Genomic DNA, 72,089 nt, shown 5'->3' with positions numbered 1-72,089 from the left:
GTTACTTAACTCATTAGTTAAAAAGTGTTTGCTACATAACTACTTAACCGCTGTGTATTAAGTGCTGTTAATTTAGCACTGTTTACTAAGATTTAAGGTAACGATATAAGTAACTTTTCTGTTAATTGCTTCCAGTTTTTTATTTTATTTAGCACTACTTTTAAAAACTACATTGCTTTTATAAATTGCAAGAAAATTTAAACAGTTCAGTTTTAATAAAGTAAGCGTGCGTCTGTATTCTACTATAGGTACCAACAAGGTGTATTTTTTCTGTAGTTCAAACGTAAACTTGCGTTTGTTAAGTTCATAAATAGTTCTTTATTGAATTTATCAACTCTATATCAAGAAAACTAGTTCTCAATACTTTTATCAACATAAAATTTTTTAGACTTTTTAGCTTTACGAAACTGAAAAGGCAATACTTTATCAAAAAAAACTTTTTTAAACCAACTGATTAGTAGCTAAGCTAGTTTTAGTTGTTATATTTATGTTTCGTTATATATTCGCAGTACTTTATCACTTTAATGCAAAACTAAATTGCCAATGTTTATAAATACTGTTATACTTTATCTGTAGCAAAAAAATAAGAATTTGCAATCGCTGTTTTTTAATCAAAGTGCGTCTGACCACAGCTGGCATGTTGTAATTTATTAAATCAAATTAAAATCATTTTAGTAAAATAAACATCATGCTTTATATGAAGTTAGAATATTTAAAAACTTCAATAGCATTTTCATGTAGCTTAATAGAAACTAAACGAAAGGTATTTATACAGCAAAATGGTATTACAATTACTTTTTAAAAAAGTTGTTATATAATTAAAAACATGTACTAGCTGACACATATACAAAAAAATTAAAGAATAAAATTAAGCTTATTTAAAATTGACAGATAATTTTTAAAGTAAAATGAGTTACCCTGAAGTGCACACTTATTATTTAAAGGATGAGGAAGACCACCAGGATTATCAACAAGGTGGGAACTTGTGTTGAAACTTTTAGTTTACAAGAAGTTTTATTCAAAAAAAGACTTTATATATAGTTACTGTTGGTCATGTTTTTAAAAAAAAATAAAATAATTTTAATATTCAGATATGGTCCATGAAAGAAGGAGAGGTCAGGAAATGAGTTGCTATGACGACAGTTACCGAGGAGGTTACCCCAGGCAACAAGGTAGAAAGTACAACCAACCTGAAAACAGGATGGCTGTTTACCAGGACTTAGGCTACGACCCTATCAATGTGAGTGAAAATTTTAAAATATGATTATTTACGTAGAGTAAAACTAATAAACTTTATTTAGTTAATTTTTTTTTAATTGTTGTAACCTCAAACAGTATTATACTTATTTCTTTTAACTCCTACAATCACAAGTTCTGCATGGCTAACTTTCATCTAAAACTTGTCAAGTATGTCAATACATTTGATTATCTTTTAACATGTTATTAAGGTTTTGTTGATCGAGATGAGAGTTATTTGTTCACATAAGTTTTTCCAACAGGTTTTGTTCATCGGGCTGAAGAATTACTACCATCGCGACGATGACGTCACTTTCGAATATCGAGTCGAAACAAGTTCACGCACGGGTGATTTCGTCGATGGCTACATCGCTCTTTACCGCGCCGATTTCACCGACGCTTCTCATTGGCTGTGGAACGCGAGAGCGGAGAGAGAGGACCGAGGTCACGTGACCATACGATTGAAGGATGTTCCTTGTTAGTTGCGTGAAGTTTTATGTGTTCATGTTCGACTATCTTTAGAATAGTAGCAAAATGGTTCTTAAAGCTTTGATCCTAAAAGATCGTACTTATTATATCCTTAGTTTAGAATTAAATACAAATTAAAAACCGAACTAGCTAGAAAAACTTTTGTTAGTTAGTCAACGCAAAAAAAAGCAACTATATGACACTCTGCAGTGTACTGTTTAAGCATACAAAATTTTATTCTGAATTTAGTTTATAATAAATATAATATCAAATTTCAGACTCTAAGCTGGGAAAAGAAGGAGGTAAGATCAAAGTTGCTTTTCAGAGGAAGATGAAATGTTCAGATGGCTTCCCTGTGCCACCCGTTTGCAGTCCTGTGTTTTCTATTGGCCCTGCTTTTAACAGGTTTGTTAATACTGTGAAAAGTAAATCAGAAAAAAGTCTTACTTTACACGATATTCAGTTAATGGTCAAGGTAAAAAAATACGTTGTGCTACTCAAATTCCCAAGAAGTTTTCGCGAATACAAAGTAGTGTAGAAAAAGTTAATTAAGTAGTTACAGAAATATAATTGAATGATGTTATATAATTTCCTTTTATACTCTAGATATGTGTACACTAAATTTTTGATTTCTTTTGTTAATCTTAGATGACTTTGTTATAGTTTTTTTCTAAGTGGCCTATATAGAAATCAAAAAATAACTCAATTAGAAGGGTACTAGTATTAACAATTGCCTACATTTTAAATTCTATTAACAAAGTATTAATGGTTAGTCATACTCATATATTATTTTCATTTATTTTTTTTAGTTCATCGCTCTGTATTTTATTTTTGCATTTTTTTTGTGTCTAATGAACTGATCTGCAGGAAAACAGCGTAGTGTAAAAAAAAAGTTAGTTAATAGATTAGTGAAATTAAATTATAATAAAAAAGTTATTAAAAATAGACAAAATATATAGGCTACTATTAGTAAGATTAAATATTTTCTTATAAGAGCTTTTAATTTTAATTTTTAATGATTTTGTTTTACAGATTGAATACAGATGGTATGTTTATGAAAATGTTTGGAGAAAGAAGCAACTACGGAACAAATGATACTGAGGTAAACTTGCTTATTTATTGAAAAATGATAATGCTAGCAATAATACGCTAAAGCTTTACAAACTACTACTTAATATAATCGATGAAAAATATCTTACTTTTAAATATAAGGACATATTACTATAGATTATAATTATTTTCGCTATAAATTTTGAGTGTCACTTTTAAAAAGCAAAGTTCTTATTGCAAATAAAAATTTGAAATTTATTTTTTTCATTAATATTTCTAAGAAATTTTACTTATAACGAAAACCGATACTTTTTTATATCTTTCAACACTAACACTATAACTTTAAAAAACCAATTAATAGTTACAACTTAGTTATTCATAACCAGTTCTTCAATTTTGATACGTCAACAAAATTAACTTTAAAGTAAACAGAACAGTTAAATTTAAATAATCAACTGTAGAAATTGAAAAAATCATCTGAAACATTTTTTAAGCTCACCAACTTTGAAATGAGCGGTGTGGTCAACCCGAAACCCGTGATGCTGGAAAGATCGGATCCCAATGAGGAAAGTGTCAGGTCTTCATCGGATCGCCAGGTCAGGTCTGACAAGTTGAGTAATGAAGAGTACCAGAGATTGCTGGACAGTGTTGGGATGGAGCTGAATGAAGATGGTATCGCTGTTGACAAGGTTGGAGAAAAATAATTGAAACATTAAAAATATTATACATTAAAACTACTACTTTATTTTATTAATGATGTTTCAACTCGTTTTAAACATTAACTCTTTTAATACTATGATCACGCTAAAGTTATGTAGGGTTTATTTGCTTTAAGTAAATATTTCTGAAACTACAAAACAAAATATTAAATATATATGCTATAAAAGTTTAATAGCTGTTAATATCTTTGTGACTATGTTTGTTAAACAAAAGTTTGTGCACTTTTTCGGTTTATTACCTGGTTTCGGTGAGAGTGAGCTGACCTTTTAAAATAACAACAAGTCAGTAAATAACAATTAGACAATGGCAGTAATGTGAATCTGAACTCATTGATGCGTAAAAACATAAACAAAAGAAATTTGATATTAAGTGTTCAAATTTTAATAAAAAATACATAAGAGACTATGTTTATTAAGTTTAATATATGTATTTTTTACAGGAACCAGAACCACCAATAGAAGTTCCTCATTGGAGCAAATACTTTAAAAAGCAGCTAAATGACAAGGTTTTTTTAATTATTTAATGCAAATTTTACAGTTAATTTGTAGTTTAAACACATATTATACAGTTTGAATTATTTTAGTGTACATTTTTTTAAATAGCTAAGTTTATTCTAAATTTTTTAAGTATTTTTTGTAAACTAGTTTGAGTTTTTTCATGCATAATTCTAAACTTTCTTTGTATTAGCTAAAGTGTAACTTTGAAACTTGTTTAACTTATACTTTTATGTTCAAACTAAAGTTTTCCAAACAGATAAGCAGCTCATTTGAAGGAGACCAGGTTGCAGCAGCAAGGCAGATGGCAGTAGATGTCGTTGAAAAGTTGAAAGACTTTCCTGAGGGCAGTTATATGGCTAAGGTTAGAAAAACAAAAAAAAAATTAAAATAATATTAGTTAGTTAGAGCAAAATTTTTCAACACGGAAAAAAGTTTGTGATCTATATTATTTTTATTATAGTATGGTTATGGTTTTGTTCAAAGTTGTTCGATTTTTTTAAAATAAACAACTGTTTAAGTATTAAAACAACAACCATTTTACAGTACTACGACCTGCTTGAGTATATTGTTGTTGGAGACTTGACTTTGAAAAACGTCAAAAAACTGATAAAATACTTGCAGACTTCCTGCAAAGAGTGGGAATTAGAAGTGGTGAGATATTTTTTTTAATCAATAAAAAGTTTTGTTTTCAAAAACTTTTTTGTTAGTGCTAGGGTTGGAATTTAGTCTGTTTTTAATTATTTTTAGCAAGAAAAACTAAATTTTTTCCTATTATTGAAGTCAATACTTTTTTTACAACTTTTGTTTTTAACTTAAAAACCTAAAAAGCCTTCAAATTACAACACAACACTGAATAAAGACTCATTTTTAATATTCAACTGTATTTTTGGATTTTCAATTTGTTAAATTTTAGAGAAAGTACAAGTATCAAACTGTGAAACGAGTCTTGTTGTAACGTTGAGGTGTTTCCCCTAATATTTGCCAAGTCAGCAACATAAAAAAGCTTTTTTTCATGATTTTTTAATTTACAGATATCAAAAGTATACTTTTTGATTAATTTTTAATATGTTTGGGTAAGATGGGTTAGAGTACGGGTATTAATGAATAGATAAAGTTTTTAAATAATTTGCCGACTCTGTAAACATCAGTGGAAACACCTCAAAGTTTCAATTGGATCCCTGTGAGACGATACAATGTTAATATAAAATTATTATTTAAAATAACATATTAACTATTAAAAAATTATTTTATTTTTTTGTAGGAGAAACAGTACAAGAGGTCACCCTGGGAGGATAGATGTGACGAGTCCATAGTGCTAGATATGCTTGCAGGATACCTCAATATGTAAGTTTTAATTGATATTTCGAATGTTAGTATGTTAGTTTGAAACATATGTAAATCAACTTGAATAACTTAATTATTTACAAATGTTAGAATATATGTGTAACATTATAAGACTATCGATTTAATTTGTTATACTTTTTAAGGGAATGCGATATGTATAATTTATGTTTTAAATGTTAGTATGTCAGTTTAGAATATATGTAGATAAATTCAAATTATTTTAGAACATATTTATATTAATATATAGTGTACTAGTTTAAAATACTTATGTAATAATACGTGATTATCAGTTTATTTTTTTATGTTTTATTAAGGGAATGCAACCAAGAGGAATTGAAAGAAATGAACAGTAAAAAGTTTAAAGAAGAAGATTTAAGCTCCTATCAAGTATGTTTCTGATTAAAGTTATATTTAATACTTAATTTTGTTGTCATTTAAAACATAAAATTTGTTTTGTCTGAAACAAACTTTTGATGTCATATAATAATCTATTAACTTACAAGAAAAGCAACATTAATTTTAATTTGAAAACATTTTTTAACAAAATGATTATTTTTGTGAATAAAACTATTTAACTTTACACAAGAGCAAAACCATTCCTTTATATATAAAACAATAGCTGTAGTAAGATTAAACTGAAAAAGTCACAATTTCTTTAATTTACAACAGGTAGTAGATCCGGATGAGTACATTGGAAGGATAAAATCAGCAGTTGTTCCTCATCAGGCCAAGGAAGAACAAAGTGGATACGAAGATTACCAGCTTGTAGAGTACGAAAACCCTGGAGTGAGTGATTTTTTCTTACATAATCTTAAAGCGTAATAATTTTTGATTCAATTGTATTTTACTAGACTACTGCAACCATTGCATGTGTAATAAATAATTTAAGCATACTGATGTTTTTGAAAAAACTTAGTAATTAACGTTTAAGATTGCCAACTTTGCTGTAAAAATTACTAGAAAATAAAGTTTTGCTTTTTGAAAGGATTATTATACAACCTGTGTAAAGCTAAAATTTAATCAAACAAATAACAAAACAGCAAAACAAACTGATGGATGCTGAGGAATGGAAACGATCACTGGAAGATAAGATCAAATGTGAATTGGATTGCGCTCTACAGAATGTCATGTCAAATGTTGGTAATGATAACGCCACCATTGTTATCATGAACATACTCAAAAAGTTTGTACTCTACTGTGCTTTTTTTTTATATAAATAGTTGGTTATTTTTTTTTAAACTTGATTTTTATCAACGTTTTAAGTTTATTAAACCATTCTTAAGTGTTAAACAATGCTAAACATTAAAAAAATACTATAAGGATTTTTTATTATTTTTGGTTTAGAATGTACACGAACTAGTACCAAAAGTTTATTATTAAAAGCATGCATTAAAAGTTACATACATTATGGTTAACGTGAAAATATATAACATTACTTTAAAATTTGTTTATACAATTTTACAGCAAAGGCCAGAAGAAAGCTCATAAAACAATTTCAAGTCATTACGGTATCTTCGTTAACAATCAGGTGACATTATAGTTGTTTTATTACTTCAAAAAAAAAAGTACAACTATACTTAAGTCTACTTTTGCTTACTTTTATCTTCACCAGTAGCTTTCTATCAACTTTTTGACTGAGTATAGTATGTAAATTAAACTTTGAAATTTCGTAATCTGAACCTATAAAGCACATACTAAATCCGACTACTTTCTGATTCAGAAACACGGACTGATTGTTATGGATCTTGATGAGGATGATGAAGAATGCAGGGGAGAAAATTCTTCTCTCAGAAACGCCTACAACCACATGATGTCAGTTACTAATTAATGTTTTTTTTTTTACTTTTATATAATTTTAGAGTCTATAAAGCTTAAAGGTACAGGTTATTTTTTTGACTAATTAGATTCTCATAGTACTAATTTTTTAAGCATGTGTGTTAAGTAATATGCCTTAGTAAAAAATAATTAACTTACAGTAAGAATGACCACATGATGTTAGATACTATAACTAATTTACATTTACTTTTCTTTTTCTTACTCATGTTATACTTAATGCTTATGAGTGTCATGATATACGACATGTTTTTGACTATTTAGATCCTTATAATGTTAAAACTTTTTCATGTGTTTTTAGCAATACACATAAATAAAAAAAAAACAATCTTTTAACTTACAGTAAGAAGGAAAGCAGTAGCTGGTTCGGATTCAACGAAAGTAGTAGTGATTTTTCTGATGACGAAAATGTACACAAGAGATTTGCTAAAGTTAGTTGAAATTTTCTATGATAGAAGAAACTATACCAAGCTTTTTAAGTTTATTAATAAAATTTCTTATATTTTTTTCTCATTTGAACTTTTTATTCTGAAGAAGAAAGTATTTATAGAAGATTTGCTAGTGTTATGAATTAACTACAATAAAAAAAAACTTCAGTTTCTCTATATCTTAGTACTGAGTGTAGGCTTATTTGTAACACCATAATCACTACGTTTTACTTATTATTTAAATATTCTTACTTTTTTTATATGCTTATCAAAACAAAACTTATATTGAACAGGTGTTTCTTAACCTTCTTAAAAATTTTTATTTGTCGATTTTAGTATGACTATAGTATTTAAATAAATTACATCTATTACAGCTTAAATTTTATAAATCTAATAGCATATTTAATTAAAACTTAAATCGCAGTATAACTGACTTTAGCGTATCTATTTATTTGGATATCACACTACTTTTAACTTAAATAGTTAAAACTTGGCTATTAACGAACTAAAATAACATTAAAAGCCTTATGCTTCTTTACAAAACAATATGTTGACTTATTGAAATAAGATCGTTGTATTAGACTTATTTATTTTAATTATGGAAACAGAAAGAAGAATCATGGAGTAGTGTTAAGAAGTTGCCAGGATTAATGAAAAGAGCAGTGAAAAATAAAAGCATCCAAGGATACAAGGGGTTGAAGGATATTGTTAACAAGTAAGAAAAATTGTGTTACAGAAATGTATTTATACTCAATGCTTTGTAAACACTTTTTTATTCTAAATAAAATCGAATGTCTATTTAGGTAAAACCTGAATATTTTAGAATTCAATTTACAAAGTATGAACAAAGTTTAAGCTTATTTTTTTAACAAAATATTTTGTTTACATTAAAAATTTAATTTGGTTTCGTTTAACAAAACAGTCTATAGTTTAACTATTAGGATTTAAATAATATTTTGTAGTTTATTGTTTAAATTTTTCATAGGTACAGCAAAAAGGTGGCAATATCATCAATGAACTCGGCTGTTGACAAAAACTCTGAAATGGTTTGTTAATTTAATTGTGTAGTTAGTTACTTATTCTTTAAACCTTAAATAAAGTGAAATTTTTGCTGGAATTGTCTAGTATTTTTGTTACATTAAAATTATTTAATTAATAACTATTAAAAAAAATATAATACATTTCTTTTAAGAATGAATAAATCAATACTTACAATATGCAAATATTAAGAAACCTTTACTATTTAAACTAACATTAATTGAAGATCGTTGACTTTTTATTAGAATAAAATGTACTAAATTTCTCATTTTTACAACAACAAAACTTACGTACTTAAAACTATCTAAAAACTCAATTTTTGCTTGCTTCAGACCAATTTTTTAATTAATATCAAGCTTTTAATGTTTTTGTTGGTGTATAAGTCTATTATGTACTGAAACAATTCCTAGATCAAAATGTAAGCCCCAAAAAATTGTTATATTATCACTGAAAAAAATTGCAAATTTATTAAAAATATACTCTAAATTTCACAAAGCATTTAATACTTGTTTTAGAAAACTTAATTTCAAAGGTAAAGGAAGACCCCATTTCTCAAAAATCAATTGCTGTTGAGGGCGATGTAAAGAGGAACAAATCATCGAACGTACAGGCTGCTTTTGACGGGTTCTACGCTGACATGAAAGAGTTCCTTCAAACGTTTGTTTTCTATTGAATAAAATCGGTTTTTAGTTTATAGTTTCAATAATAACAAATGTTTATGATGACCTGACTTATGAAAAAAACAAAGATTTGTATAAGGCACTTTTGGTAAAGACTTTACTACTCTTGTTTTCCCTGAAAACAAGCTAAAATAAAATACATCAAAAGTAAACGTAAAAATGTTGAACAATAAGTCACGTGCAATAGTAAGACTGTTGTATAAAAACAATTTAAACAACCAATATAGGAATTCTCACATGTACAACAATTACAACTTATTGCTACTTGGCTCCCATTTTAGCAAGCATGCTTTCCAAAACTGACGAAAAACATTTAATGTTACAGTGAAACCAAAGGCCTGATGAAAGAGGCTCTCAAAGAAGCTGATATGAAGGCGGCAGAACAAGTACAAATAAGGAGAGACATGGAAAATCTGAAGGTTGAATCTGCAAGTGACAGTGACGGTTACAGCTCTGACGATGAGTTTGAAGTGAAAGCAGCCAAAAAGTCCGTGTTGAAGAAAGGAAAAAAAGTAAAAACTTGTTGCACTTTTATTTTCTAGTAACTTATCATCGATCTACAAAAAACTGTACAGTATTTCTTTGCTTGATAAATTTATGCTTAAATTGCAAAATAAATGGGTTTTGTTAAATCTAAATATGCCTAAACATAAAAGCTTCTCTTTAAAGTTTTCGAAATAACTTATACAAAGAACTTTTGAACTCTGCAAAAAAGTTATTTGAAAATGCATTTTAAAACCACACTATCATCTAAGTACAACGTTTATTTAAAATATCACAAAAGGTCAACGGCCAGAAAGTGAAGAAGGTGCAAATCCGCGAAGAGGAGGGGCTGCCGGAGCAGACGGAGACCAACAGGAGAAATAGAATGGATGCAATGAGGAGGGAAGAAAAGGAGTGGGAGGCGGCGAGGAAGAGGGCGATGCAGGGGTGGCTGGAGTGGGAGAAGAGGGAGAACGAGCAGAAGCGGAGGGAAGCGGAGATGAGGAGAGTGGTGGAAGCGAGGAGGAAGGGACAGGAGAGAAGCATGCCTGGAAGTTATCACCTGTGGGAGGATGAAGAAAGTGACAGTGATGAGGTGGGAGGAGATATTACTATCTGGAATGAAGATTACGATCTGTGGAGTGACAGTGATGATGAGGTTGTGGACAGAGTTGAGAGGAAGTGTGAGCACGGAGGCGTGAGCTCCAGGGTGAGTTGATTGAGTGCTTTGTAACAAAAACTTTTTGGTTGTTTTTGATATTTTGAACAACTGCTTTAATTTTTCATGTCAAGTAGAAGCCAACCTTTTGACAAATTGATGTTAGTTTATTAAAAAAAGTTGGAAAAGTTTAATTAAGTGTATTTTTATAAAAACGTTTTGTTTGTTTTTGGTGTTTTTAATATGCTATGTTGTATACTTTTATGATGAGTAAAAACTAAGCTTGTGTGAGTTTAACTGAACATGGTCACTTTTATTAATCTCAATATTTTCCCGACAAAAATGATATAAAGTTACTCAAAAAGTATAACTTATTAATACAAATAAAAACAATCGTTGTTGCTCATTTAAAAGTTTAAAATATAACAAAAACAAACTCTTAATAAAATTTTACAGCCTTACGATTCGGAGTCCGGAGAAAACCCAAAAAAAAAGTTGAAAAAATTGCAGAAAAGTTTGAAAAAGCTCTACAAAATGAAAAGAGAAAATATTGCAACTCTTGAAGCGTGAGTTCATTTCTTTTAAGTTTTTTGGTAAAGTTAAACAAAAGCTAGAGCTTTTTAGAGTTGGTTTTTGAACAAACATATATATCGAGTAATACATAAAACAAACAAATAAATACATGAACAAACATAAAAAGTAAAAAGTTAGTTAAAGTGCAAAACTATTACCTGTGTGAACATTTGTTTTTCATTTGAAGAGTAAAGACAAACCAATATTACAAAAAATCTTTTCAAAACCAAGTTATATTTCTAACGGTTTTTCATTACAAAAACTTTGTAGTCTTAAAAATTTAATTTGTTACATAGTTTATTTTAGTAGGATAACAAAATAAATTTAATATTTTAGACGTAAAAATGCCAATGAGATGAAACTTAATCAGCTGGAATTCGAGTTGAAGGAAGGAATGAGCAGGGAAATGTACATGAAGTTAGTTTAAATTAAAAGTACTTTAAAATAATTTTAAGTGTCCAAAATCAGTTCAGTACTCAATAAGCGGTCTGAGATCAGCACAGATAAAAAAAAATTATAAAAATTTTATGAGTTGTTTCAATTTTAATTTAAACTGACGTTTCATCATAAATGTACACCATTCTATATACACCAGGTATTCCACAATTAGGCAACTTCGTACTTTTAGAGGCCAGTTATAAAAACTAAAAACAGAATTAAATTGTTTTTGTTTGTTTTCTAATGCTAATCATTCTATTTTCACAAGAAGTTCTCAAAGGGGGCCGCCCCATAAGGTGCTTATCTAGCTATCTTAATGAGGGCGTTAATTAATAAGACAGCAAAAAGTAAATGTGTAACTGAGCAGTAAAGGGGATTACCCAACAAATGGGGTCGATTAATTGTTTACTTTTGTCAAAGGGACGTTTATAAAAATGAGCTTTGGAAACCCTGATTTACCCATTATTGTTACTTAATTTTGTTTCTAACATGTTTTTCTAATAACATTGCGTACTGTTAGTTTTTATAGAAATTTAGTATTACCTTACTTAGAAAGTGCGCGTTAAATCTATTTCTTATATAATTCTGCTTACATTTCTGCAGAGAGGCTTTTATGAAAATGAGTTAAGGAAACTTTTATTTACGCAATGCGTATTACTTACATTTCTATCTGACACATTTTTATTTTTTAATTAAAAGTTGTGTATTAAAATTAAACTAGTGTAATTCGCTCGTTGATGTAATTTTTCTTACATACAGGATGCGCGAAATGGAGATGGAAAATATGCGAAAGTGCAAAATTGAAGTCAAGCAGAACTTAGAGCGCATCAACAGTTTGATACATGAAAACGTCACTGAATTGAATTCACTTCAAGAGGATGAAACCTACTTTGATTAGTTTCGTGAACGTCCGCAACTGACTCTATTTCTGTCTTCTTTAGTGTCGTTTAATAAAGCTTAATGTTTTATTTTTAAAATGCTTGTTGAAACAATACTTTCTATAAGTTTAAATTTATATAAGGTAATAAAAATATTTTATTTTGATTAAAAATTGAATAACTTGTTAACGCGAGCATCATTGCATTTGACGTTGTTTCTGTGTAACTTAAAATTAGATGTTTCGTGCAGTTTAAAATTCTTTAAGAAATTAAAACAGGATCTCACTTCATAGGTAAGGTCAATTTCGCAAACGCAAACTCTTTTGGTCTTGTTTCTATTTTCCTTAATGTCGATTAATATATTTCTAAAATTTTTTAACGTGCATATATCTTTTCAAAATATTAGCTTGGAAATTTAAAAAATGTTGCTTTAATAAACTAAAGACATATTTTTTGTTTTTATTGAAACATTCAAAAACTTACTGCTATAAAAGGATATACATAAATTTTAAACTGTCATGAAAAGAACTTTTTCTTTATTGCTATAAATGAGAGTTTCAAATGCTTCCTCGTTAAAAATTTCAAAAAAAAAATGATTTAGTTTTATTGCAAAATTTAAAATTTGAAAATCAAGGATAATTTACTAAATTTTGTTTTTTATAACATAATATTTAAAAAAGTTTAAGCTACACAAAATCAAATTAATATTAAAGCAAACTTTAACAATATTAGTCTAATAATTTTAAATTACCACTATTTTTTCGGTTTTTTCGTTAAGCATGATACATATCTTAAAATTCTAATTGGTTATGTAATTTTTTTTACTAATTTTAAACAAGTAGTGTTTGAAAAAATCATCTATTTGTATTATTTAAAAAAAATTAAATCTAAAACAGTGTTGAAATAAAACAAGCTTCATTCGATATATGAACGAGAAAGTTTATTAATTCTTTTTTGATATAGTTATTAGTTTAGACTTTAGATTTTCATGCACAAATAAGTTTTTAAATAACATTATAGAAAAGCAACACTGTTAAGTTCAGTTTACTATTTTAATATACTTGAAAAGGTCGTTTTTTTTTTTGCCACCGAAACCTGGTAGTAAATAAATTTTTTAATTTGCACATTATTCTTCATGTTTTATTTAGTAAAGTTGAAAAAATTTTTTAGGAAATAACTTTTGTAGAAAAGTTAAACCAGTAAATTGTATTTTATATAAAATTCAAACAAATTAAATGTGTGTATCTATTGAAAAAAAAGGTAAAATACAAGTATATTTAAGCTTAAAAATTAGATTTAAAAAAATCAACTACATCAGGTTCACAATATGCTTGTTACTATTTAATTTATGATTGTCACGAAAAGTTTATTAACGATATTTCAAAGCGTTTAGCCTTAACTGATACTTCAAATTGAAACCTGGCCTAACTAATAAGTATCTAGTGACTGCTAGGACTACACTATACTTTAAATTATATAAGTTAACATACGGTTTAGATCGAATTACATAAAAAAGTATAAATAAACTGAGATATAAATATTTTAAGATTTTTTTTTAATATTGGTAGTACCATTAAAACGTTCATGATCTTTAAACTTACGAAATTAGATTCATAACTAATAATATAAATAAAGATATATAAGGAATACATTTGTGGTTTTTTGAAACAATACTAAGAAGAAGTTATAAAAGAAACAGAAGCGTGTCTACAGCTTTTCAGTAGGGTAAATCAATTTTTTTGTTAAATAATAGAGTATTTTCTACAGTAGCTTTTAATAGCATGTTCTAAATATAACTAAATAACTGTCTATAATTTTCTCAAATCCATAATCTATCGTTCCCCTTGATTTTCCCCTATTGTTTTCTTTAACAAAAGAAGTCTATTTTCTATGATCATCCATACATTTCAAACAGCTTTCAAAAAATAAAACTTGTGTAAACTTTAAGAGATTTGTATTAACCAGTCTAAAAGAAAAAATAAATCGTATCAAGTAGTCCAGTTCTTTAGCTTTTAGTCAAATATATATAGTTCTTTAATTATTAACAGTGTGAAATTTAATATTTAGATTGTGAAGCTAACATGTATAACAAAAATATCTATACGTAAGAAACTAAAAACAAAGTATGTACTAATAAAAATTATTAATTAGTTTTTCTCAATAATAGAAATACATATTCAGTGATATGTAAATAAATTACTTCAAACAGTCCCAGTTATAGTAATTTAGCTAAGCATCGATTTCAAATCTAAACTAAATTATAATTAAAAAAAAACTAGTGGGAGACGTAATCAACTATTCTAAAATTAAAACTATTTTAAAAATTTAATTGTAAAACGATGGTTTTTACTACTTTGTAAAAGGTAAAAAACTATGCGAAATTGTCAATGATTACCTATTTAAAAAGAAACCCTTGTAGGTTTACATCATCCAAGATAGTTTTTTGAAACACTTTTAATAGGCAAATTTTATAACATAAGTTTCATTTTTAAAATGTGTCCACTTCTTAAATTATGAAATTTTTATATAGTGTTTTTTTTCTACAACAACTCTTATAAAACTACGTCATTTTTGTAAACATGTAAAAACTAAATTTTACGTGGTAGCAAAAAGTTATCAAATGGATAATAACTTTTAGCAAAGTACTATAAAAGAAAACTGTATCCATTCGCTTGTTTTATTAAGTTTTTTCCAGTTCCTTTCAGGGGTCCCAAAGCAAACTAGTCAAAACACGCCCCTGGTTGAATTAAGAAATTTACATATTATACGCGTTTAAAAGTGTTTACTACTGATAAATGAAAAAATAGTTTCAGGTTTTTAAATAAGTACTAAAATTTTATTGTATTTTTAATTATTAAATGTTTTGGTTTTAAGAAAACAAATAAAGAGATCTCAACCACTAAATGAAAAAAAAAAATTAAGTCTGTAAAATAAATTCTTGAAAGAATAAGTTCAGTATTTTTAGTTATGTAGTTTGTTTTACAATCACGTTGTTTATAACTTTACTTTGGAACTACTAACTAAAAGAATGAAAAAAACACAAAAACGCTAAAGAAGATTAAAATTATTTTTGTTTGGTTCTCTTCAAGACATCTTAACTGATTTATTTTGTTACTTCAGAAAAATACTTTTCTCTAATACTGCAACACTACATGGTAACGAGCTTTTTTAATTTTTGCAACTTTTATACTATAGTACAAATTTATTAACATTTGATGAAGGGTATATTTAACCATTATAAAAAGTAACGCATGTTTATTGAATAAAATTTACTTTTTTTTAGTTATAGCAATGTGTTATATGATGGAAGAAAGATTCTAACAGGCAGTTAGGTATAATCATATATTTTAAGACTATTACTTTTTAGGAGTCTATGCGGAGACCTTACTAATGAAGTCTTTTTGGATTTAAGTATAGCATTTGATATTGTAAATAGAAATATATTACTAAGAAATTTGAATATTATGGTTTAAGGAAAATATGCATACACTAATCAGCTCATGTGTAGATGAAAGGAAACAGTTATATTTTTTTGAGGATATGAGTCAACCTGTGAAAAAAGTGAAGTTGGGGTACCACAAAGCTCAGTATCAGGTCCGTTGTTATTCCTAATACATATAAATGAATCACAGAATAATACTAGTTTTAACGTCTGCAACTTTGCAGATGATACAATGTTATACAAGAAATTCACAAAAGACACATACCTAAATGATAGTAAAATTTTTAACTCAGAACTAAAAAAAGTATCAGACTGGCTTATGGGAAACAAACTTAAACTAAATCTTAATAAAACCAGAAGCATGATTCTATATCAATCAAAAATAGTTTTTGGAAAAGTATAGATAGATCTTAATGTAAAAATAGGTAAAACAGTTTTAACAAACACAAATAGCTACAAATATTTGAGAATAGTTATAGACAGAAATTTAAAATGGTCAGAACACATAGAAACAATAAAAACAAAACTACAAAAACATTGGTTGTTTTATATCAAACCAGACAGTTCTTTATGATTGATCTTTAATTCTTTGCTTATGAGCAATGTTAGATATGGCTTGTTGTGCTGGGGAAGAGCAAATAAGAAATGTATAAATGATATCAATGTTCTCATAAACAGAGCAGTTAGATGCATACATTATAAGAGATATGATGATAGTGTAAGAGAACTACAAACTCAGAAAAAATATTAGATGTTGAAAGTCTGTATCTATATATATTAGGTCTGTTTATGTTTAAGTTTATCAATAATCTGTTACCAGATAACTTTAAAAATCATTATAAAAATGTAAAAATGTCCATAATTATCATTTGAGGTCTTCAAAAACAATATTTTCCCACTTAGATTCAACAGCAAAATAGGTCATAAATCGCTATCCTACCAAAGAAGTAAGTTATGGATTAAGCTACCATTTCATTTAAAAAGTATAAGTCATTTTGGAAAGTTCTAGGATAAACTTAAAAGTTATCTAATAAAACTGTGAAGTATTTTTGAATAAACTTTGTTACTAGCCGCTACCAGAGGTGTGGTTACCTGGAGCCCGTTCGACCCCTGAAAAAAAAAAGCGTAAATTTTCATTAAAAACGTTAATTTGTAAGTTGTGTTCAAAATATAAAATTTAGTCGTTAAATAAATGCTCAAGGATAGTTTTAAAAAGTTGATATAACTAAAAGTCATAGTTCTTGTTAAAAACTAAAAGTTAAACATTTAAAGATTAATTTTTTTCAAATACGTAAATATAAAAACTAAATATAACTAAGTAGTATCTCTACCGTGTACATTAGGAGTAGGCAACGTACGGCCTGCAAGGTGAAAGTGCGTGGCCCGCTAATGATTACAAAACTCAAGTGGTATTTGGTCCGTAAAAAGTAAAACTGGGCCCGCAAGCACCTAAGTGTGGCCTGCTAAATAAATTTTGAAGTTTGAAAAGCACAACTACAGTTTAAGTTTGTTTAATCTTACAATTTTTAAAAACAAAGAAATAGTACTAATGAATTTCAAACAAGCTTTACTATTTATAAACTTTAATTTACATAAAATATTTAGCTTTTTAATGACTATTTAATAACTCTGTGTAATGTTTTTGATAGCTCATAACTACTCTTTAGATAGTAGTTTACAGTTTTTAAATTTGTAAGTTTATATAGATCTTTAAGTTTTTATAAATATTTATAGAACATATACGTTTTTTCAAAGTACTTTGTCACTATTCAAAAATTTAAAATCATAAAAGTTAGTTTATTTTTGAATATTTTTCTTTTTATTTAATACAAAGTAGTAACGTAGGTGAATCGTTTTAATTAATAAGAAAAAAATAAGAAATTATAAAAGTAACTCTAAACTTAACAACAGTTCCACTAAAATAAATTCATATGAAAATTAAATAAAGTTTAGTAGGTTTAATTTTATTTTTTGATAAAAGTAATTAAAAGTTTTAAAGTACATCAAACAATATTGATAGCCTATAGTTATATGTTTTATATCGAAAATAGCACTAAATTAAAAAGTGCATTGTTTATTATATTGGTCTTTAGAACTTTAGCTGAGAAAAGTTTTTTATGAATTTTTTATGTTTCTTAAAAATATTTATCACTCTTATGGTTAATTTTGAAAGTAATTTTCACGTTAGAACTGTTAACTTGGCATTCTTAACCTTCTTCTAAAAGCATTTAAAAATTAAATGCCATTTAGAAAAAAACAATATAAATTGTATTTAACAAATATTAGTATAGAATTTTAAATAATCTAAAGTAAACATCAAGTCATATGAAATATTAGTAAGCAAAAAGTGAATGCCTAAAAAACTTATACTGACGACTTTATATTAAATAAAAATCTTAGGTGCATAAAAAGTTAGTCAAAATAGTTCAAGATAAACATTTTATATAAGATAAAGTTTGAATCAGGTTTTTGAAGTTTACATTAAACGAATTACAACTAAGATTTAAAACTAGTTTGTTAATTTAAACAAATATAACTGACTTTAATAAGCTTTGAATAAATTTTTCTACATACTTTAAGATGCCTAAGTTAATATATAAACTAATAGAATACACTAAATTTTTCTAACTTTGTTCCTTACAATGGTGTACAAGAGTAATAAATTAAGCTAGTTGAGTAAGATATTATCAAGTATTTACAACTCTTTTAGAAAACTAACAAGTTTTTATGGAGCAAAAACGCTTAATTTAACTTTTTTATGACCTAAAACGATTAGTCATAGTGTAAACTTGTACAACATCTGTACCAAGTTTAGAACAATTTAATTAAGTCTTACACTAAATATCTACTTCTTATTTTTTTAATGTTTTAAATGTATTACTATTAGTTGATCTAAAATCATTTTCAAGTTGATATCTTGTTTCAATACGTTAGAAAAGTATTTGATAACATAATTGAGTTTGACTTTTATGTAAATTTTCAACAACTTAGTTCAAATTTATAGTACAACAATAAATCAATTATTTATTTATTAAATTGATGTATTTAAATTGTAACTTTAACTGTAATTTGATTCGTTGTCCGTAAAATTTGTTATAACAGCATATTATAGTAGAAAATAAAAAAATGTAGTTCTTAAGTAATTTTCTATGTAAGTTGCCTGCAGACTGCGTCTTTTTAAATAAAATACAGCCCCATAAAAGCTATCAAACAAACTTGATTAAAGACACTAGACTTATTTGTTCTTAATAGTCTATGTTTCTAATTTAGCACCTGATTTTGGTAAAATTTTAATGTTTGAAGCCAAATTTTTAATAGTCATAAATCATTTTATCTTTAACAATTACAAAACGCAATAAACTAAAAGTTCGAAAAAAACTTTGTTTTTGTAGTACGTAAAACTTTGTTGGCTTGTTTTTAAAAATCTTATAAATTAAAAACTATTTTTCATCCTATTTAAAATTCTTACAACAAAAATTTAAACCTTTCAGAATTAGGTTTTGTTTAACAAATAGCTAATACAAAGCAAAGAATCAAAAACAATTAAAGTAAGTAAATCAAATTCATTACAAGCAATTAGTTTTCATTAATTTTGTACTGTAAACTCCTTTAATCTCAAGTTACTAATAATTTTTTTATGAAAACTAATAAACTAATACTTTGAGAAAATAAACAAAAGCAGAAAATCTTTTTAAGTATAAGAATCACTTAAAACTAATAATATAATAGTTAAACATACTGCTATTTAACAACTTAACTTTCATTACAAACTGTAAACCTTAATCTGTAGATTAAGTTTGATAGAGATATAGTATATAAACTCTTGAAAAATGAACAAGTTGCAAGTTTTGGCAAATCTAATAAAAATTCACTGTAATTTGTTTAAGTGAAAAATAGTTTTATGTCTTCGTAAGCTTAGCATAGTTCAGTAAAAATAAAAGAATAAAAAAACAATTTATGAATAATATATATAACCATTTATTTAGTAAATTCTAGTATACTTTTACATTTAGTAATCTTAAGAGGTTGTTTAAATAAGTAAAGTATAAGTTCATACAAAAGAATAAAAAACAATTTTTGAACTATGTATATAACCACTTATTTAGTATATTTAATATATTTTAACATTTAGTATTTAGTAATATTAACAGAATAGCTTTTATAGTTTGTAAGATATGTATTTAGTGAAATTTTAAAATATTCATAAAAACTTTTTTGATTATTTTGAAAGGGTTAATTTTTCTTTTAAATTGACATCCTTCTAGATTTAAGTCCTTATTTTCTGCATGAACTTGAAAACGTTTTCTATCTGTAGCTTGCTACTGCTCTTCACAGCATTTGATCTTGCCAGCTCTTTAGACATCAGGTTAGACATGTTTCTGATAGTAGAAAACATGATATCTATACTTAAATTTAGTGATGATATCTGCCTATAAGTATCTATATTTCAACCAAGCTAAAGAACAACCTCTAAAATTCTTTTAAACTTGTCATTATAAAGTCATCAACCATTTAATTTTTTTTGTACAAAATTTAATAAACACATGAAGTTTAAAAAGCTTTATTTTAACTTAATTTATAACACTCGATAAAAGTTATATGATGAAAAATGTCTACTAGTATTTATATTTTTATCACCAAAAAACTTGTGTAGACTTCTTAAAAATGTTTATACAAAACTGTACACTTTTTTGCAGATATGAAATAGGTTCGTTTTTCATTTTTTTTGATATAAAAATTATCTCTTTTTTTTTAAACCATTTTTTTTACAGATGGGAGATAGGTCAGTGGTCAGAATGCACGAGGTCATGCGGGAAGGGCCTGCGAAGGAGAGACGTCTTCTGCAAGTACATGCCACAAGGTGACGCGCCGCTGGAGGTCGTTGTGGATGACGTCATGTGCCCCAACCCCAAACCCGCGACCATCGAGCCGTGCGGTTTCAGATCGTGCCCGCCAAGATGGGCAAGGGCCCCCGGTTTCGGACAGGTTAAAACTTTATTTTCATGTTATTATTAATTATGCTTAAAAATATTTTTTAGCACTATTTTTTACTACGTATTTGTCGGTTTTTTTAATTTACAGTAATCAAAAACTTATCTAGTCTAGTCTTAATAAGATTGTGAGTTGAAGCAACAAAAATTACTAATCTAAATTAAACTCAAAACATGATAACATAAGTCCAATTTGTACTTTAGATACAGAAAACTGAAATAATTTAAATTAGATATTCAGAGACCTTTTTGTAAACGCAACTTTGAGTAGATAAAGACAATAAAAATAAAAACAGTGTTCTAGTAATTGTGGAAGAGGATTCAGAAAAGCATTGTTTTCATGCGAACAGAGGACGGCAAGCGGTAAAATAATTAAATTAAGTCCAGATAAATGCAGTCAAAAGATGCCGAACGTTAATACTTTTAAGCCATGCAAATCCACCAAGTGTGCAAAATTTGTTCCTGGAAAATGGCAACAAGTATGAATATTTCGTTTTGTTATACTATTTTATGTAGTTTAAAGTAGCTTTTACAACCCTTTGATTTAAGTATAGTTTAGTTAAAGTTACGGCAATACTTTTGTAAATGTAAAATAAAGGAGTTAAATTTTTTTTTCGTAAAACGCATATTTTGCTAAGTACACACAATTGTTTTTCTTTATCTTTTTTCTTGATTTTAAAATACCAATTCATGTTTAATTTAAAAAATCATCAGTTTTATAGTTGCTCAAACTACAAAGTCATAACCTTTTAAATATGTACTTGCTTGAATTATGAAACCATCACCAATTAATACTTGCTCCAAATGTGAAATGGTCACCTTTTAAACACTTACTTTAAGTATAAAATGGTCACCATTCCAACACCTCCTTAAAATATAAAATGATCGCAACGTACTCAAATTATAAGTAAAAATAAAAATTATCACCGGTTGAAAACTTTTATAGACTATAAAATTATATCCAGCGTCAGTGGAATGCTGTATAAATAGTGTATAAAATTTTTTTTACTAAATTTTCTTACAACACCATTTTTTTCTAAAATGAAAATGATCCGCAAGTGTCGCGGAAAGTGCAGACAGAGTGGAACTGGTTGGCAGAAGAGAGACTTCTACTGCATGCAGTTCGATCCGAGCGAGAACAGGTGGAACAAGCGTGACGCGACATCTCAACGCTGCAACGGTGTCACCAGGAGTTTTGACATCAAGAGACGATGCAACCTCCCTCAAGATTGTAGTTCTGGTGAGTAATGAAATATTTAAACAGTTATTTTTAACAAAACAAGTTATCGTTTTAAAATAATTAGCGTATTGTTTATTGACTGAAAATATTTTAATTGTTAGTCCATTTCCTTTTTTTTTTGTGCAAATATTTGAGTTGTACGCTTAAACTTTAACTTACATTGAACTATCTTATAATTTTGCATTAGTAGCATAATTCTTAAATAAAAACATTTAAAAAATTAAACTGGAGTACATAAAGGATTGATGCATTGTTTTTTAAACATTAATTATGGTTTAATTAAAAAAGTTTATTGATTTTTGATACACAAAAAATTTATATAGTTTGTATTCAACGAAATAGAAAATTATTAGAACTTAACTTCTAACTAAAAATAACCAAAAAGAATACTGCTGAAGACTGTTTCTAAACTTATTGAAAACAATCAAATCAATTTACAACATTAATGAAAATTTTAAACAGAAACTTTTAAAAAAGAAAAACCCAGTATCCGACATGATCCAAGTTCTTCTATGGAAAATGGAATTTCTTCAACCAAAACTGACGTTTTTGGTACGTTTATAGAAAAATAAAGTCCTTAAAGTACATAAGTATAATAATTTATAATTTTATTATCAACTATGTATTATACGGGAACGGGTCAAAATTGCACGAAAATATTTTTTGCACCAAGTGCAAATTTTGCACGGAGGGTCATTTTTGCACGACAGTAAAAAAAAAATAAAAAATCAATTAATAAAAAACAAAAAGAAAAAAACGCTACTGACCGAGGGTAAGGGCTAGGGGTAACAGTGATAGTAAAAAATAAATTATGAAAATTATTATTAAAAAAAATAATTAAAAGAAAAAAAAGATTAATAAAAAAAAAGTAAGTTAACGACCAAGGGATTACAATATTTAAAAAAAAGAATTTAAATTAAAAAAAAAATTATAAAAAAATTATATAAAAAAAACAACTTGTGCAAAAATATTTCCGTGCAAAATTGTTTGCTCGTGCAAAAGTGACCCTTCGTGCAAAAGTGTCTTCGTGTAACTTTGTACGTTCGTCCAAATTAGACAGCTAGCCGTATTATACATAGTTATCGATTATACATGGTTTTAACTTGTGTTTGCCTCTGTAAACATAAAGCAATGTAGACTCTAATTTTTTATGGGTTGTAAACAGTCGACTTGTTTTTGACTAAAAATTACTTTAAACTTTTGTAAACATCTTTTTAAAATAACCTTTAAAACAACTGTCAAATTAAATGTATGCCACGTTTAATTTTTATAGCTCTGTATTAAATTACAATCCAAGCTTACTTGTTCATCTAACGATCAATTAAAAGCGCTTTATTAAAAGTACTTCCAAAAGAGCCAAAACTTTTTCAGGCTATAAGGAAGTTACGGGAAAAAAGAAGCAGGAAGTCCCAATACCCCCACCCACCGACGAAAACGGAAACAAGCTGGCGCCAACGATAAAAAAGGCCATAAAAGACGTTGAAACACGTGACAAGGTGGTGGCTGCCCACGTGGGCGGCAACCTGGTGCTGGTGGAATCTGATCAGGTGACCATTTTGTGCGAGGTGGTGGACGGGAGGTTGCCAGTTGAAATTACATGGCACAAGGACGGAGAGAATATTGAATACAACGACCGGTTGGCTGGAGTTTTTATTTGTAGAAACTTGTTTTTAGAAGTTTCAGTTTGTTAAAATTATGATGGTTTTTATCCAATTTTCTCACCGAAAAATTCTTCAACGAAAGTTGCATTTAGTTTTGAGTTGATGTGATTGTGATTGTGATTTATAAAGTTAAACAACGAAATATTGCAGCTAAAAAACAATACGTAGTATACAATAGTATATTTTTGGCAATTTTTGTATTTTACAAACAAATCATTACTAGCCAAACTTTGTAGTCAAACTGAACGAAAACAAATTTGATGGTTATTGTTAAACTTCCAACCAGTTAAAACAATATCAAAGACAACTTGGTTTTAAATTCAAAACAAGACTATTTTTTTTTATTAAGACGAGCGACAAAAGTGATTATAAATGCTATGAGGTGACTTTTTTAGTTTTAAATTTCTTAAAAAAACATTTCAGCCAAATGTTTCACTTAAACTGTACGAAAACAAAGCTTATACGATATTGTATTACTGTGTTCAAAAATATTTATATAGTATTAATAATAATATAGTATCAATTTTTTTTGAATATATATTGTAGAATGATAAAACTGAGCGACGGATCGCTGAGAATCTTCGACTTAAAATATTCGGATTCGGGGAGTTACCAGTGCAGGGCCGAGAACCTATGGGGAGCCGATCAAAGCACCACCCACGTGATCAGAGCGTCCGAACCGCAAATCCAATCAGCGTCCGAGGACGTGGACGATACGGAGTCCATGGATTTGGAAGTGGCGGTCGGGTTGCATGTCAGGGCGCGGCTGGGCGCCAGAGTTGTCATAAAGTGCCCCGCTGAAGGTTGGTTGAAGAAATATATAACATTTGTAGAACTTTGAAATATTACAATGTTTTGTTTAGTTTAGGTAACCATATAAGTATCTATATTAATAGCATAATATAAAAAGACAATATTTTAAGAATGCTTAAAAGTTGTTGAAAAGCTATTAATACTTTTGAACAATTAATTGAAATTTATAATTACTAGCAAAAAATATTAGAGTAAATACTAATTTTAGAAGAAAAAGCTGCATTAGCTGTGGTGTAGTTCAAATAGTAAATTTAGTTAAAATAAAATTTATTTGTAAGGAAGTAATATATTTAAAGTATTAAAGTTACAAAGTAATTACTAAACTAAACTAATTAAACAAACTTAATATAAAAAATACTTACACACTTTTTAAGGTTTACCTGAACCTTTTGTTGAATGGAGCCACAACACGGGCGGGTTACCTAGCAACGCGCAAATTCTCGTTGACAACTCCCTCGAGATAAACCCCACCACGTTGGGTGACACCGGTCACTACAGCTGCATAGCAACCAACCCTTTCGGCAGTTCTTACCAGGCAACCATGCTTGAAATTATCAGTTAGTTTTATTTGAATCCTTTATAAAAGTATATATACAAACTATTTGAACATATTTTATCAGTTACTTTATAACTATCTATATTTTTTATAAAAATATTCTTGCTATGGGCTTCGTAATTACTAGTTTAGAAAACAAATATGTTATATTGCAAAGAAACTGCCTATTTTAAGAAAATTGTAAACGATTATTAATATAGAAAATAATAATTAAAAAAGAAATTCAATACTTAATGTTGATAAAATTGATACTATACCAAGTAAAATTAAAAATTTTACAAAAGTTCTATACAAACAACTAAAGAATAAGAAAATGTAATTTAATAATAAGAAATCATTTCAAATATTCTTTTTTTTGAAAATTTTCTATGTAAAATTATTAAGTTCAAATACTGCTCTAGAACCTGTAATTAAATTCGTTTAAATCATTTATTTTATATAATTCAAAATGGTACTATTAATTTCCAGAACTTTTCTATGATTAATGTGACTTTGTTTTCTTAGAACATATATAAAACTTTCAAATAGCTTAAATCAATTTACAAAGTCTTCTTTAATTTTAGACCCAACTTATGTTTCAAAAAAGCCACTGTCACTTGGTAGAGGTCTTCCGAGCCCATTTCTCGCTTCTGATGAAAGTCCAACATATGAAGTAAATGGAAACTCTACTGTATTTTTAGGTGAGCTGTTGTTGAATTATATCAGTAAAGCTATCATTTATAGTAATTTTATTGGTAGTAATGATACACCGTGCTTAAATTTATGTTTTAGTTGCACTTAGTAACTAATATTTCAAATAACTTAAATACAATAAAATTTGTGATTTGAAATCTAAATTGTAAATTGTTGTGCAAAAATCTAAATTAAATTATTTTGTGGTAAATATTTTTAGTTTATTATAGTACTAAACAACTGTTATAAACTTACAATTAGATTTATATGAAATAAAACTTAATAAAATTAAATGCTGTACAACTTTGGTTATGTTTCATTGAATAAAAAAATTTACTTCAATGTCGTCCAAAATCTAAATGTATTTACTTATTGTGGTAGCTCTAAAAGTTTGCTAAAAAACAATCGATTTCATTAGTTTTCTGTTAAATATAAACTTAACTTGATTTAGTCAAGTACTTGGTACTTTTTAACAATCAATTTAGTAAGTTTAACGTACAATTATATACAATTGAATTTCTTAATTTAATTTTAAAAGTATCAAGTTAGTAAGAATTTAACAAAATATTCAATAACTATTGTATAAATTATCTTTTAAAACCTTTTTAGTTTAAATCCAAATTATTTGTTTTTAAAATAATTATTTGATATAAGTCTGCTAAATCTAAAGTTTTAAATATTCAAGACCTTAAACAAACATCAGGTTGCCCATTGGCTGGTTTCCCTGAACCGAAAATCACTTGGGAGTTTGAAGAAAATCCCCTAAATGAGAACTTATTAGAAGACGCATCAAATGTTGAGCAGATTGGAAGGATTTTGAAGATAAATAGTTTCAGCAAAAAATTTGAAGGAACATACAAATGTATGGGTGAAAACGACGGTGGTAAAAAAGAAATAAGCCTTCATCTTCAAATGGACGGTTAATTTTTTTGATTTTTGTATTTTAGTACAGCAAGTTTTTTATTTAAGATATTCACAAAAATATTTCAAAGAATTAGCTAGTATCTGCGTTATAGCATATACGCACAAACACTAACTAAATGATAATATAATTTAGAAATATATTTGACAATCATAAACTTCAAGATTCAAGTTTTTGTAATATTTTTCTTCAAAAATAATTACTTTTTTGAAATTTATAAATTTTTAAACATCAATTCTGAATCACATAGTATTTATTTAAAAAGCTAAAAAAATAGTAATTCTATTTCTTTAATAGTCATGGATATATGAGAAACTAATGAAATTATAAAATTTTGCAGAATAAATTGCATCTATTCTAGGAGGAAGGTTTACCAAATGCTACTAACCTGTTTCCTGTAACAGAATTCTATGCAAACTTTAATTATATAAAATATCTGAAAGCATCATTTTTATTTGCAATATAAGTTAACAAGTTTTAGAACTCTATTTTATTAAAAACTTGGAATCCATTTTACTTACTTTTTATTTTTCGTTTTAAAATAAAATAATTCTTTCCTTAATTTTCGTTTGTCTGTTTATTAAAATAACTTTATGTAGTAGTGCTTTATCTATTTAAATTAGACTAAAACATTTTTATATTCGAACTAAAGCGAATTTAGTCTTCCTGCGATTAAAAAACATCTCAGTGTGAAGAAAATAGAAAAATAATTACGATAAAAAACTAATATTTACTTTTAGGAAAGAGTTTTAAAAAAATTTTGTGAACAAGTATGTTAATTTAAAAAAAATATAATTAAATCTTACACCAAATAGATACAGAATTTTTTTTATAAACTATAAGTACATTGGGTTTGTTATAAATACTAAATTATCTCTGTAAGCATTTAAGTAAGCTATATATTTATATTTTAAGTAAAGGCCCGCTACCCGCTGACACAGTTGCCAGAATTTTATAGCTATTTTTGCCCTTATATAATTTTTAATGAAAACTTGACATACAAAATATTTTAACCGTTTGGTATCTCCCAAGAGCTAAGTTTGACTTACTTTGAATATCAATGAATGCTTAGCTTACTATTAAAAAGTTATAGTATAGTGCTTTTCTCACAAATTTAAAGTTTATGACTGTAAACTTTTTCATTACTAAATACTTCAACTAAAGCCTTTACATCAGAGCAGAGCAAATTCCTATACTGTTTTTTAGGTGATTGAAAAGCTACTTTCAAAAATTATAATTTTTTGTATATAAAACTAATAATTATTTCTAAATGGAGAATTTTGTGAGTTCGCACATTCGGTTAAATGTGCAAGTTATGAGTTTGCACTGCTGCTTAAGTTTGCATTTTAAGAAATTGTGTTAATAGTATTTTTTTCTTTTTTTTGCTAAGTAAATTAAACTTGAAAACTTTTTTTTTAATGTAGTTATTTTTAATCCATTAACTTCTATTTGATATACTTGAACGAAATATATTAAAAAATATTATGATACAATGCAAAAATTACATTAACATTAAATGGTCTAATCAACAAAAACCATTCGCTAGTTTGTAGTTTTAGCGATATTTTAAAACTAATTTTATATAAGTAATCAATACTTATGCTTTTAAAAACAAAAATTTCCCTAAATACTTTTGTTTCTTTATTAAAAACTTACCTTATTTGTAAAAAATACTGCATTCAATGTTTACATTTTTATCAATACCTAAACTATTTTATACTACTTTTAACATTTATAAGCTCTCAGTAAAAAAAAAAGGCTTTTTCATAGTTAACATTTTTATAACATGTGAAAGTCATGTAAAAGTTTTAAATGGTTAACTTTAAAAAAAAAATGTAAATTAACCCTATAGACAGTAAAATATATTTAACAACAACAGTATAGAAGAATTTTTATTTAAATTTAAGCTGGTCTTATAATATTTTTTGTTCATCGTAACAATGAAAAATATAAGGATTAAAGCTATTGAAAAAAGATACTTTTATTAGTACTTGTTAAAACTGAATCATAGAAAATAGAATTTCCGATTAACGGTTATTTTTTATTGATTATTTTTTAGATTCGAAAAAAAATTCAAGTGGTATAAGTTAATCTACAAAAAACTAATAACAACTAAAACTTTTTTTACAAATAAAAATCAAAGAAAAAGTAAATGTCAATATATAAACTGAAAAAGTTAAGAAACGGTTTATTATTTGTAACTTAGCAAAACTAAAAGTGTGAATACAACCTAAAAACAGTAAAATCTATTAAACAATGAAAGATACATAAAAGCTTTATTTTTAATTTGAAGCTGGTCTTATAATCCTTTACGTTCATCATAAAAATGAGAAAACATATGGATTAAAGCTATTTAAAAAATTACTTACATTGGTATTTATTAAAATTATTAAAAAAAAATATATGTTATTTACATTCTTGTTCTAATAGTTTTATGTCATTAACTAAGTGAAAATGAAAAAAGATCAAACAACATCAGTTAATATACTTTGAAATGTAAACAAGTTGATTAAGAATAGTATCTACACTGGTATTCATAACAGTTAAATCTAATCAAAATGTAGAGCTTAAAATTACAGTTTTAAAAATTCAATTAAAAACTTTCAGTGTGTAATAAAAAAACTAACTTTTATTCATACTTTTAAAAATAAATAAAATCGATGGGAAGATAAAACTTAAAATACTTTGTACACTCATATAAAATTGAATATCAAAAACTACAACATTAATTGAAAGATTACACACTTAACCTCCAATGTACAAGGTAAAAAGTGTAATTAGTTTAAAGAATTCATATATTACCAATGATGTAACAAAAAGAACAGAGATTAAAAATAAAAAAAAATAATATTGAATGTTTTAAAATATTACATGAGCTTACTTATATACAATAATTAACAATAAGGTATGTTCCTTTAATCTAATTAATTTAAAATTTACTACACAACATTTTTGATCATATAGTATATATGAATTCTGTCTTAAAAGTTTTTTTTTTTGTGAGATTGAAAATTAAACTACATGTTTCAAATAACTTAATACAATACAACTTTCAAATAAGCTTTAAAATCTAAGCTTTAAAAAGCATTTTATATTGCAAGCTTGAGTAATTTTGTTTGTTCTACATAAATATGAAAATCAATTAAAACAAAGCATTTTGAAATCAATTTTTAAACATAAACTTAGTTAAATTCAGTTTAATAAAAATAAGTATAAAAAAACACTAAATAATAACCTTTTTGTCGATATTAAAGTTGACTTAAAAAGTAAAGAAACTTTTAATGCAATCAAAAACTAAATTGCTTTAAACAGTTACTTCTTTTTAGAGTCACCTACTTCTTTAAAAAAGCTTAGAGTAGCATCAAAGTTAAAAGAAAATTCACACAAGAAGGAAACTTCTTTTGAAAATTTCACCTTTCCAACATAAAACTCGTTAAAATGTTATATGTTTGATTTGTTATTAACATGTAGAAAACAAAAAGAGCAAAAATATATTTTTTTGTTCAATTTAAAGTAGATTAACACACTCTTATACTTTAATACAACAAAAAATAGAATTAAACAGGAGATTTTAAGCACATTTTAAGTTAAAAATCAATACTTTATCTAATTGTTAAGATTTTTACACAAATCAGTGATTGATAAAACTATAATTCTAATAAAATGATAAAACAATAGAGGAACATGTTCTTTGTTTAAAAATAAATTAAGTTTAACTTTTTAGAAAAAAAATGTGAGTGATAAAACTACAAATATGTACTAAACAAATTAATAAAAAACATCTCTAAAAAGTTTTCATTTCCTAAAAACTCAGATGAAATAAAACATTAAGAACAAACTATTTCAATATATCAAGTATACCTAGCTCTGAAGTTTGTGATTTTACATTTAAATCAAAATAAAGATTGCTAAACCTCTAGGAAACACAACAACTTGTTCACAATAATATATACTATTATCTTTAATTACAAGACATGTATAAAGGTAATTTAACTTTTTTTACAGAGTTTAAAATTTAAAAATGCTTTTAACATTGAAACATATTCTAAAAAACAAGTTTCAAACCTTTTGAATTATATTATTTGGTAGTTGAAGCATCTAATGTGGGTCTGCTGTTTTTTGAATTGAACTTTTTAATTTCGGACAGAGAAGCTAATTTTAGGTTTCTATCCAACCACTTTCATTGGTAGTATTTTTCATATCAACCTACAGAATATAAAAAGTAATTATGCTCCCTTTAATATATATACTTGTTATAAAAAGTGCATGAACAAGGGCATTCAAGCAGACAAACTAAAGTCAAAAATAAAAGTCAAGCTATATACAATTTATTCATATAATTTTTGAATTTGTGATTAAAGAGATTTTTATAATAATGTTTAAATGTTCGAGATGATCAACAGAACTAGAATTGACTATTTTCTAAAATTTTTCATAAGAAAATCGTTACAATTTATATGTATAATTTTTGTAGCTTGTTTTACTTAATTTGCTTTAAACAACTTTTACTGCTTTTTAATTTACGGTAAATTTACAATTTATAATAACAAGCTTTTTTGTAAAAACAACTGTTACTTGGTTAAACCCATTCATATTACATAAGACTCTAAAAATAATTTTCAAAATGATTACAAATAAATAAAAATTATATATAATATTATACAAATTTAGAAATTAAAAACTGAAAAATTAAATAAGAAATTAAAACCTTTCTACTAAATAAACTAGAAGAACTTAAATAAAATCTAAAAAACATAACTCATTACAAGCAGAACCAATATTACATAATGTTAATAAATTTGGTATGTAAAAAATAGTTACAACTTTTGGATGCTTACCAAAATAGCTGATTTCGCTAGCCTTAACAGTAGTCTTGTCAACAAAAAAGGGAATTATAAGTCATCTCCAGTTTTCTTTTTGAGTAATCCTTGCACATGGGCCAAAGGTCATGTTTTATTACAGCTGTGCACTCGGTACGCCTCAAACGAGCAACTCGTACTTTATCATCAAACATTTAAGCAAGCAGCTGTTTATGCCCAGTATTGCCTCAAGCATCTTAGCTTGAGTTGTAACATTTGTGACAGCTATTGTGAATGTTTTTAAGCCTTCACTACAAATAATTGATTGTAACTTAATAGTAATTATAATTTTAGAAATCTACTCAAATTCTCTTTATTAAAATTTAAAAAAGTCATACTACAATAACTTTTGTGAAAAAGTCTTAGAGGCCAAAAAAAAAAATCGGTAAGTTTAAAAAATGACCTTTGCTCTTTTTCCAAGTATACTTATAATTTAGTTAATTTAAATTTAACTTACTTTTTTGAATTTAGTTTTTATATTCTAAGTTTAATTAATTTTATGTTTACAAATTAAGCAACAATTACAACACTGTTACATAATTAAGTTACAAAAATATTTTTAGAGTACTTCAAAGTTTCTGTAGGATGAGGTTTGATTTTCATTTAATAAACTTTTAATAATTAAAAATTCATTTATGTCGAATGAACACTCATAGTTAATAACACCATATTACAGAAGGCGCATTCAACTAACACTAACGCAGTTTTAAAAATGTACAAAAAATAACTTTACATAAAAGTTATATTTTTATGAAATGTTTTTGGCTCAAATTAATTAAAACTACCATTTGTTAAATGCTGGCTACTTATAGCATGGTGCATTAGAGTAAAACTTTTAGTATTTTGGTAATATTTAAAACCCATAAATTATTTTGTAAAAATAAATAAATTACAAATATAATCTGTCCATACTATTTATAGGTTTTGTTTATGTCTCTACAGTTTATTGTTATGTTTATTATATTCTATAACTTTTACTTAGAAAAATAAGTGTACAAACTAAAAAGCATCTAGAAATTTATCAAACTATACAAATATCTGCTGAAAAATATGCATGCAGTTATAAAATTTAAAACAAAACTTTCATGCTCATGCATTTCTCTTTTATCAACATTCATTTCATATAAACCTGCTTGCTTTTGATGTAACAATCAAATTAAAAAAAAAATTAAGAATTTAAACAAATTGTAACATTTCATAGCATAACATTTGTTTCAAATCAACCTGCTTGCTTTTGATGTATCAATTATTTTTTCTTAAAAAAAATTTAGTTTTTTTTTTTTTAAGAATTTAAACAAGTAGAACAACAAAAACAACATGCAATCCATAAACAACTTTAACAGGGAAGCTGAATATTGACATATTTGATATCCGTTCTGAGTATATTAAGGCAGCTTCTTTATCTTTAGTACTAGAATATTATAAAGTATAAGTAGTTAAAGTGTAAATTTATATATACATGTAATGTAACTAGTTAATTATTTAGTTCTTGTTCTTGATCGTAGTTAATTATAATAACTACAGAATTAGAAAAGATTATTTGAAAAAAAATATGTACATCAGCTACATATTAAAAAAAAAAGAATCACAAAAAATTAACCTGTTCAAAATAAATTTCTTCAAGGTTAGACATCTCTGCAGCAATTTCATAAACATTTTCACTGGATTGTGGTGGTTGATCATAAATAGAAGAAGTTCCAATTTTGTTAAGATCATCTTCATTCATTATAAAGTTGTGGCAGCATGTACCTTTATATCTTACTACACTTCTGTAGTAACATTTACAATTTTAATTAATAACAACTTTGTATAACAATTTTTGATCAAGAAACTTACTTAATCATTAAAATTGAGTTTAGCAACTCAATATCCATGCGATTTTGTAAACGATTTTTTGCAACTCCCATTTGGCTGAACAATCTTTCAATTGCAGCATTTGAATGTGGTAATGTAAAGAGCTTTAGGGCAAATTTAGCAAGGTGTTTGTAAGAGCTTGTTTCTCTTTCAAGCTCTTTCAGCCAAAATTTAACTCCACTTATTTCATCTAGTAGTATTTAATACTTTCTTAAACTACTAGTACATAGTAAATAAAATGTAGTTTCATTATATTTTTATAGGAATAAAACATAATGAGTATCTAGTTAAATTAACAATTCTATTTATAGTATTTAACTAAGTTTATTAACAGTGATGCTCTAGAAAATAAATAAACATGATAAGTGACAACCTGTTGCTTCATGAAATTCAGCAGACAAGAAGGACCATTCATTTTCAATGATGTCACGCTCTTGTTGTGAAGTCATATTCCTGACTATTTCATTGTTTAACAATGGACTAATATCAGGCCGAGGAAGCTTAAATACCTATTTTTTACAGTTTAGATCAATATAATTTACAGCTTAATTGTATTAAAAAGTAAAAAATGCTCACTTTATTTAGTATTGAGATACTTTTAATTAAGTCCAAACACTTAGGAATACGAGCTTTAAGTTCTTTGACGAGGCTCATAACATACAACTTGCAAGTAGATCTGATCTATTGATATTCAAATACTTAAGAAACAATATTTTTGTTAAAACTTGCTTGTAAAACAATATGCACACTAAACTAAAAATAGGTTTAAAAACTTGGGAATCTAGAGCTAACCTTAAATGCAATTAGCTGTTAATGTTGAAAAACAATAAAATACTTCATTTTAGAAAACAACAAATGCAAACTACTCTATTCTGCTGGACTACACCTAATTTTGTTATTTCTCGCTCTGCAGGTTGTCTTAGACTTATAGTTGGCCTTTCAAGTCCTAGTTAAGTATTAAAAACTAAGTTTGTTTAAGTCAACAACAATACTTTTAAGGTGGAGTAAAGAAGATTTTTTTTAAAAGAACTACTTTTAATTAACCTTGTATAAAATTAGCAAAAATGGAGCTATGTCTTGGTTTATAATATAAATCTTATAACTATAATAATATTCAAACAAAAGTTCATTGATGAAAACATTTTTAACTGTACTCTATGACTACAAAACTTATCTATTTGTTTTACCTGATGCAGGATCAACATAAATAAACTCAAGGTCCCTTATGCATGTCTCAAGCTGGCTATAAAGGCTCAAAGGAACTATCTCTTCTGATTGAAGAACTTTATTACATTTATTGACCTTCAAAATACACATATTGAAATAAACTCTGCATTATATTTATTGTTTTTAAATATTCACTTACTTTTTGTAGAATAAGCAGCAGAAAAGAAATGTAGATAAACACCTCTGTATTATTTAGTAAGCTGGCTATTCTATTTGCTTGGGAGCATCTTTCTGTCTCACAAAACTGTTTAAAACTTTTAGTTAATTACATTTTTAATTTAAAAAAAAACTTGAATGTTTGAAAGCCTTGTTAAATTTATAAACCTCTTCAAAAAACAACTTAAGGTCACTCCAGTACTTAATTAATCTTTGGCTAGCCTCATAAATACTGAGCCAGCGAGTTGACCCAGGAGATATGAGACGTTTGGGAATTCCTCCATGTATCCTTTGGTAATTTTTTTCATATAAAACCCGCCTGTGTGGTGAGCTGGAAAACCAGTTGTATATACTGGATACCAGATCATGAACCTATTATTAAATTAAAGTATTTATATGTTTGCTTTAAAATGCATTTATGTTTAAAATTTAACAAAAAAATATATAACACAATTTTCTAAAGTGTTTAAAATATATTTAGTTGTGAAAAATAAAGCAGCTTAAGTTTTACATTTTATAATAATAAAACAACACCTCTAAGGGCAAAAAGTTCAGGGCTGACTTTTCACACGCGTTTTGTATCCCATGGTTGCAGCAATTTATTTGAACCAGGTGTTTGTATTTAGATTTCAAAATTGCATGCAGCCCATTTTGTGTTCCAACCATGGAGGCTGCTCTGTCTGAACCTGATATTAATATAAATGAAGCAAACAGGAACCATGGTTTTATAAAACACTGAATTTAGTTAATAATAACTATAATATCTATTGTTTGATAACGTGTTTTTTCATTAATTTAGTAATATCACAAGGTTACAACTATATTTAGATAAGAAGCTTAACATATTACTCTTAGAGATTTAGATTAAGTTTTATTACTATTTAAAAAATTTATAAACAGACAAAGATGTAGTAAGATTAATTTATATTCAAACAGTCACACTTACATATGCCAATAAGATTTTCTAGTCTTAGACTATTAGTTTTTAGAACGTCTTCAACAGCTTGGGCCATTGCCCGCCCTGTTCCATTTTCTAGATCTTTTAAACATAAAAATGTGGATTTTAGACTTTTTTCTTTTAAGCTGATGTATCTGATAGCAATACCTAAATTATTTTAATCATTAATTTTTTACTTTTGACTAAAGACTTTTTAAACCAGGAATTTTCAAAATAGGCAAAATTGACCCGTGGAGCAAGCATTAACCCTTGGAGTAGGAGGTAAATAATTTGAAAAGGGGTGACTGTTTTAAATTTTTTGTTAAGTTGGGAATTATAAAACAGAGTTTAGAAACTCGGATTCAAATCAATAACTATATAGATAATTTTATATTTTTTAAAGCTAACCAAAGTAGCTGTTGCGACCGGCCTTATCTGTAGCTTCATCAACAAAAATTGAAAAAGGCCTACAGCCAATATCTTCTAACAGTTGTTTTTTGCACATTGGCATGAGAACGCTCTTTACAACCGCAGTGCATTTTGTTCTTGCAAGATGTGCAGACTGAACGTCCTCATGCCTTAAACAACTTTTTAAGCACTTTACCAGGCATGTGCTAGTTGCCATGTTTCCATGTATAGCAAGATGCATGGCAATTCTAGCTTCTATTACAGATGTTTGCGAACACTGTGTAACTGATGTTGAAGAAGTAGAAGGAACCTGTTATAGATGTATTAAGATTTCTTTAAGCAGAAACTTGAAGTACATAAAGACTTTTTTTAATTTGGTCAATTTTTTTTTCCTTGCAACACAGAAATTTAAAGTATACAGTTTTTGTATTTAAAAAACAGCAAACGTCAATTTTTGTGATTTAAGAACTGGGCTTTTTAACGCCTTAATGAAAAAGATATATTGTTAATTTAATAAAAAATATTGTAACAACTTGTTAAAAACTTTCACTTTAAATTTTATATTAGACTTTTAACAAAAAAAAACTTTTTTTTATAAGTGATAGACATTAATTAATGAATAATTTTTTTCAAGAAGTGTTCCTGATATTTAAATATTTAATTATTTTTTCAGTGGTATACAAAGTGGAACAATAATTATATAACAATTAGATACATCATCTAATCAACTAACATTTGCTAAGTGCTTGGCAGATTTTGCATGAGTTTTTAAGCAATGTGATTTTGCTCTAAGGCGTTTCATGCAAAACTTACATTTTGCATAATAAATGCTTGTGGGATCCGGTAAAATCCAACCTAGGATGAAAAATAAGTAGAATATGTATATAAAATTTAAATAGAGTCAATAATTAAAATTACTTTTAAACTCTGGATTACTTTTCCATTTATTGGAAAATTTTTGCTTTTTAATCCAGCTAGGATCACTTATTTGTACAGTTATCATTTTACAACTAAAATGAGCTAAAAAAAATAACACTGTAGTTAGTACCAAAATCTTTAAATTTATATTTAATTTAATCATGATTATTATAGGTTTTAAAGTATTAAATATTTAATTCTACAAATGGGTGGGTCACTAGTTTTTGAGAAATTTCTTTCAGATATTGAAAGTACACAGTCTATTTTTAAACTAAAGTTAAGGTTAAAAACTGTGTTAAGTAGTATAACATCATTAAAAATATACTGTTAAGCTACTTCAAATGTGTTAAAAAAAAAATATGAGAGATTCTTCATGTCAAACCAAAATTTTACTACTTAATATGTAAAAATTGTTAACAATAACAGGTTTTCTAGTAATTTGTTTTGAATATTCAAGGTTTTTCCAGGACTCTAGATTTTTTTACCACTCTGTCAAAAGTTTATCTTTATGTTTTACATAATTTCTATAATAACTCATTAGTTCGGTATGTTGTACATTCCATACCACTTGTTAAAATATTTATATTAAACAGGGTAGCCAGTGATTTAAAAAAAATTTCTTCCTGGTTATCTGATTTTGTTCTACATTTTAGTTTTCAAGTACAAGTTTAGTTGTTTTTTTAAGTATAAAATTAAACTAAAGGTAAAAAAATAATGAAAAGATACTATACAGCTACTTGATATAAATGGGTTTTTTATTAAACAAAAATATGAAAAATATTTAAACATATTATCAGTATATAATAGTTCATTTTATAAAGAAATTGTTTAAATTTTTAGTTTAAAATTCAAGGAAAATGGGGAACTAAATAAGTTTTCTTTTAAAAATTTTTGAGAAAATATTATAAAGTATGTTGTACCTTTATAATCAAATTGAAAAGTATTTTAAAAAACAGTGTAAAATTAAGTGCAGGAGCACAAATATAGAAAATCAATATAGTATGACAAAGTGTTAGTAGCCTTCTAAAACAGATCAAACTTATTTTTAGTCTGGAACTATTTAAAAAATCACCTAGTAAATTGTATATATAAAAATATAACAACTAGTCCAACACTATGCAAAATAATTAAATCTATTGTTTCAATCAATATTTTCCAATCACCATATAAAACAACAAACCGAAAAAAACAGTTGCAAATGTTTCAAAATGACATTTAAAAATTAAAAAGTGATTTTTGTAATTTTTTGAAAATAATTTAAGGGCATAGAGCATATAATCATAAAACACTTTATTTCACAATTTGATATTATTTTATATCTTTTTACTAAGCTACAAAATGCTTTTTACAGCTTTTAAAAATTCAAAATAATTTTTGAGATATAGCCAGTCAAAGTAAGAGGTAAAAATAGGTTCCTTACAGGAGTTGCAGACTAAAACTGCAAAAATAGGCTATTTCACTAAAAATTTATCATCTCCTACGTTTTTTGAGATTAGTTATTTTAAAAATCTGGGCCAGCGAGAACCATGTATACACTAAACACATTTAATTTTGATTATAAAAACTAAAATGTGCAATATTGTATCTACAGCTAGAATTTAAAAATTAAATTTACCACTTCTGTATCAAAACAGATACTTCTTTTTTTTTAATAAAAATATCCTTTAAAGACTATCCTTTTAAAACAGTTAATATTTTATAATCTTAAACTAATATATCTACCAAAAATTCAACTTCACAAACTTCATACAAATTTTGTCTTAAATATAAGTCCATTAGCAACCAGAGAAAAAGCACATTTTCAATTTATAAATTAAAATTTATTAAAAAAAGAAAACATGTGAAGCTCAAAACTAAGGTCCATGGATTGGTGTGCAGAAGGACCTTTCAGTCATGGGCTGGGCACCATTTGCTTGTGACTAATACTTTGAGCTAAATTGTAAAAAATTAACAAAAAACTTAACAACTATTTATACATACAATAAAAACAATGGTAAGCACTTTTTTTTAACCCATTACTGCCAATATTGACCATGGAAACTATAGCCTACCATGGGCTCCACCCACACTGTCTCCTACCCTAGATTTTGATTTTTACATCATTTAAATTTTACTTTTCCCTTTCTACAAGAGCAACCAAAAATATGCAATAAATAACTCAAAAATAAATAAAAGGAAAGAATTGGTAAATTCACTACAATAAAATATTTAGTATAATCATAATACTTAAGAGCACTATGTATTTTAAATATTGTCTAGAAAAGTTTTGTATATGTATGTAGGTAAAAATTTTAAATATTTACTTAACTGTTTTATTGATTTGTAAACTTGTTTTATTTAATGAAACAATTAACATGTCCAACCATCATAAAGTTTGTTTTAATTTAAGTAAATTAATTGAAAAACGTAAAAAATGTCTAAGTGCAAAAAAGAGTTAAAAAATTTACTTTTTCACATTGCTTATGTTTACTTATAGACCAATATTCAAGAAATTTTAGTTTGAAGTTTATAAAGTTAATTTTTAAGATATAACATGTATAAAATGAAATGATAAAATACTTTCTATCAAAAGGAATAGATATTTTTTAAATAATATACTATGAATTGAGCTGTTTGATTTTTTTCTATATGGTGAATAACCATCAGCCTCAAACTCTACTCCTTATTTTATTCGAACAATTATTATAACTATCTTAAACTAACAAACAAGATTATTATTAACTTAACCTTTTTTATGACAGTTTTTAATTAGGCTTCTAAAAATTTTTTTAAGGAAAGAACTTTTTGTTATAATTTTACTTTTATCATTCAACAAGAGTTTGTAAACAAAATTTAAAGCTAAAATTTAAGTTAATTTAAAACTATTTTTGACAAAAAATTTCATTATCATACATTAATTTAATTTAACTAATTATTTATGCTGTTTTACTCTTTTGAAAGGTTACTTTAGAGCAAAAGCTATTACTAGATGAGCTAAATGTTAGAGTCATCAGAAACTAAATTTATTTTTAAAAAAGGGGGTTTTATTTATTCAAAAGGCAATTTTTTTATTAAAACGGCAATATTTTTTTTCCATAAGCTTATAGTGTAAAATCACTTATCGCAATTATTTAAGGGCTAAAAGCTAATTTATTACCACCTTCCAAAAAAGCAATTTTTTTACTAAGATTTATAGCTTTATAGCTACTTATGGTAACTGTGCCCGCTGAGATCGGCTATGCGTAATTGTACATATAGAATAAATGATAATAAAAGTTTAAATCACAGTGATGCAATAAATAAAACAAACAGATTATAAAAAAATACATAAAATTGATAACATTCATTCTGCTTCTCATTTCTTTATCCGAGTTTTTAATTTACTATACAAATATAGTAAGTTAATTTATAACGAAAGAACTTATTCAGAAAAAATTAAAATATTAAAGCAAAACGTCATAACTTATTGTGATGCTTTAAATCATAAAAGTTGAATAAAATAACGCATTAAAATAGTTGGCTAGAAATAAGTATAAAAATAAAAGTATGTATTGTGAACATTAAATATTTTGAAACAAGTAAGACATAGTAATCGATCCACAGGGGAGACTAAAAACTAATTATTTATTACTTTAAAAAAAGACAATTGCAATGTTTCACCGCAAACCGGATTTTCAAATTGAAGATCTTATTCTAAAAGAATTCTACAATGTTTCACTACGCATTCAATAACCTCCATCTGTTGAGTATAACACCTTTATTTTGTGTTGCACCCCTTCGTTGGTCTTGGTACTCTTACAGTGTTATGTGACAACTATATTGTTTAGTAAGAGTTTTTGCTACATTTGTATCATCATGTGTCATAAGTCTAGTCTGGTGAAAAAAAATCTTTTGTATTACTTGTATGAAGTTTTAAACTTTTAGATCTAAGAATTCATTTAAAATGTAAACTATTACTTTAAGTTACAAATTAACTTTTACCGGTTTTTATTTTTACCAACGAATTTAGACCAACTATTCTAGCACTAGTTTTCATAACAATCTGGTAGAACTTAATTAAATGTTTTAATATTTCTTATAAAAAGATATTGTTTTCACTTTATTGTTATTTGTTATGCTATAGTCTAACTTTAGCACAATAGAGTTTTTTACTTACTAAATTTGGACGGTTAAAAACATATATATAGCAATGCTACTAATTGCTATTATATAGTTTATCGAAGGACAAAAAATACGCCTAAAATACTTGGTCATTGGACCTGGTGCACGAAAAAACCTTTCACTTATCGAGTCGCACCACTTGGATACCTTTTAAGGGGGACGGATTCTAACTCTCGGTTTGAAAACTCACTTTTAAAATTATGCTAATTCATTTGTAAAAATGCAAGCTAGAAGTAGCTGCTTATAAATAAAACATGAAAATCAAAAATAATTACACCTAGAATAGGAAAAAGTGTTGGTATGCTTATATAAAAGCATTTATATTAAATTTTTACTCATTCTTGTAGTTAATATAGTGATTAAGTGGTGAATGTCACTTTAACTAAACTGCATTAAGTATTGTACTATTGTAAATTTTTCAGTTTGTTTTTGTTTGAATGTACCACTGCAAATATATTCTTAATTTTTTTTATATTTTGTATATTTGTTGACCACTGGGTTTTGATCTTGCAATGTTCAACTCAGAGTCAACAAGACCCCTTCACCATCAGGCCACAAATTTTGAAATTGATTTTAACAAAAAATGGAACTTTAAAACATGTTTATTGTTTAATTCTTATATATTTAGTAAAGTATTCTGGTTAGTTTATAGTAAGGAAAAACAGGTATTTAAATTGTTGTATATCTGTCAACCACTGGTATTCAATGTTGCAATGCTCATATCAGAGATTTCATTAAATTTATTGATAGGACCCCTGTTTTAATAGCTGAAAATTAGTATTGAAATGGTTATATGTTGTTTTGTTGTCAGACAATAACAGTTTATATATTTTTATTACTCTTTTGTATGTACATTATAAAAGAGTTCCTTTTGAATTTTAAGTTTGTCAGTAATCCTTTAATTATGAAAGAGGTTTAATTTTCAATATTACTTTTTTTTATTCATAAATGTTTTTATTCAAAAATTTAAGTTTAAGAGTTATTTGTTTATAAATTTTTACTAATTTTAATATCCAGCCTGATAGAATAGTATAACTTTTTATTTTAATAATGATTTTAACTTTACTTGAGCTTTGTTCAAAAAATTAATATGTAGTATTTTTTTATATTTTTTTTACATTATATTTTTTAAATTTTGTTATAATTGAGATAACAGGTATGTTAATTATTAATTAAATATACAACTAAAGCGTAAGCCTGGCACTAGTTCTGGTTGTCCTAAACCAACCCTATCAGTTGACCGTAAACGTAAAGCTGAAACTTCTTCTTGTGAAGAAGTTCCAAATAAAGTTACAATTATTGAAAAATTATAATAATTATGGTAATCTATTTAATCTATTAATATAATTATTATTTATTTAACTTGTTGTTTAAATATTAATTGTTTTGCAAAAAAGCAGCTGATTATAATAATAATTTGGTGGGAGTTATTAGAATGATCAGGTTGCTTGTAATTGTTTACTTTCTGTGTCAGTAAAAAATTGCTTGGGGATTTGGGATTAATTGTTTTCCTACACTTTGTGGTTTTTAATTTTGAAATTTTAACCAAGCAATTATTTACAGAATGACGTTCCCGCCATGGGTTTCTTAGCTTTTTTTTTTTTTGGATTTATTAATTAAGGGAGATTTATTGAAAAATATATATGATGAAGTATTATTATTGAATTAATTTATATTTATATGAAAGAAACCATGACAGCTGATATTTTTCATAAAAAAAAAACTTTTATTATAGACAGGGTTCGTGCGCGTCAGGCTAAGTCAGGCTAAATCAGGCTAAATCAGTTTTTTTGAAAAAAGTTGAAAAACGTCAGGCTAAATCAGTTTTTGTGTTTAAAAATTTGAGAATCTCAGTTTTTGTCAGTTTAAATGCATGAAATTTTTTTAATTAAGATCAAATTGAGATGTGAATTTATTTCTTAATAAAGATTTAGTTATTAAAGACAAAATCAGTCAGTATTTGTAAAAATAAGTGCTTAAAACCTTTTGTTGAATCTCTAAAATAATTTTAAGAATCTTCATTATTTTGTTTTTAGTAGATTATATACGTCATAACTATAAAAATTCATAAAAAAGTACAGTTTAAACATTACAGTTTAGTTCAACAACTTGACTGTTTGTTTGAATTTGTTTACATGAGCTTTGTTTTTCAGAGCTTAGTTGGTTAAACTCTTTCAATTTCTAATATAAAGGCTTTATACCAAATACTTTATAGATTAATACTCTTAGCAGTTTGTTCACATATTTTATTTTCTGTTTATTCAAAGTTATTAGAGATATTCACAAGACTAAAAAATTACTTATGTAATATCATGATTATTTTAGTTAGTTATTTTAAAAATTAAGATGCTTTAATGATAACATAAAGTTTTTGAGAGATGTGTTTAATTACATTTTGTTTTTCTTTTACAGACTTATTCACATATCTGTTTTAATAAAAGCTTCTGGTCCAGTCATGTAACTTATAATTGACAAATTCAAGTACTAATTGACACGAACCTTGTATATGGGTGATAAGTTGTGGATGTAACTAAGCCCCAAAATTTAATAAAGGTATGAATTCATTGAAGCAGAAATTCTAATGACCAGTTAAAAATATTCAAGTTGCTGGGTAAGGGATTGATAGATGTTGAAAAATAATTTATTTAAATTTTTATTTTCTTTAAAAGTAGTTTTGTGAATACTTTTATTGCGTTAATTTGCTAATTAAGACCCCACGATACCCAAAATGCCTTCTGAAGGTGATTTTTTCTACTTTGAAAAAATGTCAGGCTAAATAGGTCTCTGTCAGGCTAAATGAAAAGGAATTCTGCGCACGAACCCTGTATAGAGATGGACAATATTTTGTACTTATATGTTTTACAGATTTATACAAATTAGTTGTAATATAATACAAAAGGACATGACTATAGCAACTCATGGAACACCGAGTACAGAAAGTATTTGCCATCTCAATTGGGCAGGGAGCCTATAGAAGCAGATCCTTGACCATATCTACTGGTCGCTCCTCCTTGTAGCAACAAAACAACTGAATACAACAGACTGAAAAATGATAATGAACTTTGGAGCATGCCCAATGAGTACCTGCTAACTGCAGATGGTTGAATTATACAGAGGATCAAAAGTTATTATCTTATTTATAAAAAATATAAAAAGTAATTTTCTAAAAAGTGTATGATAATTATGAATGATAAATTAGTTTTTATTTTCATTTTGTTTAGCATCAGAAAAATTCATAATTTAATTTTTTAATGTTTTATTTTGAAAAATTTACTGAATTGCTTATAAGTCTTAGTTTTAAATGAACATATCTACTTTGTTATTTTTATCTTTAGCAATAAATCAATTTAAAGATTTTGATTTAAGTGTTCTATTTAAAAGTCAAGTTGATATTAAGTACAATTTCATCAAATTTTTTTTTGTTGGAAATATGTACATTAAATTGTTTTTAAAAATAATAAAATTGTTTCGTTATTTTATGAACATTGGAGATTAAATATCAAAAATATTTTAATTATTTTGTGAATATAATTTAAATTTAACACAATACATTTTTAAACTTGAAATGTAAGCTTTTTTTATGGTCATACAGGAGTCTAACACTTTTTTTTAATATAAAATATTATTGGTTATAATATGCAAACTTCAACTGTAAACTACAACACATATTTATTTAAGAAAAAGGTTTTCTTTATTTTATTAATACAAGTTACTTTTATTTTTTCAAGCTGTTAAAAACTTTTGGTACTTAAGTTAAAACTCTTAAGATATAATATACCATAAGTGGATCCCCCACCCCTATTTTTTAAATTTATAAAATATAATTCATATTTTTAAAAGCCACAATTCTATCTTGTTACATTTTTATGTTAAACAAAACCGAATTGTATAATGGACTCATAAAATTAAAAAAAATTATTAAATATTTTATAAATCATCCAAAAAAGTAATTTAAGGACATAGGGGGACTAAAACAGTTTTTTCAAATTTTGTCTTACTTTTTACTTAATCAGATAAGCTACATCTTACATTTTACAGCTTGTTAAATTCAAAGTAACTATAGAGATATAAGCATTCAGAGCATTCTACTGTTTTCTAATGTAATGCACAAACTAAAAGAGCAAAAATAGACTTTTTCACTAAAAATCTATCTCATTTAGTTTTTGACCAGTTGTTTAAAAAAAAATTCAGAATAATTGTTATAATTTAAAAAAATTGTATGTAACAGATTTTTAAACAACTGTTTTTTTTTTTAATAAACAATTTTTTTTTTAATTTTGGCTAAAAATTATTTTTTCACTTTTTTTTAATCTGCTTCCTACAAGTTGTTTGTAATATTGAAAAGGATATTTTCTAAAATTTTGAATTAAAATGTTTTAAAAATTAAGAAGATAAATTTTCAGTATATTTTTAAATTTCAAGAAAATTTACCTTAAAACTTTTCAATTCTGTGCGGTTGTATCGGAATTATTTTACAAAAATTGTTATACCTCAAAATTTAGTTGATTTTTCAAATTCGGACAACTCTAATTCTGACAAATCAAATTGTCTAAAAAAAATTGAAAGGGACACTACTAAAAAAGTAATGTATATTTGTCAAATTGTAAAAAAATAAATATGTTGTAGGTCCTATAAATGCATAGGGGGGAGGGGGTAAACACCCTTTTTTGGTTTTTGATCTTATTTTATATAGTCTTACTAAGCTACAAGATGCTTTTTACAGATTTAAAAAATTCAAAATAATTATTGAGATATAGCCGGTCAAAGTCAGAGGCAACAATAGGATCCTTATGGGAGGTGCAAACTAATACGGCAAATAACTAGAAATCACTAAAAATCTATCTCCTCCTACGTTTTTTGAGATAACTACCTAAAACTTTCAGGAAATGTTCCTTGATATATTTAGAAAATTCTGTCGGAAGGAATTAAAAAAAATACAAAAAATAAACAAAAATAACAGTTTTTTTTTTGTTTTCTTGTTATAAAATTTTTGTATTTTAATTTTAAAAAATTCTGTTCCAACAGAATTTTCTAAATACTGCAAGGAACATTTCCTGAAAATTTGAGGTAGTTATTTCAAAAAAATTAGGAGGAGATAGATTTTTAGTGATTTCTAGTTATTTGCCGTTTTAGTTTGCGCCTCCCATAAGGATCCTATTGTTGCCTTTGACTTTGACCGGCTATATCTCAATAATTATTTTGAATTTTTTAAATCTGTAAAAAGCATCTTGTAGCTTAGTAAAAATTATATAAAATAAGATCAAAAACCAAAAAAGGGTGTTTACCCCCTCCCACCTATGCCCTTAATATCTGCAGGCCATTTTTTCTTTTACAAAACATTAAAAACTGGCCTGTAGATATTAATAAGATCTACATATAAGAGTTTTTTTTTTCCATTAATAACCCAGTTGAAGTGTGTTGATTAGTTAAAACACAGAAACATAGGTTGGTACAACAAAAGAAGATAACTGTATAACTTGTTTTTATTTATATTCCAGTGAACTTGTTTCACTACGATCTTTTATTAGCAAACGACTGAATATATATTTCGAACAGTTAAGATCTACATATGTACTTTTTATTTTTTTCAAATTTAAATTAATTATTGAGATAGAGTCTTTCATATATTTTCTTAAGAATTTGAATTGTCCGAAATTAAGTTGTCCGAATATAAATTGTCATGTAAACAATAATAGCCACTTTTAATAAATTTTCAAATGTTAGATCTTTCCTATGTCCTTAACCTTAACATTTTAAATATTAACCTGTTAAGAGAAAAGTAATGGAAAATAGTAGGTACTGAGGTAGACAAGACACATCTTAAAGAATTATATCTAGTATTTTAAAATACTTTTTACAACAGGTTATATTATAAATCGTTAATTTTTACAAAAAACTAGTTTTTTAAAAAATGAATACAAAATTTCTACCTTTGCCTATGTAAACGTTTCTCAACCTTTGATCTAGATGTCAAAATTTTGAAAGAAAAGCCAGTTAAGACTGTAAAAAAATTAAAAGCTTTTCTTTATATCAAGCTGCAAGCTATAAATTTAAGTTTTATGGTTTTCATTCATACAAATAGTATGATGTGTAGAAAGGCTGACCTTAGATTCATGTATTTATAGTTATTCATACCATTATTATAAGTTGTTCAAATAAAAATTATAAAATTAAATGTAACAAGTGTAATTGTGAACAGTAATTCAAATATTTTTATGTTTTTACTCATACTATAAATAAGTTTTTACAAAATCTTTGAAAACAAACTAGAAATTTGTAGGTTTTCAGTTAAATTAGTCATTATAATGAATTAGCCTAGCTTGTATCTTATATGCTTAGTGTACTAGGCTGGTTAATAAACAACCTATATAGTTTCAGTTATAGTAAACGTGGTACGATAGAAAAAATATATTAGTAAAAGTTTTTTTTTAGTAAATTTTAGACCGTAAATGAAATTTTCACGGTTTTGCTCTATTAAATACCAGTTTTATTTAACTAACTTTATAATTCAAAAGAAATTTGTTAACTTTTTTTAGTTGAAACAATTGATAAAAAGAAATTTTATTAATTAAGGTAAATACCGATGTTTATAATTAAAATTTTGTGCTATAACCAAAATTCAAATTTTTTAACGTCAATTTCTTTTTTTAATTCAAAAATTAGTTTTAAGTGAAAAAGTTTGCTTTAGAACAATTATCGTTGATTTAAATTTAGTTAGACTATTCTAATTTCAAATTCAAACTTAGAACTATTTTATAAAAATTCGTAATTAGTGATTATACAATTAATATTACAATTTATTTGCTTTTTATCAAATTAAGTTCAATCAAAAAAATTAGCTAAAAACTTATAAAATAGTTAAAAATTAATACTTTATTACATTTTTGTAACTAATAATTAATTGATCGAGTTTGTTAACGTCAAATACTTTTTTTGGTAAAAAATTTACTTTAAACTAAAAGGTTTGCTTAAGAACAATTATCGTTGATTTAAAATTATTAAGACGATTACGACCAGAGTTGATAAAATGCTAATAGTTACTATGGTAATTCAGCATTGAAGCGTATAAACTTATGTTTTTTTTAAGTTAGTAATTTCACGCTTGAGTAAACAAAGCAAAGCTTTTTAACATGTCTGATTACGACTTTACTTTCCATATCAAAAATAATAATATTCTATATTACTTAAGATTTTGTTTTTATTTAGTTTATGTTAAATTAAACTAGTTCTTAAAAATTAACAAAAAAGTTAAAAAGTTCTTAAGAGTGAAGACTTTATTATAATTATACAATTATTAATTATTTGATCAATTATGTTAAAATTAGCTTAACGATTTATAACACAAACATTGATCAGATAGAAAATATAGTTATTTCATTTTTTGTGGTACTTCTTTTAGTCTATAAATGGTTTGTTTGAAGTTTATTAAAACCTTTTATACTTATTTCTGTTTTTGAGCCCTGTTTTTACTATTCACAACTATCGTTGTGAATAGTGAGTTTTGATATTAGTGAAATATACAAACCGAGGGTTAGAATCCTTCCCCTTTTAAGGTATTGTCGAATAACTAATAGAAGCGTAGTTATTAAAAAAAATGATTTAGATTTTTTTAACATTTATAACTTTTAAAATATTGTTTTTTCATCCATTAAATAAGTAAGTTAAGTACTTGCTAGTTGAATAAAGCATAATAATTCATTTGCTAACTAAGTAAATCAGGTTTGTATTAATGTAGGTTGCTAACATGAAAGTTTTTGAACAATATACTACTTATTTTCTTAGAAACCAATAGTTAACTCTTAAACAAACTCTTAAGCTTTTTTTTTTCTGGTATAGATTATTTTTAGTTTGTGTCTTGTCAAAGAAATCGTTTAAATACTGTTTTTAACTAATAAAATAATAATATATTTTCTGAAATTGTTTTTACTTAGCTGAAAATCTCAAGACAATTACGAGATAATCCAAAAAAGTCATTCTATAAAATCCATACAACATAATGCATCATAAGAAACAATTTAACAAAAATGTGTAAACTGTATCACATGCCTTGATCATAGTAGAAGACAACTAAACATAAAAAATGCAAAAAATAATATTTCTAGAATCCTTTTTACTAACAAAATTAATGGAAAAAGTCGTTTTTGATTCATGTTGTAATCAATTATCATGCATACGTTTATTAGCTATCATAGCCATATTCACTGGCTTAAATTTATTTTATGAATGATGTGTTGTAACTTGTAACAATGAACTTAAATTTCAAGTCTTACTGACAATGTAATTTTACTTTTCATCAACTCAAAAAGAGTTTTTTAAAATAAGTATAAGATGCTTCTAAGGTTATTTGAATTGAAAAAATAAATATTAAAATTTATGTAACTACATAGCATGCTGTCACACGAATATCAAGTTGAAATTATTTAATGAAATTATACAACTTATTTTTAATCAGTTCTCTTGAAAAGTTTTTGGGGAGGAATTAGGTGTAGGCATTTTAAACAGAACTGTTTGAAAAATTTATTTTTGGCAGAAGTTACAAGTAGCAAGCATTTTGTAGTACATATTTGTTTGATAGTTTTGCACTAAAAAATTAAAAACATAAGTTTATAAGTTTAGGTGTGGGATAACAGGAAATTTTTACCTTACTAGTGGGTCAGATGCAAAATGGGGTTTAAATGAAATAAAATTAACTTAACAAAAAATTATAGAAGAGTTTATTTCTTCAGGGTTGCCTCAAAACCAGGAAAAACCTGGAATTTGACAATTTAGGGTAAAAAACCTGTAGTTTAGAAAAATTAAAAAAAAAACCCTGAAATTTTAAACAATTTTTTATGTTAAGTGGTAAAATTTTGATAAGACACAAACATCTATCATATAGATGAAAACTTTTTGTCATCTTCAAAAATATTTTTAATAAAAAACACATTTAAATGAGCTAGCTTTGTAGTATCTTCTCAATGTTATTATACTACTTTACATAGTTTGCAATCCCAAACTTAACTTTAAACTAAAAATAGACCTAAAAACCTTTAGTTTCAAAAAGCTGAAAGAAGTTTAAAAAAAAACCAGTGGCAATTTCTTTAATGATTTTTCACTTGTATGGAACAATGATTACAAAAAAAAGTTATACACTAAAAGGAATACACCAATTAATTGCTGTTTTTTTTGTTTATTTAAACAATTTATTTAAGCAGTGCTTTCAAAATTTAAGTAATTTCCTTTTCAAAACAAAATAAATACTCTCAAAAGTAATTAATTAAACAAAATACGAGTAAACTAAAGAAACTAATTATTAAAACTAAAAAAGATAACTAGAACAAAAATGGGCTATTTAAAAACGTTCAGTGTAATTCTAGATCCTTTATCAGGATCTAGTTGGTGATTAAGTTTAGGTTTTATTTTTAATCATAATTGCCTCTACTGCTAGTAAAATATTTCAATTTTTACAAAATTTAGTCACCTCAAAACAATTGAAAATTATATTGCGATCTGACAGTTTTTACATTGTTCTATAAGTAAAAACACTGCACTATTTGTGGGCTTTGTATGATATTTAATTCTGACAAATAGTTGTCGCTCTGTTTCTCCAATATATAGGGTATCCAAGTCACCTGGATATTGAAACTTATAAACTATGCAATTTCTGTAAAGTTTATTGATCTGTTTTTCCAATGAGAAATAGTTTCCAACTTTAGATGTTCTGAAAGCTACTTTAATATTGATACCAATTGTTTCCAAAGTTTTTGATATATTTTTGCTGAATTTTTCTGAAACCTTTTTTTGTGTACGGAACTGTTAAATATTGTTGTTTAGGAAGCTGTGGTTTATATTCTAATTATTTTTTTGTTTTTCTATTTCATTAATTATAAATTTAATTGGATAACTGTTTTTTAAAAGAAGATCGTTAGTTGTTCTAATACTAATCTTTTGTTTCTGATGAGCAAATGTCTGGTCAAGTTTTTCTTCAATGATTGTTAGGTACAACAGTTAAAATTTAATAGACATCTGTATTTAATGGTTTCTTGTAAATTTAGGTAGTAAATCTGTTCTCTTCCAGTTTAACATTTATGTCAAGAAAGGGAAGTTAATTTGATGTACTGGATTTCATTGTAAAAATAATATTTTGATGAAGATTATTTAATTTTTAATTGAATTCATTTGCAGTTTTTTAATTGTAGAATATAGTAAAAATGTTGTCAGCATATCTAGTGTACATTTTTAGTTTGATTTCATGTTTCTAACTTACTAAAAAACCAAATAGCTAAAAGGGGGGGCAATGCATTCACTTGTTTGAACACTTGATCATTAAAGACGAATATGCTCTGAGAACAAGTTTTAAGTATGTTCTTGAACACTGTTTTTGTTTTTATTGATCATGTGAATATTGAGGAATTTTCATTTGAATATACATTGTCTGCTACTCTGTTTATTATTACCCTTAATGGAAATTTATTGTTTCCCTTAGTTGTCCCCTAATAAAAGAAGTTTATTTTATATGATCATCCATACACTTCAAACAGCTTGTTAAAAATAAAATCTTCTAAAAAATTCTTATAAACTTATTCATAATGTGACTTTCTATAAATAATTTTAACACAAATATTTATTAACTGAAAAATGTGTTTTTAGACTTCGGTTTAGAAATTTTTGTACAACCCTCATATATAATTCTCAACCTGTTTTACTGAAAATTCTTGCCAAAAATAAGTTTATTTTGCAAATTTAACAAAATTGTTCTAAACCTTGCTAGTTTTTAGGATAGGTTAATGTTTAAACAAACCACTAAACATATAATTTAACTTTTTGACAACTTATTTTGAAAGATAGTCCTATTGTGCTTTTTTCCCAAAAGTAGACTTTTTTAATCAAAACTTTTTCAAGTAAACCACATTAATATAAAAAGTTTAATATAAAGAGTAGTATTTTTGACGTAAATAAAATGTATATAATTATTTACATACTTTGCAATTGCAGGTATTTGAAAACATTAATTTTGTATGTTTAAACTGTGGTTCTTACAAAATTAAGCTATTTTGCCAACATTACTGTATTAGCATATTCAGGCAATTCTACACTTGGTAGATATAAGATAAAATGTAGTTTACTGTTTTGTAGGAAAAAATTGAATTATTAGCAACATAATTTTAAATATTTTTATTACTAATTATTAAAAGTTTCAACTTTTAAAACTTTTTTTTTAATATAAACACTTTTAATCTTTACTAAGATTATTTGAAATCCTAAATATTATATTATTAGCATGTTAGGTAACAAATTAGATAATAAAAAGAAGCTTTTACAGTTTTAACAAAAAAATTTAAACATATCTTTATTATTACTATAAGAATAATAGCCAACTTTTTGAATACTATTGTCATTACAAAAATATTAACTTTAAAATGTTTCAACTACTAATGTTCAGAAACAAAAAAGATAATACTGTTTTCCAAAGAGTTAACCTAAAACATGTGAATTCATAGAAATATAAGTTTCAATAAAACTATATATCTGTAAAGTTTTGATGAGTAATTATTAAAACTTTCATCTGAGCAACTCACCTTTAAATACATTTTTCTTGAAGCAAGTGTTTCTTTTAAAAAATAATAAACTTTGTTAAGGTTTAAATAAAAAAATATTGCAAATATGGAGAACAAAGAGGCAGAAGCACTGGAATGCATGGCAGACGGTGACAAGTGTGTCAATTCCTCAAAAGGTAGTGATTTTTTTAAATAAGAGTAAAACACATTTTTCAATACTTATTAACATAGTTGTTATAGTTAAATGTCAATTTTTCAAATTGTATTTATTTGAAAGAATATCAAAAACTGTCAAATTATTTTTATTATAGTTGTTTAAATTTAGTTAGTGTATAAATTCTTTAAAAGGTGATAGTGTTTATAAAATTTGTAAATTTGTTTTTAAAGTTTTTTTGTTTTTTAAGACAGTACTTAATGTCAAAACTTTTTATAAATACTTTAAATTATAATCATAAATTATTATTTCAGATGATATCATTGTTATTCAGAAAATATCATATATATGGTAAAGTATAATGTATTTTTTATTTGTTCAGGCATTTATAAGGCACCAATCAATTAAATGCCTTCAAAAGTTTATTAAATTGAAAATAATATATAGATTTTAAAAGGTTTCCTCAACTCGTTTTTTGGCGGTTCCAGGAATAAACTAGAAGATGCTTGCAGGGCGTACACCAGGGCTGGAAATTTGTACAAAGTTTGTTGGATTTTATTATGTATTTATTTTCATTACTTACAACCAGGACAAAAATTTGTACAAAGTTTGTTGAATTTTATTCTTTTAAAATTTTATTAAATAGTTTTCCAATAATGCTAATTAAAGACTAAAATTTCACTACCTTATGGTAGATCTAAAGGTTCAATAATTAAACGACAATCTACAGCATTTCAAATGTATAGAGACGTATGGTAATTAGAGGTGATTAGTAATATAAAAAATTAATAAGTATTAGTAGGTGTTAGGACAAAAATTCAACTAAATTAGGTTAAGGATTTACGACTAAAACAAATAAAAACCAAAATAATTGAAAAAAGGACAATTTGTTGATGATAAACTACATACAATAAAATAAGATTAAATAAAAAATAGGACAATTTAAAGTGACTAGCTTGCTGACATCATAGTAGTTCGTTATAGCATATCCAATAATATTATTCATCTGCTGTTATACAATAAATTCTTCTAAAATAACAACTTCCCTTCGCAGATGTCAAAGAAATGGTACGAGGCGGGCAGTGCCTACAAGAAGTCAGCTGAGATATTTTCAACTCAATTATCTAGCAAGCACGAAGCCGCAACCTCATTGGTTGATGCAGCAAACTGCTTCAAGAAGGTAGACGTTGATGCTGCTACCGACTGCTTTCAACAGGTTTGTGTAAAAATTAGTTCATTTGTATTAAAAACTATTATTAGTTTTTGGCTCAGTTCAATAGCTTTGAGTTTTGTTTATCTTTACATTAATTTTATTAAAGTAGTGGTCTCAATTACTATCTGCAACCAACTGCTTCCAACAGGTACGAATTAAAAAATTGTGCATTTTTAACAGATAAAAAAAGTTTCTCATTTTTACTTGTGTCATTTTTTAGCTTGATTCAACAATTTTAATTTAAGAATTTCAAAATATTTTTGATAAAGTATTAGTTTAATTTAAATCACTACCTGATACTGACTTCTTTAAACAGGTCTGAATAAATAATAATCACCTTATTTTTCACAAGTTTGTAAAAGTATCAGTTATTTAAACTATTTTTAACAGTTTGGTAATTACTATTTTTCGTTTTTATTCATTTTATTACTGCAATTTATTCTATTTAAAGAGTTGATATTAGTGGATCCTATTTTGATTTAAAAGTTATCTGACTATTTTTATAAAAAAATTATAATTTTGTTTATTAGTCTTTGTTCTGTTAGTTGCATACAATACTATATTAGATTGTATATGTTTGAAATAAAAACAAACAAGATGTTAAATTTTTTTTTTCTATTATCCGCTCCGCTTTATTTATTTACCTTTTTTTAGTTTATTTCAATTTTTTTTGAACTACATATTGAACATAATAATACTAAACAAGAAACTAAAACATAAACATTTAATTATAAACAGAGTTGTCAAAAAACCTGGAGTTTATGAAATTACAAAGCAAACCTAGAATTTCGAACAAAAATCACTAAAAAACCTGAAATTTTAAGCTATTTTTAGATGTAAAGTAACAAGATTTCGATTAGATACAAAACATCTATTGTAAGATAAAGGTTTTTTTTGTACTATAACATAATTTTAATTATAATATTCATTAAAAAACACATCTAAAGTAGCTTTACAATATTTTTTCAATGTTGTTATACTGTTTAGGACAGTTCTTTAACTTAAGCTTAGTTTTATACAAAAAATTCCAAAAACCTAGAAAAAATTTACAAGATAGTTTTGGCAACAGTGTGTATATGTTCTTTTTAAAATAAAACCCGCTGATTTGTAATACAACTGCTTCAATATTAGACCCGCTCATTATTCACTTTATTTACAAAATAGAACCACATTTTGTTTTTTTTGTTGTATGTTTTTAACTAAGTAAATAATAAAAGTTAATTTTAAAATCACTGTTTATATAAATATTATCATTATAACTATTTCATAAACATCAATAGTTTTTATTATTATTTTTACTTCTTTTTTGGGATTTGTAAAGAGTATAGTATGATAAGTAAATTTAGTTTCGTTAATGGCTTGAATAAATAAAAAGCTAAAACTAAAATAAAATATCTAAATGTTTAGATAAATGGTTTAAAATGTAATTAAAGTTTTAACTACTATTTTAATGTTTTTCAAGGTTTTGTACTGTAATAATTGAAGTCTTTTGTTTGTAATACATTTACAAGTAGTTTAATAAAGAAAAAAAATCTTAATTTAAAAACTCCTTTTCAATTTAAGCTGTTAGTAAACTTTTTCTAAAACTTCTAAACAAAAACCAGCATTAGATAAATTAGTTATGGAAAACGGCAGTATAAAAAAGCACTTCATTAATATTTTATAAGTAAAGCAAAGCACATAACTACTTATAAAGTGCGTAAGCTAAAGTTTTTGTTTTGAAATCAGTTTAAATGTGGTCATGGTACAGCTTTAGAGGTATAGCTAAAAATGTATGTTTGTCGAATTACAAGTAGAGACTATTATTAGAATGAATATTTATTTATATGATTCTTTTCACTTATGTTTGAGCTTTGATCTGTTTATTTATAACTAAATTTAAAAGTTTACCTTATTTTTTACTTCCTGTTTAAATTCTAACGCAATACGTTAGCTTTGTTAATATTTTTTAGAAAAATATAAAAAACAAACCTACTCCAATATTCATTTAATTTATATGACAAAAAGCTGTTTTAATGGTTTTTTGGTGCATGCATGTATACTACTTTTAATGAAATTTTATATAAAAATATGCCGTCGCCCGTAATTATATTTACACTCATTTAAATTTTTGTGTAATAGTTTATTACACAAAACATGTTTGCAAATTTCAATTGTCACTTTATGTTGACCTAAAAATACATAAATTTTTGTTTACTTTTTCACTTCAATCAGCTTATTGATGATTTTTTTCGGGTAAAGTTTATTGCTATAAGTAGTTATATTTTAAATTTATTAGTTTAGTAAATGTGAAATAAGTTTAATAATTGGAAAAACTTTAAAAAGTTTTTAGTACCATTTTAGTGCAAGACAAAACACTTTTTTAGTTATTAAAAATTTTATTACAATTAAGGCAAAATTTCGGAATTACTTATTTCCTAATCAAAAACAATTTAAACACTGAAACAAGATATACAGATTAAGACTTAATCAAACATATACTAGTAATAATCAAGTTAAGCTATTAACACAAAACGAATTATTAAAACAAAAAATTAAAAAAACAAAATGGATTATTGAACAGTTTAATAATAACACTTGATCCCTTGTTTTGTCTTGCAGTCGATTGGTTCTAATATGTGTAAGATTTTAATAGCAAGTTCAAGTTCCGTTTCTGCATACTTTGAAACTAAAAACTCAAATTATGTGTGCAATATTTAAACAAAAATTAATCATTTCAATTTTAAATTTTTCAAATGATAAAAGTGAATATGTAAAACTTTTGAAACAATTCTATGTTACGTACAGAAAATATAGTAACAGTTTTAAAGTATTTTTATTTTACAATTAATTAGTTTTAAAAATAATAAACAATTTTATTTTTGTTCTTAAATGTAAATTTTTTTCTTTATTTTTTTCCTTTAAGATGTTTTTATAAAATTAGACATTTTTAATTATAATAATTTTACTTCTTTATCTAAGTATTGTGGAGTTTTTGAAATTAGTATTGGAATTTTTTTCTTTTTATGTTATAAATAAAAATAAAATGATATGTATATATATATATTTTATATTTACAAAAGTATACGTGGCATAAAACAAAGTTAATTTAATTGAAAATCAATATTATTCCAAATTTAGTTTGGGATTTTCAAATAAAAAATCAGTTTGTTGACATACAACCAATTTAAATTTTATTTTGAACTAACTTGTTTTTCAAGTGAGAAAATTAATGTTTTGTTTTTTCAAAACCACATCTCATATTTAATATTTAAATAAAAGCTATTGAAATAAATGTAAGTAGTTTTAGTATTATGCTTAACAGAAAAATGCATAGGTTTGTTAAAAGTAAGTGTAACTTAAAGTTTTAAGTTGTTTTATTAAAAAAAATTAACTTTTTGGTGGTAAAAATAATCAACCAGGCAATACCTTTGTTGTAAAAGAACATTTACTATATCAAACTTAATCTTTTACATTTAAAATATCCGTTTATATTTGATAAAAGTATAAATCTATCAATGACGTTTTGATTTCGATATTCACTCTTTTCTTTATTTACATTATTATTAAACTAGGCGAAGAACATTAGATAGTGTATTTTTTATATGAAAATTTAATAACTATATGGTATTCATGATTAATATATAAATGAGAAAAATACTTGTATTTAGCAAGTATTAAAGTAGCTTAAAAACTTTGAAGAACTTCAGTTTACCTCTTAATTTTAACTATAAAAATACAGATTGTTTAGCGCCTTAAGGCAATAAAAATATAAATGGTTTTGTTTACAATAAAAATTCCAAGCCTTCATGATATTTTTAGATATTTTATCTTGTAGTTGAGATCCTTATATTCGTAGAAGTAGTCATAAAGATAAATATGAACATTTTAAATTAATGAATAATCATTAAGTACCTTATCATGCCAAATACACTTGCATATATTATATTTCGTGAAGGCAAAATACACTTACAAGTTTCTTTTTTTGTTTTACTAACATATATGTGTTTTATAGTTTCTACATGTAATGACTTTTTTCTGCTGGTAATAGATACTGACATGTCTTTTGTATGTAGTCAAATGTAAACTTGCATGTTTCTTAATGTAGTCAATAGACATTTACTCTTACATATATTTTAATTTCTTCAAGCAAAATACACATACACTTACAAATATTTTATTTTTTTGCAGGCAATATACACTTACAAATATTTTATTTTTTTGCAGGCAATATACACTTACAAATATTTTATTTTTTTTGCAGGCAATATACACTTACAAGTATTTTGTTTTTTTGCAGGCAATATACACTTACAAATATTTTATTTTTTTGCAGGCAATATACACTTACAAATATTTTATTTTTTTGCAGGCAATATACACTTACAAATATTTTGTTTTACTTGCAGGCAATATAAACTTACAAATTTTTTGTATTACTTGCAGGCAATATAAACTTACAAATATTTTATTTTTTTGCAGGCAATATACACTTACAAATATTTTATTTACTTGCAGGCAGTATACACTTACAAATATTTTATTTACTTGCAGGCAATATACACTTACAAATATTTTATTTACTTGCAGGCAGTATACACTTACAAATATTTTGTTTTACTTGCAGGCAATATACACTTACAAATATTTTGCTTTACTTGCAGGCAATATACACTTACAAATATTTTGTTTTACTTGCAGGCAATATAAACTTACAAATTTATTTTATTTACTTGCAGGCAATATACACTTACAAATATTATATTTTTTTGCAGGCAATATACACTTACAAATATTTTGTTTTTTTTGCAGGCAATAGACATATACACGGACATGGGTCGGTTCACCACGGCTGCGAAGAACCACGTAAACATTGCCGAATTGTGCGAACAGGACCAGCTAAACCTGGAGCGAGCCATTCAAAACTACAAGATGGTTTGTTTATCGAGTTTTTATATTGTTGGTTGATTTTTACTAACAAATCAAAAATATGGTTTGTTGAAATTTGTTGCTACTACTGGTTGTAGTTTTAAATTAATTTTTTTAAAGTTAATCTTGCCATTCAAAACTACAAGATGGTTTGTTGAAATTTTTTGCTATTGTTTGTTGATTGAAAGGTTTAAGGTATAGATATTTTGAAATTAATTGATTTATTTTCTCGAACTGAAAGGCGCCATAGAAAAATATAAAAACATTTGTACTTTAAACTTTTACTGTCTTACAATCAACTGAAAGCTTTCTAATTGTTAAAATACCCTATTTTAAATTGTATACTTTTCAAGTCTTACTAATATTTTTTAGAATTAAAGAGCGTTTTAATGCAACAAGTTATGTATAAATTAAAGCTAAGCTATTTAATGTAAGGTGTTATACTTTCCTTTAAAAGTTGAAATTTGAAAGTTCTGTACAATATTAAAAATCAATTTATTTACAGTAATTGTTGTCAATGAAGTTGTTATAAAATTAAAAGTTATCATTACAAAAATGCCTGTTAATTTTTTTTTCCATTATTTGCTTAATAGTTAACTTTCTTAGAGTTTTTGAAAATAAACTAAGTTTGTATTGTTAAAAAGAGTGTTTACTAGTTGAACTAAACCGTTAACTTTTCTTAGTTTTTTAAACATAAAATGCCGTTTCTGTTTACAAATTCTGTCGACCAAACTAAAGTTTCACTCAAATTTCGAAGCTTAATGACAGAGTTCTTGGCAAAAACACTTGTTTTTTATCCTTTATGAAGGTATGAAAAAAAAGTTGTATTAATCTACTTTATTGTAAAAATTAAAGTAAAAATAACGTTTGTTACTACTACTATTAGCATTTATAAAAGCTGATTATGTATATGAATTGATCATTTACAAAGATGTAAATAAAATAATAGAAAGAAATATATTCAAAAGACTTAATAAAAAATATTATTTCATAATATAGTTAAAAACTTATTACGAAGACTTTTTAATTACTTTAGCAAGCAAGTTTATCACCCAAATTGTAAACTTTATCCTAACTTTTTAATTAAATACAGGCAGCGGATATTTTCGACGGCGAGGAATCCAAATCATCTGCAAATAAATGTTATCTGAAGATGGCTCACTACTACGCTCAATTGGAAAAGTTTGTTTACTTTAATGTTTTTTAACAAATAATAATGATAGATAGTTTCAGAAAATAGTTAATGAAAAAATGATCTATTTGAAAGGTATGTTTGCTTTAACATCATTGCAAATCAATAAAAATTGACATTTTATCAAACATGATGTAAAACAGCATAAGTGACCAATTTACAAAATATTACAATGCTACAATATTACACTCAAAATAAAAAATGCTCGTTTTAATATTTTGTAAAAACTTCTAAATACTTGTTTATCAAGCGTTTAAATTGTTACACTGTTACATGCTTTTAAAAGAGTAATCAAAACTTTTGCTACACTCAATAAATTCAAGTAAAACAATTTAATAAACAGCATTTTTTTATTTATTAGCTCTATTTCAAAAAAATAATACATGTATAAGATGTTCCAAATCCCTAAATTAGAAGTTTATTTAAAAAATATTTATTAAAACTTATGTGTATGTAACAAGGCTGATCCAGACAATTTTTTTTTGTAAAACGCATGCTAGTGTTTTGTTAGATATATTAATTAGTTATGTGCTAATATTTCATTTTTATTCTTACAGTGTTTATTTTATTTATTAGGTAAAAATTTGCGTTTGATTTTTTTTAAATTATAACCTATGTGTTTTTCACAGCCTTTGTGAGAATAACGAGTAAAACATATATTTACAGTCCTGCTCTTAGTGATTTAAAAATACTAAATAAGGAAATACTATTTGAAAAACTGGCCATAATAAATCACAGAAACAAAGTGTGCTCAGTAGAAAATTTAATTTTAGCCTTTTTATGATAACTAACACTTTTTTTTAAACTTAGTTATCTTTATAGTTGCATGACACATTGAAGTTTACTGTTAACTATGAAAAATAGAACGAGACTGTTTTTGCATGTTATGCAAATAAATATATTGTTCAACTCCAAAGTTTTTTTCTTGTGCACTCAAAAGTATATGGTAAGCGCTATAGCTTAAACATAGTTGCTCGCAAAGACACAAAATAAGTTTTTCCAGAGTTGCTTGCTCAGGCCCGAGCTTACTTTTTTGTCCAAAAGCTTGGAAAAGTTACCAGAATAACATTCAAAATGATGTTACAACAGAAATAAACATAATAATAATAATATGAATAATTCACTGCAGATACACGCAAGCAATAGAACAGTTCGACTTGGTAGCCACCAGATCATTGGAAAGTTCCCTGCTCAAGTACTCCGCCAAGGAACACATGTTCAAGGCCATTATATGCCAGTTTTGCTTAGGGGGTTCCACCAATGCCAAGTTTGTTTTGCCTTAGTATTATATAATGTTAATATATGTTTTATATGAGTTTTCTACTTTACGTTAGTCCACCAATGCTTCGTTTGTTTTTACCTTAATTTTTTATAATATTAATATTTATAACATAATTTGTAAAGCTTCTATTTCGTCTTATTTCAACAATAGTTTCTTAGCTATTTTTTTTTTAATTTGCAAAATTGTATCATCATTTTTACTTGACCAAACAATAGACTGTTTGTCATGATTAATAATTCGAAAAAATAAGTAGTAATATTTTGAAGTCTTATATTTAACTTAAGACCTGTTTCATTTTACTACAAAAATTAACTGCTATGGTAATTTTAGTGTTATACTTTTTAATAATACAGACGTTGTTTATTTTATAAACAACAAAATCTTGACTAAGTATGTAAACATATACCTTAAAACTATGTTAAGGTTTGTTATTTGTGTGCTGAAACTCACAAAGATATTTTTATGTATTTGCTAAAAAGTATTACACATTTCTGAATTTTTTTGTAAGTAAATATATTTAGTAATTAGATCGATAAGTAAAATTTTAAAATTTCAATAATCTAAGAAAATGAAATTCATAATATTAGATTGAGACAATTTATAAATTTTAATCAGATAGAGCTTGTTATTATATCGTATAGAAAGTAATTGCTGTTACTATTCATTTAATCAAATAATTAAAAAAAAAACCTGTTAGTTGTTAATGCAAAAATTTAGTCAGGATATATCTATTTTATCAAAAACAGTCTTATTACGAGATTAAGGTATATGAAATAAATAACAATTATTTTTCAAGCTGTTTTGTACAATTTATTTCATTAATTTACTAGTAAAACACGCCCAATTTTTTCGTGGTAAATCCAGCAAAATATTTTCTTTTATACAGAAACTGGAAAAAAGTTGAAAGTTTTTATTCAACTCTTGTTGTTTATCTTGAAAATGGTTGTGATTAAAAAATAATTCTTTGACAAAACACAGCATTGGTGCGCGATAGAATCAGTATGAAAACTTATTGATTTTCACCGAGCCACCTTTATAGTCTCTCTTTTAAACTCTATATGTTAGGTTAAAGTTTTATTTAAAGTACCATTTTCATTTTCCTACTTGTAATGTAAAAAAATGTGTTAGTCTGTGATTAGTAATAAGTAGTTGATGAAGTTTTGATACTTTTAAATACTTCAGGTAGTATATTTTTATTCATATTTTGTCAAATGTCATATCACATTGAAAGCTACTTTGAATATTTAGTTTCTTGTCGGTATTTTATTTACAAACAAATATTTTTAAGCTTTTGTTCTGTTACTTATATTGTAGGCATATTTTTTACTTGAACTTGAAAACTAGTAACATCTTTTCTTCTATGAAATCTTTGGTGCTGACCTTTTTTAATGTAGTACATTAAATAAAAATTGTTTAAAATACTAAGAATATATTTAAGGTTATAATAAAACTCACACTGTATTTTTTTAATAATTCATAACACATAATTACTATATACTCAGCATTAGAATAATTGTTGGTATTTGTATTTCAGTAGAAAATTACTTGTTAACTTTTAAACTGAACAACCAACAGCAACATGTATAAGTATTTTTAGTTATTTGTAATCAATAAATGTTTTTTTTAAAGCAGGTAAATTAGCTATGCAGTTGTAATGTATATAAAATATGTTATCTGTTAATTATTTTTCTGCTTTTCTGCTTTATGTAGTAGCTAGTTTTTTAAACTATATATTCCTACCAGCAAAATTCGTGTGATCTTGTAAATATTCAGCTCATTGCAAAATTCGACGTGTTCAGCATTTTTTAGAATAAAATACACGTAACTAGTGTAAAATTAATTGGTTTTATTAATTAATTTAACCAACAAAAGTTTTTGTTAAGTAAATATGAAAAAAAAAATCATTTAGTTCAGTCGAAACAAAGTTTTTTTTATAAATTAAGTAGTATGTATATTTATTCGGTCTAAAAATCAGGGTAGCCAAAACACCTAGAAATAACTGGGTTTTGAGAAATTTTGAAAAAAACCTTGAATTTTGAACGAAAGTCACTAAAAAAGCTAAAATTTTTAGTAATTTTTATATTTTAAGTATTGAAATTTTGAGTAGATACAAAAAATCTATCAAATACAATATTTTTTTGTATCATTTATAATTTATTTATTGTACAACACATTTAAAGTAGCTTTAAAGTTTCTTTCCATTATTTTTATACAATCTAAGACAAATTTTTACTTTATACTTAATTTTAAACTTAAGTCGTTCAAAAAAACTTGTTCTTTTAAAAATTAGAAAGTCAGGAAAAATAATCCAAAAAACCTTAGGCAATCGTGACAAATGGAAAGGTACATGATATTAAACAATTTTTAAAATTTTTTATTCAGACAACAAAAGTTTTATACTAAAAATATAGTAATTATTCAGACAACAAACGGATGAATACACGATACAAAGTTGTATAATTTTATTTTTCGTTCGTTTCGTATTATTTTATAGTAAAATTTTCATTATTTTTTATAGACAACAAATGGAGCGATACATGATTATATTTACCACTATTAAAGTTATTATGTTATTATTATCATTTTGTTTTTATAGACAACAAATGGATGAATACACGATACAATGTTATATAATATTATTTTTGTTTGTTTTTTATTTAGTAAAATTTGCATTTTTTACAGACAACAAATGGAGCGATACATGATACTATCGCCTGCTTTCGAGGACTCTAGGGAGTGCAAATTGATTGGAAAATTAGTGAAAGCTTTTGATGAAAGTTTGTTGTTGTTTGTTTAAAATAACAGTTTAAGTTGTATTTTAATACAAAGTCTAATATTATTGATGAACTACTATGATCTTTTTGATGATTACTGATTTTAAAATTAAGATGAAGTTTTTAGTAAAAAATTATACTGTTTTTAAAAATATATTACAATATAACAAAATACTATTAGCTTTGTATGTTTTTTACCAAAACAAAAGTTTATTTAATATAAAAATCTTTTGACCACAAGCGTATTAATGATTATAAAGAGTTATTTTTCTAGTTGAAAATTTTTACTATTAGGTTTTTCAGAACTTGAAAAAATCTTCAATACGTAGTTATAGATCCTAAAAGCACTTTTTTCAAATCAATATTATAGTGTTAATTAACATGGATATCAACATTATTATGAAATATCGCAGGTAGCTCAGTTGAGTTCGCGGAAAGTGTTACTCATCACTTTGATATTATTGCGTTAAGTATTATTGATAAAAACTAATATTATCAAATATTATTAATACACATTATTATAGGTAGTTCTGATGAATTCGCTGAGAGTGTTGCTCATTACGACAGAATAACGAGGTTGGATGAATGGCTGACATCTATGCTACTCAGAATTAAAAATCTCATTTCAAGAGGTTTGTATTATATTTTTTATATACATTTTTTATTAACTGGCTGACTTCAATGCTACTCAGAATTAAAAGTTTTATTTCAAGTGGTTTGTAGTTTTGTATTTATTTAATCCAGTGTATTTTACAAAATTTATAAATAATACTCAAACAAGTTTTTAAAAGGTTCCAAAAACATTTTTCATTCGTTTAGTTTATATAAACATCTTTTTTTAAATTTAATGACTAGTAGCTTCAAATTAACTCATCATTAATACAAGAATAACTTACAAACATTTTTGTAAAAATAAACATGTTTGTTTTCATTTCTTTTTACTTTAAAAAAAATATTCTCTTTTAAGATGTTTTAAGTAGCATGTCTAGTTCTAGGTATTAAGACCTAATCTGTTTGATAAAAATTTTCGATTACTTCAGATTTAGGATTTACACTGATTTTTGTAATACTCATTAAATTAAAATTAAGCCCTGTATATTAGTTCATACTTGTATAATTGTTCTTAACAATGGAACTAAATAGACTTCAAGTTTAAATCATGTAGTTGTACAGAGTTTAAAATATTTCTTGCCTGTGTCAAAATTTTCAGTACTTCATTGACTTTGTTATGACAAATTTTGATTTTTAAGTAGGCAATTAATAGTTTTGTAATATTTTACAGAGCTAGTTTTCAAAAATATGTAGTTATTTTAACTTTTTACTAACAATATTGTAATAACAAGAAGTTTAGATATAAATTAAAAGAAGTCACAATCATTTAACAAAGCATACTTTAAATATAATATTTTGATTATAAAATAGTTTGTAATTGTTACTGATATTATTCTTTTTGAAGTAAAAATTTTTTATTAAAAAAAGTTGATTAACTTAATAGGTTGCTTGATTGAAAGAAAATATTTAATTTAGTTTTTAATATTAGTTTGCATCAAAAACTAAATTATCTGCACAACCAATTGGTAAACTGCTTTCATCAAAACAAAATTTAATCAGCTTTGTGCTAATTGTAAGCATTACTGTTTAAGAATATTGTTATTAATTTAATTTTTGTGTCATTAACATAAAATTAATAATCGCTATGAAGTTAAAAAAAGTTTATGACTATATTTGAAAGCTAAATGATATATTTATAATACAAAAAATGATGTAAAAAGTATTAAAGACTATTGTTAAATTATTAAATTAAATAAATAATAAATAAAAAAAAATTAAAGACTTTAGTTAAATTCTTGTAACATTCATACACATTAAGTTTATATATGAAGTACATATATTAATTTTTGATATTGAAATTTTACTTTAGATTATATGTTATTGATTTAAAGTATTTAACTCACTTACCTTAGTTGACCAAACTGCTAGAAATCTTTAAGTTTTGAGAATCCTAAATCCCAAAATAAACTTAGAGTATCATTTAAAAAATCTCAATTGTTTACTGTAATTATATTATTATGTGTATTGGTTTTAAGAAAACAAAAAGAGAGATCTTAACTATTGGAGGAAAAATAATGAATTTATTCTTTCAAGAAATTATTTTACAAACTAAGTTTCGGTCAAAGACCTCGTCAGTGCTTAAATAAATCTTATTCAAGTAGAATAATTTTCTAGAACTTTATTTGAATAAGATTTATTTAAGCACTGACGAGGTCTTTGACCGAAACTTAATTTGTAAAATAAATTCTTGAAAGAATAAATTCATAATTATATTATTTAATTTTTTTAAACGAAAAACTAGACTCTGGAAATTTTTTGTTATCTGTAAAGTTCAATGTCGGAAAAGTTTCAAATTACTTTATAATTAAAAATGTTACTTAAATTTGAGCAACATAACTTATTATAATTTTTAGTGCAATAAATATGAATTTTTCATTATTTTAAAATATTTACTTTTTATAATTTTTTAACTTTAATCCGGTATTGTACTTGTTTAAAAACAAAAAAGTTATTTTATTAAACACGAATACATTTCAACAAATTTTCATCAGTGTGATACAGTTGTGATAAAATAAAGAAAATTTTTAACTTATATAGCCTTATGATTGCATCAGAAATTAGTTGATCAAGCAAAAAACAAAACAAAATAAGTAATTGAATTCTAAATAGACATGATTAAATATAACATAAGAGCTCTAATTAACTAAAAAAGGATACTAAATAATCAAATTCTTTTATCTTACATAGCTTTGGTTTACTTAAATGAATGTACATGGCTTCAATTTTGACCAGGTCAAAAATATTGTTACAGTTTCTTAATATTCTATATTTCGTTTCATTATAACTTTTTCCACAAATGGGATTAAATTTTATGATATTAAAGATCTGTTCATTGCATTTTTTTATATTATAACAATTGTATTACACTGATGAAAATTTGTTTAAATATATTTGTGTTTAGTAAAAGACCTTGTTTGTTTTTAGTTTTCATTATAAATTTTTTACTGTTTATTATTTAATTTTCTAACTGAGATCAGGAAATTGATTATGAATATTATTTATAGTCTGTAAATATCAAACAAAGTTTTAGCTTATAGTGTTGAAATAATTTTGCAATAAAAGTTTTACAATTCTAAACCCAACAAAACTTGAGTTTTATTTATTTTAATTTTATTACTAAATTTCCAGACGAAGATCAGGAAATTGATTCTGACGATGAAAACGTTCAACAAAGTGAAGAGGAAGACCTTTCTTAAATTAAGTAAATTGAAATTATTAAACATATACGATATTGAAAATATTTTTTCTAAGTTTTTAGTAAACACTTGCAAGATCTTTCGTAAATTGAAATAAACTATTATGATAAAAGTTTTAAATTTTATGTTTTTTTTTTGAATATTTTAAAAACTCTTCTTATAATATTCAAAAGTATAAAAAGCTGTTAAAAAAAAATGGTTTTGAGAAATTAAAAAAGTTAAGTATAATTATCTTAAAAAAAAACTTTTTTCGATTGAAGTTTATAGTTTTTACTGCAACTCAACTTTTATTTTCTTCTAAGCTAATTCTTTATTTTCTTTTATGTACTAAAATTAATAACAAATAGTTTTTATTAATAATTTTTATCTGACCAATTTTCTGTTTTTTTTTTGTTTTAATTTTTTTGTGACATTTTTAAAACAGACAAATAGTATTGAAACTTTATTATGATGTGATTTAGTGTAAGTTTCATTTAATGTTAACAAAAAATAAAAACATTGTGTAGAGGTGATAAAAGTTTATAAATATTATTTTTATACTAGTTTGTTTTTGTAAAAAAATGTTATGATTTTTCTATAATAGAAATATTTTTTTTACTTAATGCGATCAAATAATTTCTGCATGTAAAAAATTTCAATGTGCAAATAAATTTTATTTACTTTCATTTATCGCCAACTGAATTTACTACTAATCTTAGTAGACATTTTTTACAGAAATATTTTGCTTTAAGCAGCATAATATAAAGCTTCTGAAATAATTTCCAGGGCTTAAACACCTAGTAAAGTATAAGACCATCATTAAAATAGCTTTACATCATATTGAAATTTTGCTTAAATTAACTTTTTGTGATTTTTTAATTTAAACATATCCTTTACAAATGCAGACGACTACCATAATAAAAAAATTATAAATAAATGCGTGGTTAGCAGTTTAATCTAGAAGTCAGCCCACGGTTTATATAAATACCTCAAAAGTGAATTTGTTGTAGCATACATTGCCACAAGAAAAATTGAAAGTAAACAAATTAAAAACTTAATACTTTTAGCCGTCACTTAATTAGTATTTATTTATAGAAGTGTTTTTACGCAAGAAATGTATGTAAGAATGTTGCTTTGATTATGATAATTATGTATAGCTGATGTTTATTTATTAATAAGCGAATTCTACATGTATTGGAACCTCAATTGACAAGCTTGCTCTTTACCAGGGCTGCCACAAGGTCAGAAAAAACTAAAAGAAAAAGTCAGGAAAAATTTGAATAACGTCAGATATTGTCAGTTCAAATTTACAAATTCTTTATTTTCCAAAGCCTTTAAATGGCAAAAAGTCCTTTAAAGTCAGACTAAAATTGCAAAATTTTCCTAGAAATTTACAAAATTACTTAATTTCAAATGCCTTCATCTGGTAAACATTATAAAATATCATAAAACTGCAAAATCGTTCTATTAGCATATTGAACAACTACCCTACTTGAATAAGCAGTTTTTGTATGCTTTTTAGTATTGATGATCTGTGGCAAAGACACATCTATAGCGAAACTGTGATATATACACAAAAGTTTGATTTGCAGAATTTTAGAATCAAAGGGTTTAAGTAAATAAATAAGTTCTTTATAATTAAGCACTAGGTTAAGTATTTTATGCAACAAGATTATGTGTATACATTACCTTTTAATAATTTTTTCAAACTTGTTTAAATTTGAAAAATAAGTATAAGCAGATTATGTTATCAACTTGTAATGAATCTACTTCATTTTACTTGTTGTTTCATTTGTTTTGAACTCTGAATATGCAGAGCGAGACAACAATGACCATATATGGTAGAGAACTCTTAAAGCATCCAAATAAGCCAAAGAAAAACGAGAATAAGTCAGGCGTAAAACACTGGCAAAATATTTCTTAGAAAACATAACAAATACATTTTATGTGTGTAGTTTTCTGTGTAGCTGAGAGAAGGATCTACTGAAAAAATTTTATTCGAACTTTACTTGACTGCCTCTTAGTTGATAATTGGATTCAGAAAAAAAAAACTGTTGCTCTAACCCAAGGTTTCCTAAAGTGGGCGATTTTGTAAATTGGGGAGCAACAATAAGTAAAGGGGCGAAGGTAGGAGCTTTTTTGAAACTTACACTAGATATTCTTGAGTCGCAGATGACGAGCAAAAAAAAGTCTTGGGTGAATTTATTAGTAATTTTGAAACTTACACTAGATACTTTGAGTTGCAGATGAAGAGTGAATAAAATAAAAAAAGGTTTTATGTGTTTTAAATGGTAGTCTTGTTGGAGGGGGCAAAAGCCTTTTTAATTTCTTCAAAGGGGGCAATTAAAAAAAAAAAAAGAAAATCCTGTTCTAACCTGTTAAAAGATTAGATTGAAAGCTTTATATAGTTTTAAGTGTTCAATTATGAAAAAGTTTAAATTAAGAGCTTGATTTTAAAAAATCAGCATAATTTGTTAAAAAGTCAGGAAATTTTTCTCAGCCTAATCTGTAGCAACCCTGCTTTACTTTCCAATACTAGTAAGCTATAAAATAAAAATTTTATTTAAATATACTCTCTAAAGATTTGATTTTTAAATCACGTATGTCTAAAAATGAAAACAAAAAGTTTTTTTTTCTAATATTTTCTGGTAATACAACAAACAATCAAATCATACTCAATCTTAAATGTCTTATACCAGTAAAACAAAATTTATATAGTTTTGAAAAGCTCGACTATTTTTTGGTATGTACGAGCTTAAAATTTTGCACATTAAGTTTGTGTGTTCCAAAAAAATTTCCACTACATCTTTCTACTTTGGATACTTACCTTAAACGATGTTATTATAACAAAAAATACTTTATATATTTTTTTAATATAGAAATTAAATTAGGAAATAGTAGTTCTTTTTTTATTCCAAAGTTATAAAATGACTCTTCTGTAAATTCATAAAAAACAGATTGGAAAATTTTAATAAAGCTTTTTTTAATTATGATTACTAACGTTTGCAAACAACATTCATAAATTTTCTTAAAACATTTTTTTAATTTTAATTGCCAACTACATATTCTAAACTCGCTTAAATACTTTAAACTAAATTTGTACACTGCCTAAAGCTAGTGTCGCAATTAATTACCCAATATCGTGCTTTTTAACGAAACCAAGTAGTTAAACAGCGCAAAAAATTACTTTATTTTATGTAAAAAAAAATCAGTTTTTTACTTTGAAATACTTTTTTATGATTGTTTTCTGTTTTATTAATCTGCAATAATAAAAATTTCAAAACTAAATGTTTTTTGTAATTTTTAATTTTATCTAAACCATTTATTTAATTTAAGATCTTTAAGTTTAAGGAAACAAGCTTAAAACTATTTTAAGACTGCTTAACATCTAGGAGCCACTAAAAGGTACTGACAATAGAAAACTTAATTAGTTCTACAGGTTTGACTCTATTGTTATTGGAAGGTTTTTTTTTGGGATTTATACTAAGTCTGACAAAAAAAATGTTGTTTTCCGTTATTTGTATAAAAAGAAGTTAGTTATAGCAGAGTATTCATTTTTAAATAAAATTGATCACATTTTGTAGATAACTATGCATAATTTATTCTAAAAATATTTTTTTTTTTTAAACTTTCAAGAACTTATATTCCTAAGTACTCTTTTAATTTAAGTACAGGGTTGCCACAAAACCTGGTATATGACAATTTAGGCTGAAAAACTTGAATTTTAAACAATTTTTGCATGTTAAGTAGTAATATTTTAATTTGACTTAAAAAGTTTATCTTATGGATGAAAATTTCTGTTATCATCAAATCTTTTTTAATTAAAAAACACATTTAAAGTAGCTTACAGTATCTTTATTATGTTATTATACTACTTAACACAGTTTTTGACCTTAAGCTTAAAATAAGAACAAACTGGAATAAAACAGGAATATACCCAAAAACGCGTACTTTTAAAAACCTTTAAGAATCTTAATAAAAACCAGTTGCAACCATGTAAGTATTTAATAATAAACTCATATTATCAATAAGAATCTTTATGTTTAAACAAACTAGATAGCGCAAACTTACTTTTAAAAGTATATGCTTGTATATAACACGATAAAAAAAAAGTTTTCAAACTTTGCAAAAATTAAGTACTTTGAGTTTTAAAGTGTTTTAGATTTTGATACTTAAGTTTTTTTCATTAGCTTCCGTATATTTTTTTATGTAATTAAATTTAACTAATTCAATAAGTTTATGTGACTTACCATAAAGATTAGTAGTTTATGCATAAAATCTGTTAAAATAACTTTTGTACAACTTTATGTTGTGTAACTTTATGTAAAAAGTTTTTAGTACTAATGTTTAGGATACATTAAATACACTCAAAGAGTTAAACTTTGATGAAAAATTAAAAAATAACTTTTATTACGAACTTAGCTCTGGACTTATGTTGAGTATTACTTTTTTTGTGAACTTGTTTTTTATTTTTGTGCTCAAAAAGTATGTTTAACTTAAACAAAACTAAATTTAGTAACATATACTTCGAGATATTTAAGGTGTGGTGTACTTTGAGTAAAAACCAATTAAACTCACCTTTAGATTAGATAACTAATACTTTAGCAATTAAAAAAAAATGT

At 25.5% G+C, this 72,089-nt stretch overlaps 1 protein-coding gene across 1 annotated transcript; it reads left to right on the top strand.

The window, feature by feature from the left end:
• The first annotated feature begins 52,734 nt into the window (after positions 1–52,734).
• Positions 52,735–67,926, top strand: LOC145833950 (alpha-soluble NSF attachment protein-like). The gene is made up of 9 exons (XM_082941228.1): positions 52,735–52,833; positions 53,269–53,354; positions 53,866–54,027; positions 58,816–58,938; positions 60,026–60,114; positions 61,254–61,391; positions 64,089–64,183; positions 64,705–64,812; positions 67,421–67,926. The coding sequence occupies exons 1-9, from the start codon at positions 52,764–52,766 to the stop codon at positions 67,486–67,488; spliced, it is 939 nt and encodes a 312-aa protein (XP_082797354.1). The 5' UTR covers positions 52,735–52,763; the 3' UTR covers positions 67,489–67,926.
• The last annotated feature ends 4,163 nt before the right edge of the window (positions 67,927–72,089 follow it).

The sequence above is a fragment of the Thalia democratica genome, chromosome 4, assembly GCF_965202585.1.
Source record: "Thalia democratica chromosome 4, ktThaDemo2.hap1.1, whole genome shotgun sequence".
Classification (NCBI taxonomy): domain Eukaryota; kingdom Metazoa; phylum Chordata; class Thaliacea; order Salpida; family Salpidae; genus Thalia; species Thalia democratica.
Note: the sequence above shows the minus strand (reverse complement) of the source record. Positions and strands in the feature narration are given on the sequence as shown.

Excerpts from the sequence above, each read along its gene's own strand:
- LOC145833950 (XM_082941228.1), top strand. The coding sequence starts at position 52,764 with ATGGAGAACAAAGAGGCAGAAGCACTGGAATGCATGGCAGACGGTGAC. Across the intron at positions 61,392-64,088 it reads GGGGGTTCCACCAATGCCAA|ACAACAAATGGAGCGATACA; the intron begins GTTTGTTTTGCC and ends CATTTTTTACAG. Across the intron at positions 64,813-67,420 it reads TAAAAATCTCATTTCAAGAG|ACGAAGATCAGGAAATTGAT; the intron begins GTTTGTATTATA and ends CTAAATTTCCAG.